The sequence below is a fragment of the Dermacentor silvarum genome, chromosome 7 (genome assembly GCF_013339745.2).
Source record: "Dermacentor silvarum isolate Dsil-2018 chromosome 7, BIME_Dsil_1.4, whole genome shotgun sequence".
Classification (NCBI taxonomy): Eukaryota; Metazoa; Arthropoda; class Arachnida; order Ixodida; family Ixodidae; genus Dermacentor; species Dermacentor silvarum.
In genome coordinates this window covers 140,318,249-140,377,446 of record NC_051160.1, presented here as the reverse complement: position 1 = coordinate 140,377,446, position 59,198 = coordinate 140,318,249, and the positions used below count along the sequence as shown (strand labels likewise).

At 47.4% G+C, this 59,198-nt stretch overlaps 1 long non-coding RNA gene across 1 annotated transcript; it reads right to left on the bottom strand.

Moving 5' to 3' along the window:
• Positions 1-27,642: 27,642 nt before the first annotated feature.
• Positions 27,643-38,598, bottom strand: LOC125946990 (uncharacterized). Its single transcript, XR_007468049.1, has 3 exons — positions 38,513-38,598; positions 34,616-34,702; positions 27,643-27,876 (listed from the first exon to the last, which is right to left on the bottom strand). It is a non-coding gene; the product is annotated as an uncharacterized LOC125946990 (long non-coding RNA).
• Between the last annotated feature and the right edge of the window lie 20,600 nt (positions 38,599-59,198).

The window sequence follows — 59,198 nt, the reverse complement described above, 5'->3', positions numbered from 1 at the left end:
CCGCACAGCTGGATACATGTGCACTGGTTTAATGCGATTATCATTTCTTCAATGATAATCGCGTTGAAGAAATGATAATCGCATTAACGTAGACATTCTTCGTGAGGCGGGTTCGGTCGGAATTTGCAAAGGGAAGACATTCCACTGGCCACAATTGCAGATTTTTTATACGAACAGAGCCCGGGCGCATTTGTTTATTTATATTAACAGCCCGCACACACACACACACACACACACACACACACAAAGAAAAAGCACTCATATGCACGGTAGATTTAACCTGTATTCAGGGGACGAGAGCCTTGAAACTGGCTCAGCATGGTTGACAATGACCCAGTGCTCATACGGCAAGTAGTCAAAAAATGTGGTTGATCCCTCTTATATAGGAATCGGTATAGAACACGAAAGTGAAACGTGTCTTCACAGAAGTAGTGTAATGTTTATTGCACATTGATATATAATGTCTATTGGTGTTTTGTGGCTAAAGCGCCCTTAGGCGTTGATGCACCCACGCTGACGCCTGGTGGCACGTCTCCTCCATCACGACTACCAACGTCGATGACCATGAGCAACCGTCGTGCATATGGAAGCTGCACTACGCTGCACACGCTAGCACAACGCGAAAGACGAAGCACGTAACTGACACACTAATACAACGCGCAAGACAAAGCACGTAACTGAATCGTCACCGAGTCAAATCAGCGCGTACAGCGCGTCGTAATTGCAGCCTCCGCGATCAACTTCAGAAACATTTTCAGAGCTAATTGCGGAGGCCACGCTCCGCTGTGCTGAGTACGGTGAACGCCACCTAGGTGGCGTTGGTAGTGCTTCTTGATGCCAGCGTCCCTTCGAATGCTGGCATCGAGGCGTCGTAGTACTGAGACCACCGAAGCGTTCACTGTCGGTGCGCGTTAAGGCCGGAATACATGGAGCGAATAACCGGCGTCCGAGCGAAGAACTTCGTCGGGCGGCGAACGTCCGACGGCCGGCGTCAAGAAATTTGCCGTCCGCAGCCGATCTGCCTGTCCAAACATTTTCGTCGGGCGAACGCCGCCGCCGGAAGCGTCTAGCGCGCAGCGGTGGACGACAGCCAATCAGGAGGCACTAGTTCCGGTCGCAATGCATGCTGGTGTTTCGCGCGCGCGCGCCTTTTCGCGTCGTCTGCAATCGCGTTGGTGTTGCCGTGTCTGCATGTCTCTGCACCGATTGAGTAGTTCCTAGTATGATCTCTCAGGAATCGCGTTGTATTTGTACATCCCATATCCGCTGATCTGCGAGGAAACAGACAAGCAGTGCAAGCTCTCTACAACAACCTTCAACAGAAATCTTCTGATCTCAGAGGCCACATGCTGTCGTCATGCCTATCTCCCGACTTCCCCGATAGATGGCGTTGGCATCGGATATTTCTTTCGCTAGGCTTAGACGCGTTCGAAACGAGAAGCGATCTCGAAAACTACTCAAGGTTATCCATAATACTCTGTCGTCGAAGCGGCCTGAGACTAAGCGAAAGCCGTTTACGCAGTCATTTGCTTCCAACTAAGTGAATTCTACAAGGACAACGCCAAATTCAGTTCGAAGCGGGCGGCCGGGACCGCCGCCAACACGGCGGCCAACGCGCGGCGGCGTTCGCCGCATGTATTGCAACACAGCAAACATCCTGCGTCGTGTCGCCGCGTCGTTACTTGACGCGTGAAGTTCGTCGAGAAAGTTCGCTCCATGTATCCCGGGCTTTAGTGTCATAATGCAGTACTTCTCTTTTCTGCTCATAGGCGGCGGCACCGCCCCGAGCAAGAGCGCGGGTACACGGAGGAGTGTTAGATATATAAGGCGCGTCTGTGTAGCTCTCTGCGAATGCGTTTGTGGCGCAATGGGTTAAACGCTCGGCGATCTATCGTCGCGGACCGAGAGGTCGTGGGTTCGATTCCCAAATTTTGCATGTTTGTGGAACTTTTTCTTCTGGTTTCTTTCTTTGTATTATGTTCTATGACGTATTTCCGTGACGGAAATACGTCAGTGAAGTCTTGGTGGACCCCGGAATAAAACACTTTCGTGTTAAAAACAGACCATTGCGATGACTGGCTCTCACTAAACACACATCACCGTGGCCATTAAATTCGCGAAGTCATCACACCCCAATGATCCATTTGTGACACTACACTGAACTGAAATGTTATTTCAGGCACCTTTTGGGGTATTCCTCGGACGAATAAGGCCGGTAGACTTGTTGAGACTGGTCCAAACCAAACTTGAATCTACGCTGCACCATATTGAGACATCTTTATCAACAAAGGCGTGCTACCCTTTGAGCAGCATACAAACCTTTTGCGTCGTTCACCACAGAAACGGGAGGAAAATTGGCAACTCAACCGGCAATGTGGCACCCGGTAAGCTGACGGCCGAATAGAACGGCAAGCAATTTTCATTGAAACAACAGGCCGCGACGCCGCATCAGTGTCACAACACTCAGCTAAAATGTTATTTCAGGTTAGGTACATAGAGGCGAAGTGTTACCGCGATGTTAGCAAGTGTCACCTCTGTTCCCTTATTTCTCACCTGAGGAAGACAGTAAGACGTCCTTGTCGTCTTCAAGCCGTAACATTACTTCCTGCGGACGGGAGCGCCGCCCCGATGCTCGTTAGGATGGGACATCTTGGGCCGGCACATGCGGCTTTTGTAGAGCGACATGAACAATGTCCGTCGTAGAGCGGCTAGATGCCGGCTTGGATACTAGTATAAGCCATTGGTGTGACCTGGCGCAAAACGTGGTCGGTTTCGTCGTAGCGGAAAGAGAGCTTTTCTGGGATACGAGTACGCCGAGACGGAGTCTATGGTAGCACTAGGGAACCAGGAGGGTAATAAGGGTTTGCGTCGCGTTGACTATTATCACGAGTCACTAACCTGTGATATGTCATCGCAGGGAGGCCATGGGGAATGTGTCATTAGACAGTTTTAGCCGAGCGTTTACAGTGTATGATAACCATTTGTACACAACTGCTTAGTAAGAACGCCAGTGCGCGTGCTCACGACGCTGATGCCAGCATCGCACCGTAGAACGCTTCCGTCGCTCCGTTACAAAACCGATTTAGCGGAGCGTGAGGGAGCGTCCGCTTTGTTTCTCTGTCATTTTGCAGCCACACTGACAGCGCGTGGCTCGGGTGTCGGGAAAACGCACTTTTTAAAAGGCGAATTCTACGCAGTTCACGCAGTGCCTCAGCACGTAAAATCTGAGCAGAGTGGAGCTTAAGCGACGCTGCGCTAAAACTGCCTATTCGTATACTCAGTACACGAAAGTGACATGGCAGGTAGTAGTGTGTCGTTGTTGTTTCACGCCTTTACAACAGATAGAACGTGAGCACCCAGTGGTATCATGGCATGAAGAAGAGGAATACACATTTATTCGAGAAATATAAAAAAACAAAGTAGATGGTTGCTTGTTTCTTTCGTCTTGCAGCCTGCATCCCTCTCGGAGGAGGTGTACCTCATTCCAGAACTGCGGTGGCTTTGCCTGCCCGTCATTCCAGCTGTTGATAGTCGCGCGGCTCCAGACTGGACAGCATGCACGACCCTCCATTCTTCCAATGTGGGGTAGATTATGTGGCAGTGTCGGTGTGTTGGTACATGCAAAGGGATTATGTTACAGTGACGCGTACGCCTCGAAGTGGCCAATTGGTAGGGATACAGGGTGGGGTGTACAACGTGATATTAGCTGAGGCGTGGGAAAGTGTTAGTCTGAAGTTGACGCCAGGCGACAGCGTCTACGCGGGACAGGGATCTGTGTGGAAGAGGATGGATGCGGCGGGAGAGGCGGTAGTGTTGGAGGATGGTGTTGTACTGGGGAGGCACAGAGTGCACCTGTTAGTCACGGTGTTCATGTTGCGGAGCCCGGGTGGCGCATGCTCCAGTGACCGCGTGAGCTTCCTGCTTTCGACGAAGACATACAAAATTAAATTATGGGGTTTTACGTGCCAAAACAGCGATTTGATTATGAGGCACCAGTAGTAGGTGACTGCGGAAAATATGGACCACCTGGGGTTCTTTAACGTTCACCTAAACCTAAGTACAAGGGTGTTGTCGCATATCTCCCCCATCGAAATGCGGCCGCCATTCCGCTATTTGATCCCAGGCCACGGCTCCATGCAATTTCTACTTCAGGGGTTTTCGGAAAAGATGGGGAAATGCCAAGGATATGGTTGGCTGCAGCGGAGGTTGGCTGCAACGGATGTGTCCTTTCGCAACGTTGCGGCAGGCAGCTTGAGGGGCCACGATGACTGTGATGTACTCATGTGCGGGGTGGAATATGATGGCGAGGGCGACGGCCGCTTCCTTTTCTTCTGTGAAGGTTGTGTAGGTGAACGAGGCCCACACCATTTCGTGGAAGTCGGCTTCATTCACGCTGACCATGCGAGCGCGGCGGTGGGCGTGGGTGGCAGCGTCGTTGTAAAGAATACTTGGCAGTGTACCGTAACGCTTCTGATGTGCTCGGGCCCTAGCCTGATGAAGGTGGGTGTGATAATCTGGGGGCATATTTCTGTGGATAGGGGCTACTCGAATGTAGTCGCAACGTTGCGGCAGGCAGCTTGAGGGGCCACGATGACTGTGATGTACTCATGTGCGGGGTGGAATATGATGGCGAGGGCGACGGCCGCTTCCTTTTCTTCTGTGAAGGTTGTGTAGGTGAACGAGGCCCACACCATTTCGTGGAAGTCGGCTTCATTCACGCTGACCATGCGAGCGCGGCGGTGGGCGTGGGTGGCAGCGTCGTTGTAAAGAATACTTGGCAGTGTACCGTAACGCTTCTGATGTGCTCGGGCCCTAGCCTGATGAAGGTGGGTGTGATAATCTGGGGGCATATTTCTGTGGATAGGGGCTACTCGAATGTAGTTGTGTATTGCCAACATTAGCTGGTGGCTAACCATGGGGCCAGAGGTGGCAGTACGGCATCCTAGGCGGGTGAGGACCACGCGATCTGCTGACGTGAGGGCAAGGCGTTCGCGTTGACTTGCCAGGTGGTGCTCGCCAATTTCTCGAGCAGTAGTGTGGATGCCAAGTGGTTCTACCCGGAAGGCGGCAGTTCCAGGAGAAAACCGGAGGCTTGCTTGTACGCCTTCCTGAGAAGCACCTCGGCCTTGTCTAGCTCCGCCGGGATGAGGGAGAGGTAGGGGACCGCATAGGCAGCGCAGCTAACGATGAGGGCTTAAATGGAGCTAAGTACATCTTCTCCTTGAGGGCATGGAGCCGGGAAGTGATTCTGCCAACCATCATCAGGACTTGAGATGTTCTGGTGGTAAGGCGTTGGAGGGGGAGAGAACCGTGGGCCACCATCGCGCTCGAGGTGGAGTTCCAAGATGCAAATTTGTCTAACCTCCAGAATGGGGTTGCCCGGGAAGGTATGGTGGATTTTGGAGGGATTTGCGCGGTCACCGGACTGCGTTTTGCAGTGGAAGACTACAACATCGGGTTGTATAGCGTAAGCGGAACGACCACAAATATAAGCACAAGAGGACACACAAAGCGCGAACTACCAACAAAAGGTTTATTTTTTCATAACACAATTTTACACGCTCGCACAAAGCCACCACTCATGCGCAAATAATTACTTCTTAAGAAAAGGAATTTCCATAGGGAAGGTTACCAGATGGGGTATTCATTCACTGAGGACCTAATCTCGAAATAACTTCAGCCTCAATGATTTCTCTTGTGAGCGTGTGATCCATGAATCATACAACGGTGCATGCGCTGAACAATGGTTTACATCCACTGGATTTACAATGAATAGCGAGCAACCCATCTCGTGCATTTTTGACATCGTTATTGTTTTCTAACTCTGTCTTTAAGGTTTTCTAACCTGCCCGTTTGCCCGATATACGTCTTACTACAGGAGAGGGGGATCCTGTGAACGGCACTGCTAGTGCAGGGAACGAAGGTGATTTTGTGTTTCTTTTCAAACTCTTTTGGTCTTCTATCGCCGTCATTACGGTGGCAGAGCAGAAGTTCCCGACGGGCCGAAAAACTTTTCTTTTTGAGCGTTCTGCTACTTTATTTCAGATTATGGGATATGTTGTGGTAATACGGTATAACAGCTTCCTTCTTTGGTTTATCCGCTGGAGGCTGCTCTGCGGTTTGTGGATAGAGAAGTTTTTAGAGCGCAGCTCTTAGGCGCCCGTGCCTGCGGTGAGCGTCGGCGTACCTCGTAACGAGCGAAGGAGCACAGCGAAAGATTAAAGCGAACGCGGAGCGCAGCGGGAGATGAAAGAGCGCGTGAGAACGAAAGTGAAGGAGGAGCGGAGGGGAAACAGCCTGCGCATGTGCCTTGTTGCCGGCGCCTAAGGCGTCCGCAGACGCGTGGGCGATCTCATCTGCGCTCTCATCTGCCAGGAAAGCGTGAGGTGGGGCGGGCTACGTGCGTCCGCGGCGTCAGCTGCTGAGGGCAGTCCGCGGTACCAGCTTGTGTGACGGGGATCACTGCTCCTGCAAGGTGCAATGACGAGCGGCTACGGGTAATTCTCGATGTGACGCTCGCTTGGGTGCTGTCGCCGCTGACACTGGTGGCACGACTTCCCCGCGAAGAAGGGCCGCTCTCATCGTTGGTGGAACGAAATCGTCAAAAGCAAAGCGTAGTGCCTCGCAAGACGGGCTGGGCAGCGACGATGGCTACGATATGGCGCCAGAGTAGCGCGCGTCGTCTGTATGGAAGGAAAGCGCGCTGCTCATAGCGTTCTGTTCCTAATATAAACCGTGCACCTATGTATCCATAATATAAAATATTGACACGCGAAGTGAGAACACCTTTACAGCGGCGCTCAAATTTTGCATTCAGGAGCATCGTAATCGTCGGTGCATTTATTTGAACAATCTTTACACATGTAGACTGCAGTTGTGTTGTGTGTGTGTGTGTGTGTGTGTGTGTGTGTGTGCGCGTGTGCGTGTGCGTGTGCGTGTGTGTGTGTGTGTGTGTGTGTGTGTGTGTGTGCGTGTGCGTGTGCGTGTGCGTGCGTGTGTGTGTGTGTGTGTGTGTGTGTGTGTGTGTGTGTGTGTGTGTGTGTGTGTGTGTGTGTGTGTGTGTGTGTGTGTGTGTGTGTGTGTGTGTGTGTGTGTGTGTGTACGACGCCGAATAGACCTTTCCGTTCGAATGTAACGCATAACAGCACTATTGAAGTCTCAAAGTGACTGCATGCCAGTGAGGACTGTTATTCCGAATGATTGTGCTCCTGGAGAGTCGTGGCTGTTGCGCAGAGGCGCAGTTCCTGAGAGAATTAACGGATGGGTGATAAGTCCCTGCTTAACAATTAGGTTCCTAGCTCTCAATCAATATAAACGTCCCGTTTTGGGGCAGCCTGTAAATCTGCTAACTTGATTCAGACAAGGATATTTGACAGTCTCACCATGTTTTCAACCCATTAAAACTGAGTGCCCCGTGTGGTACCACATTTATCTTCTTCAAGCGAACGCAACATATCTGCACATATCTTTAAGTGTATGTGAGACATGCCGTTCCTTTAATTGTTTTATTATGGTCGTTATGATAGCGCACCGAATAACTGAAAGCAGCCGTTTATAATATACAAGCTGCTGAGTTGAGCGGTCATACATTTGGGAACGGAATTACATTTATGCATGAAATGTAGGATAAGCGTAACATGTTTTTCTCGGAAATCAGACTCGAGAATAATTTATGTTGTTGACACACCCAGAAATAAGCCGAAGAACGCAGCCACCTGCTTTTTTCTTTTTTCAATATAAGCAAATTCTTGGGTTTTACGTGGCAAAACCACGATATGATTAAGGTACCCGGCTTATCCCGGCTTATATAGTTTTTGCCACCTGAGGCACCTGGGGCACCTAAAACGCGCACCTAAATAGAAGTACACGAGTCTTTTTCCATTTCGTTCCCATCGAATTCCGCGACCTGGATTGAACCCGCGAGCTCAAGACCGTATCCACCATACAGTATATAGCCACTAATTAGACTCCCGCGCAGGCTTTCTTTTATTTTTTTGAAGTATCGACTGGAAAAAAAATTCCACGTACGGCTTACGGCCAAAGATTAGCATATGAATGACTGCTTTAGGCTATGGGACCAAATATCTTTGTATGCATTTTTTTATATTATTGTCTAATAAAATTCCCCTTTGATTTGATTTAATTAACTAAAACCGTTTTCGGCGCTCGAGGTCCGACTGCTATAAATGACCCCGTACCAATTACTCCGCATTCTGTTACGCGAGAAAGGCGAAAATTTGAATGGAATGTTGCGCTGCAGCTTTTTTTTTTCTATAACAATACTTCGCGTAAATCTGAGGGCAAGGCGCCGGATGAGGCAGCTGTGTTTTATTTGTTTGAAGCGGCAAGCAGGAAGGTTGTATATGTTTCTCCTTCTGCGTTTAACAGGACCTACTGATGAAAAACTTTATGCGCAACAATACACACGAGAGACACATGCTGCTTGAAGAACGAGAAAAATATTTGTTCTCCGAAGGGAACCGTACAATAACATAGTAGAATGAAAGCCGACACTGCGGCCGCAATGCACGCGCAATCACCGAGTGCTATTAAAAATAATAAAAAAATAAATAAATAAAGAAGAGAAAGAAAGGAATTTATTCTTAAGGCATAAATACATGTCATATGCAATTATGAACACCATTTGAGCGGTCTGAACGCAAATACCAGCGCGCGAAGTAGTACGAATGACCCTGCCGAGCAGTATCACCAGCAGTTTCCAACGGCGCGACCTTGATGCGGCCCAATCCACTTCGACCGCAGCGCCGCCCCAGTATTTTTCCACGTCGGGCGCCTGACTGCAATGCATGCGCCGCCCCAGCCACTCGTCCCGCTCGACCATATTCTAGTACACTCTACTGGCACTCATCGCGGCGTTGCGGAAGGAGAATGAGAGACGAGCGAGCGCGCGCGCGCGTCATTATACAATGATGATGATGATGATGATGATGATTTATTGGCATCCCCTTTGAAACGGGGCGGCGACAAATAGTCACCTAGCCTGCTTGATTTAATCAGGTATACTATGCATGTTCTTTATCTAGCATTTTTGTATACCTCTCATTAATTTTCTTTTCCAAAAATTTACCTTGTACCGCTGCCTATGATTTTAAGAGATCAGGTCGTATACATCTTTTCCCTGCTTTTTTTTCACCAGTACTCTAATCGTCTTTTGCTGATCTCTACGGCTGATCTGTTTATGTTTCCTTCCACTTTAAACCCGAACGCTTCTGGGAGTTGCACGATACCTACGGTTCTCGCTGGGTGGATCCCGTCGCATTCCATTAGGATGTGCTGAGTGGTCTCTGGATCTTTACTGCAGCATACACATGTCTCATCTAGTTCCGAATATTTGTTCCGATATGTTTTCGTCCTTGGGCAACCGGCTCGAGCCTCAAATAGCAAGGCACTGCGCTTTGTGTTATCGTACAGATTTTCCCTTCTAATTTCTTTCTTCTCATTCTTGTAAATCTCCATTGTCCTTTTCGTTTCCATTCTTTGCATCCAATTCACGGTCTCTATTTCTCTCACTTTCTTTCTGATCACCCCTGGTTAGAGTGACTTAGAATATGGGAGAGTGTCCAAAGCGCCGGTTCCGGCGAGGGCCTTTTTCTGTGAACTGCCGCGCCGCGCCGCTGCTGCTCCGGACCCGTGGGCTTTTCGCGCTCGCGAAGCGCGCGGGAAGCGAGGGTCGTCTGCTTCGCGCTGTCGTTTCTTGCGTTCATTTTCCAGGCAAAGCACTTAAACTCTATTTAACTTCAACAGTGTGGTGCTGCATGGAGCTTATCCATCTTTGAGCGTTTCTTTGTGCTTGGGCAGCAAGATAATGCACAAACTAACGTATCAAACTCATCAGCGCGGCCTAGCTCCGGTGCTGGAGTTCGGCAATGGTATTACGGTAACTGTGCGTGCGTAGAAACGCGCTAAATGAGCCCGCGCAAGGAAAGAACGTAAAAAAAACGTTATTCGCATTGGTACGCAGAAAATAGCACCATGCTTCCAAGAATAAGATTAACGAAAAAAGTAAATTACTCGCGCAGTCAAGTGAAATACTTACGTGCGTGCAGTGACCGCTTCGCTCACCATTACGCGCTTTTCGCTCACGGTCAGTAGTGCTTTACAGCTATATGCATATGTAATTATTTGAATATTTTTTAGCCACAACAATATTTTATTATGAACAGAGCAGAGTGAGAAGGTGTAAGAGAAGCAAGAGAAAGACGAAAGACGGCCCTAACGCGCAATATTGTTGGCTTATTTCGCTTCAGAGATTGCGTACACGAACAATTATTGCTGTACGCTATCTCTTCAATACAAACTTCGCGCATGATGTACCTTAAGGTTCACCGTGAGCGAAGCTTTTTTTCAAATTCAGACATTCGAAAGAAAAGCCATTCGATCCAGCCAATATAGCTAAACAAATACATTTTTTTACCACATTCAAATGAATAGATAGCTACTACTGGCCTAGCAATTTACTAATTTGTTATGTAAAAGTTATTACTGCAATAGCCTTGTTTTAATAATCCGTGAACCCTCTTTGAAATTACCAACATGTAACTTCTCATTTTATCATAGTTATTGCGTAACGTGTGATTTTTTGCGTAAACTAACAAGCATTCATGGCGCATGACGCTGTTTGTGCTTGCATTATATTGAGTGGAAAACCGTCTTGAAGATTCCTGTCTTTGATGCACTACAAATATCGCTATTGATTCTACATATCCCTAAAATATTTACCTTCAATAACAGCAAAAAATGAAAAGTTTATGTTCTGGTGATTTGTTGCCTCTTTCATTACGTAACTACAAATACGTAGTTATTGATCAGTAAGTATATTGATACGTATACATGTTTATGTTTCACCGGTGGCCGCTTTCAACCGGCTAACAAATGTTAAACGTTATCGCTCGGCGCAGGACGCGCCTGTATCGGAAGTTTCTAGAACGTTATCGATGCTTCTTTCCATTGCCTGTTTTCACCGACGCTTATGTTATCTGATCGCATGACTGACGCGAATTGTCTAGAACTTTCTGGAAGACACGCGGGCATCAGGGATTAATCTAGAACCTTCGATGACTCAGGTATAAAAGCCGACGCGTTTCGCCGCTGATCAGATTTTCGACGATCGCCGACTGTGTTCGCCGCTATCGTTGTGCTTTGAGTGTACCTTGATTTTGTGGGCACAGGTTCGCCCAATAAACAACCAGTTTCGTCGTACACAGTTTTACGACTGTTTTCTTCAGCGTCACTACTACGTGACATCTGGTGGAGGTGCTAGTGCGTTCATGCAGCGAACGCCCCCGCAAAGCCGCGACCCAAGCCCGAAACCGCAGGACAACGCCAACGTCACCAAGGACTTCTGCCGGAGTACGGACTTCTTCCCGAGAAGACCACAGCGATCAAGGCCAAGTCAACGACCTCAATGGCAGCCCCAGCGTCCCACATCCTGCTGCAACAACCTCGGGAGCCCCCGACCTTCCGTGGATCATCGGCTGAAGACCCTGAAACCTGGCTGGAGACATACGAGCGGACCGCGACTTTCAACAAATGGAGCGACGACGACAAGCTACGCCATGTCTATTTTCGTTGGATGACGCTGCTCGGACCTGGTTTGAGAACAGAGAGACCACCCTGGCTACGTGGGACCTCTTTCGTGAAAACTTCGTGAGGACCTTCACGAGTGTCGTACGAAAGGAGAGGGCAGAGGTTCTCTTAGAAACCAGAGTGCAATTGCCGAACGAGAACATCGCGATCTTCACGGAGGAGATGACTCGCCTCTTCCGCCACGCCGACCCCGACATGTCTGAAGAAAAGAAAGTTCGGTTCTTGATGCGGGGTGTCAAAGACCAACTATTCGCCGGATTGATGCGCAACCCGCCCAAGACTGTCGCCGAATTTCTTTCCGAGGCTACAACGATCGAGAAGACGCTTGAAATGCGCGTCAGGCAATACAACCGCCGTGCCCTTACCAACTACGCCGACGCTCAAGCGCTAGGCGCCGACGACCTGCGCGAGACCATCAGAGCGGTCGTTCGCGAGGAGCTGCATAAGCTCTTTCCCCGGTCGCAGCCTCACGTGGCATCTATCGCCGACGTCGTCAAAGACGAACTTCAGCGCTCACTTGGAGTTCCCGATGTGCAGCCACAATCGCCGCAACCCCAGCCGGAAGCGCTGACCTACGCCGCCGTCGCCCGTCGTCAAGGCCCCCCTCCGCGCTCGCGCCAGGGCCCCGTAACGCCGCAGTTCCGTCGTCCACCGCCGCCGCCGCCAGCACGCCTGCCCGTCGCCCAGCGCAGCTACCAGAGGAAGACGGACATTTGGCGCGCTCCCGACCACCGCCCGCTCTGCTATCACTGTGGGGAAGCCGGCCATGTCTACCGCCGATGCCCATACCGCGAAATGGGCCTACGAGGGTTCCCCGTCAACGCGCCGCGTCCCGATCGAGGTGAACGACCGCGCGACATCGCCGACTACCTCGCCGGAGCCCAGTGGCAACCACGACGATCCTCACGCTCGCCGTCACCAGGCCGCTACATCTCGCCGCATCGCCGTCAGTACAACGGTCCCACCCGGGGCCGATCTCCCAGCCCTTAACCGGGAAACTAAAGGCAGCAACCGATGGAGGTGCGGTTGCTGTACGACGCAATGCCGAAGATCCTCCGACGCCGCCGACGACGACGATTCGCGATTCATCACGACGAGATATCAGCACGCCGCCTAGCAACAGCCTTGACAACACTTCACCGCCGAAAGAAGACCTTCCGACGCGACGTAGCAGCAGCAGAGCAAGCCGACGCAGCCGTGATCCGACGCCACGAATTAACCGCAACGCCAGACGCCGGTCTACCGATCTAGACGTGCTCATCGATGGCCATAACGTCACCGCTCTCGTCGACACTGGAGCCGACTATTCCGTCTTCAGTGGCCCGTTCGCCGCCAAGTTGAAGAAGGTGAAAACAGCCTGGCAAGGACCCGATATCCGGACAGCGGGAGGCCACCTAATATCGCCGACTGGAATCTGCACAGCGCGAGTCACGGTAAACAACCGCACTTACCCGGCGAGCTTCGTAATCCTGCAGCACTGCTCCAGGGATGTCATCCTAGGCATGGACTTTCTAAATCAACACGGTGCAGTCATCGACTTAAGGTCCAAGTCGATAACGCTTTCAACGCACAACGCGATACCACCGGATACAAGCATAAGTTACCATGCCTTGAATGTGCTTGAAGAACAAGTCACCGTTCCGCCTCGCTCCAGCGTAATGATTTCCGTCGGTACCGTAGTGCCTGTAGACATGGAGGGCGTCATCGAGGGCGATCATCACTTACTACTCGACCGTGAAATTTGCGTCGCTAGAGGCATAGCTGAGCTACGTGCAGGGAAAGCAAGGGTGATGCTCACGAACTTCAGCCCCGAATACAAGCACATTAACAAAGGCACCACGGTCGCCTACATCGACGAAATAGTACAAGCCAGCAGTACGTTCGCCTTCACGGATTCCAGTGCACCTGCAACGAAGACTGTAGTACCTGAACCAACTTTCGACGTCAATCAGAGCCTTCCCATGGCATAAGAAAGAACAGCTAAAGCTCTGCTCCTGCAATACAAGGACTGCTTCTCAGTCGTCGTCAAAAGTTCGACAAACCCCTGTCGCCAAGCACCGCATCATAACCGACGAATATGTCCGGCCACTCCGTCAGAGCCCGTACCGAGTGTCGGCGCGCGAACGCGAGGCCATAAGGCAACAAGTCGACGAAATGCTACGCGAACGACATCATCCAGCCGTCCAAGAGTCCGTGGGCGTCCCCCGTGGTGTTAGTGAAGAATAAGGATGGAACCCTAAATCTCTGCGTCGATTATCGTCGCCTCAACAAGATCACGAAGAAGGACGTATACCCCCTCCCACGGATTGACGACGCCTTGGATCGACTCTACAACGCAAAGTATTTTTCGTCGATGGACCTCAAAACCGGCTACTGGCAAATCGAAGTCGACGAGAGGGACCGGGAGAAGACTGCGTTTATAACACCAGACGGACTGTTCGAGTTCAAGGTCATGCCGTTTGGTCTTTGCTCGGCGCCTGCCACTTTCCAACGTGTCATGGATACAGTACTGGCAGGCTTGAAGTGGCAGACTTGCCTCGTCTATTTGGACGACGTCGTTGTGTTTGCCTCAAGCTTCGAGGAACACCTCCGGCACCTTGAAACAGTTCTTCAAGCAATCAAGACCTCCGGACTCACGTTGAAGCCAGAAAAGTGCCGCTTCGCATATGAGGAGCTCTTGTTTTTGGGCCATGTCATCAACAAGTCTGGAGTGTGCCCCGACCCTCAGAAAACTGCGGCCATCTCCAACTTTCCTCCGCCCGCTGACAAGAAGGCAGTGCGTAGATTTCTTGGACTGTGCGCCTATTACAGGCGCTTCGTCAAGAATTTTTCACGGATCGCTGAGCCACTGACGTATCTCACGAAGGCCGACGTCGAGTTCAAGTGGGAGACGCCGCAAGTCGAAGCATTTGAAGAACTGAAGCGACGCCTGCAATCGCCGCCAATACTTGCGCATTTCGACGAAAATGCCGATACCGAAGTCCACACCGACGCAAGCAGCGTAGGTCTCGGCGCCGTGCTTGTGCAGAGGACTGACGGACTAGAAAGGGTTGTAAGTTACGCTAGCCGGTCGCTATCGAAGGCGGAAGCAAATTATTCCACAACAGAAAAGGAGTGCCTCGCCATCATCTGGGCTACATCAAAGTTTCGCCCCTACCTCTATGGCAGGCGCTTTAAAGTTGTAAGCGACCACCACGCCTTATGTTGGCTAGCTAACTTGAAGGATCCTTCAGGTCGCCTCGCACGATGGAGCCTGAGACTTCAAGCATTCGACATCACCGTCGTTTACAAATCCGGGCGAAAGCACGCTGACGCCGATTGTTTGTCTCGCGCCCCCGTCGAACCGCCGCCACAAGACGACCAGGATGACGACACTTTCTTGGGACCCATCCGTGCCGACGAATTCGCCGAACAACAGCGAGCCGACCCGAAACTAAGGAGCCTTGTAGACTACCTGGAAGGCAAGACCGTCATTGTGCCGAAGGCGTTCAGGCGAGGATTGGCGTCGTTCTTCTTGCAAAACGACATTCTCCTAAAGAAGAACTTCTCGCCTCTCCGAGCCAACTACCTCCTCGTGGTACCCTCAGCATTGCGTCCAGAGGTTCTGCAAGCTCTCCATGACGACCCAACGGCTGGACATCTCGGTTTTTCCCGCACTCTCGCGAGGATACAAGAAAAATACTACTGGCCTCGCCTCTCTGCTGACGTCGCCCATTACGTAAGGACATGCCGAGACTGTCCGCGACGCAAAACACCGCCGACAAGGCCAGCCGGGCTTCTACAGCCGATCGAGCCATCTCGCCGACCGTTCCAGCAGATCGGGATGGACTTACTGGGGCCTTTTCCGACGTCGACGTCCGGGAATAAATGGATCATCATAGCTACGGACTACCTCACCCGCTACGCCGAAACAAAAGCCTTGCTCAAAGGCAGTGCCGACGAGGTAGCCCGATTCTTCGTTGAGAACATCCTCCTGCGTCACGGTGCCCCGGAAGTCCTCATCACCGACAGAGGTACGGCCTTTACGGCAGAACTAACTCAAGCCATCCTGCGGTACAGCCAGACAAGCCATCGCCGCACCACCGCCTACCACCCGCAGACGAATGGCCTCACCGAGAGCCTAAATAAGACCATCGCCGACATGCTGGCAATGTACGTCGACGTCGAACACATGACGTGGGATGCCATCCTTCCGTACGTGACCTTCGCATACAACACGGCCGTGCAAGAAACGACGCACATGGCGCCGTTCAACCTGGTCTACGGAAGGAACCCGGCAACGACGCTTGACGCCATGCTACCAGACGTCGCTGACGAAGAAAATCTCGACGTTGCCACCTATTTGCAGCGTGCCGAAGAAGGTCGACAGCTCGCCCGCCTGCGCATCAAGAACCAGCAGAGAACCGACAGCCGACACTACAATCTTCGACGACGCTACGTCGAGTACCAGCCCGGAGACCGTGTTTGGGTGTGGACTCCGATACGCCGACGAGGACTTAGCGAGAAACTCTTACGTCGCTATTTCGGACCATATAAGATCATCCGACGTATTGGCGCACTGGACTATCAGGTCGTGCCAGACGGCATTTCGCAATCACAGCGGCGCCGTGCACGACCCGAAGTCATCTATGTGGTGCGTCTTAAGCCTTTCTACGCCCGCTGACGAACTTAGGTACTTTGTTACTTTATTTTTTTTTTCTTTATTACGCGTGGTTTTGTTTTCGCTTTCACATTTGTTTGTAGCATCGGGACGATGCTTTTTAAAGGGAGGGTATTGATACGTATACATGTTTATGTTTCACCGGTGGCCGCTTTCAACCGGCTAACAAATGTTAAACGTTATCGCTCGGCGCAGGACGCGCCTGTATCGGAAGTTTCTAGAACGTTATCGATGCTTCTTTCCATTGCCTGTTTTCACCGACGCTTATGTTATCTGATTGCATGACTGACGCGAATTGTCTAGAACTTTCTGGAAGACACGCGGGCATCAGGGATTAATCTAGAACCTTCGATGACTCAGGCATAAAAGCCGACGCGTTTCGCCGCTGATCAGATTTTCGACGATCGCCGACTGTGTTCGCCGCTATCGTTGTGCTTTGAGTGTACCTTGATTTTGTGGGCACAGGTTCGCCCAATAAACAACCAGTTTCGTCGTACACAGTTTTACGACTGTTTTCTTCAGCGTCACTACTACGTGACAATATTTGCTGTGTACGAACCAGCGAGCATGCGCAATAAATATTCCTTAAGATACTTTCATGTTAAAATTCGCGTAGTGTTTGCGCTCTTGCAAAACAAGAAGGCGAAAAACGAGTTGCACATACGTAATCCATCATGTTCGTTTTCTGACGCTTGCTCGTAATTATGAAATGAGGCATACGTATACAATGTTGCACTGTTAGCGTTTCATAATTTTGGTTTGTCTTGTTTTTTGCCGCGTATATTTCTCGCGTACCCTTTACCTATACACGCCGTGCTATAGGTTAGTGGCTTTGGTAGGTTGTACTGCTAAGCTCGAGGACGCGGGTTCGATTCCCGGCCACGTCGGCTTACATTTCTATGGAGGCGAAATGCATAAAACATCCGTGTACATAGATTTAGGAGCACGTTCAAGAACCCCAGGTGGCCGAAATTAACGGAGCCCTCCACTGCGGCGTCTCTCATAGCCATATTGTGATTTTTGGGTGTAAAACCCCAGAAATTATCATTACTATTATTACCCTTTACCTGTGCTCTCAGTTCTTCCTGATATATGGGTAAATTCGACACGTTGAGATCGAGATTGGCATTCAACGTGTTTTAGGGGCGAAGCTCCTTAGGGTGTGGGTCTGTCCCTCCTCTGTAGTAGTAGTAGTCGTCGTCGTAGTAGGTAGCCACGTCTACATTTATGAGAAAAAAAATTCCGAAAGTTGTGTCTGCAGCGCCGAATCGAACCAGGGACCCCTCGCTTCCGAACGCGCGGCGCTAACCACTACGCCACGAAGCGTACATGGACTCACGCACCACGATGACAATAAATACCCAACATTAGCGAAAGACTGCGCGTTTCTAACGCGTTTGTGCTAGCGCGTTACGGCCCGTGTAAGAAGCTGGTGTAAGACGCTGCGGCCTCTCCGCCTTACCCCCGTATTCATAAACGCTCCTCGACTTGAACTTGACTTGCCACCGCCTTGGGCAGCGCGTTCGAAACGCGTTGAAGGCGGTGGCAAGTCAAGTTCAAGTCGAGGAGCGTTTATGAATACGGGGGTTATACTCTCTCAGCAGTCATGTGATGGCGTCGGCAAACGCGGTGCACGTTCCGGCATGTGTAAACGGCTGCGTAAGACGCTGTGGCCTCTCCCCCTTACTAGAGAGTACTGCACGTTTCTAACGCGTTTGTGCTAGCGTCCCCTTAAGCGGGAGATGGTGCAATTATAATTGAGGGCGCTGTTATAAAATAGGAATGACGTCACATATGGCGCGTGTCATTGGTGGAAGTCAATCGTTCGATTTCGTGCGGCGAGACTGGGCGAATTACACGGAAGGTTCACGGTTTACCGATGATTCCCTCCGGAGCTTCGCCCACTCATCATCATTCACCCCGTGGATATGCAGTGTTTTTTATCGTCACACCAACAGCATATCAGAGGGATTTCTGGCCGTCGTCATATGACCACACGTCATATTGTTATCGTTATTCGTGACTTGAGTGCAAGTTTGTCAAGTTACAAATGCCATGACCCATCAGTCATCTTAGTCACACATTTATGCCTTTCCACACTATACTTTGGTATATATACCAAGTGAACGAGCCGCGAGAGTTCCGCGGTTTGTATTTATTTTTGGTACCGCGGCATCAGCCAACAGACACATCCCGCTTCCCAAGAGCCCAGTTAAGGATTTCGACTTAATAAAGAAACAACAGAACGCGGGATGAAGTCTTGTAAAGCAAATCGAATGCATGAAATGAAAGAAAGGAAACGGTAGGGTGTAAAAGCGTTATCATGAGCTAGCCATATCTGCTACGTTCTCTTGGTTATTATCTCGGCATCCAGCCTATTTTCTTCTGCAGCACGTTGACGTTGCTCATTCCATGCATAACTAAATGAAGTAAGCGCGCGCGGAATGCGTTACTCGAACAGCCGTGTAAGCGCGGATCAAGCGAGCTAGAAGGATATAGACAAAATACCCGTATTCACAGCCGGCAAATGCATTCTCTCTGCAGTGAGTCACTGCGGTATTACCTTGCGGTGACGTGGTACTTAATATATCCCAAATTATCGCGATGTTGGCTAATATCAACCAAAATATCAGGCTCGTAGCAGACGCCCGCCGCCTTGGCGCGGCTCCCGCAGCGGAGAAAGCCCACGATGATGATGATGATGATTTATTGGCATCCCCTTTGAAACGGGGTGGCGACAAATAGTCACCTAGCCTGCTTGATTTAATCAGGTATACTACACATGTTCTTTATCTCGCATTTTTGTATACCTTTTTCAAAAATTTAGCTTGTACCGCTGCCTATGATTTTAAGAGATCAGGTCGTATCCATCTTTTCCCTGCTTTTTTTCCACCAGTACTCTAATCGTCTCTTGCTGATGTCTACGGCTGATCTGTTTATGTTTCCTTCCACTTTAAACCCAAGCGCTTCTGGGAGTTGCACGTTACCTACGGTTCTCGCTGGGTGGATCCCGTCGCATTCCATTAGGATGTGCTGAGTGGTCTCTGGATCTTTACTGCAGCATACACATGTCTCATCTAGTTCCGAATATTTGTTCCGATATGTTTTCCTCCTTAGGCAACCGGCTCGAGCCTCAAATAGCAAGGCACTGCCCTTTGTGTTATCGTACAGATTTTCCCTTCTAATTTCTTTCTTCTCATTCTTGTAAATCTCCATTGTCCTTTTCGTTTCCATTCTTTGCACGGGTCCGGTACAGCAGCGCCGCGGCGCGGGAGTTCACACAAAAAGGTCCTCACTCCTCCCATGCATTCGCGCGGCGCTTTGGACACTCTCCCATATTCTAGGTCACTCTACCCTGGTTGCCTATTTACAGTTTCGATTATCCTGTACTTGGTTGCCAACTTCCTTGACCTCTTCCTCCATTCTGTGTCCACGCTTTTCATGTAGAGATACTTGTGAACTTTAGCCGCCCATTTATTTTCATTCATGTTCCTGAGCCTTTCTTCAAAACTAATTTTGCTCTGTGCTTCTCTGACTTCAAAAGAGGCCCAACCCATGTCACCATGCACTGCCTCATTTGTCGTATTACCGTGTGCTCCCAAAGCACACGGTAACACGACAAATCCGCGAGCTACAGTGGAGCCCCCCGGCGGAGTATGCAGCGGCTACCGTCGCGCCTCCAACCTATAGACCTTTTCACAAACCGACGTTTGAGCAGCGCCATTTGCCGACGCGGGCGACGTCTAGCGTCAGAACATGTTATGCCACCATTTTGGACTGTGCGCCTTGCGAGAGCAGGCCGGCCGCACTTCGGTTGTGTGATCTTCGCCGCGCATTATTTCGATTGTTTTCTTCCGTTTCGCTTGTCTTGTGCGGCTTGACTTGTTACATGTTTCACGTGCTCGCGTGAGCGCTCAGTGTGGTGTGCCATGGCAACAGCAAGCACAGCCAGTGGATGTGGTGTTTCGTCGTCGGTAGCGGCGGCAGCCGCGTCTGCTTCGTCGAGACCTGGCGTGCTAATCAGCGGTATATTTCATTGTTATTTCTGGACACATGTGACTGTATCGTCGATTGAATCTGATCACCATTAGGTTTCGCGGTTGAGGGTTGCCTCATTTAGCGAAAGCAGGCGCGTACGTAGCTGTCGGGCAATGCTTAGAACCAGGCGCCGGCGGCCCGACGACGCGTGTCAGTGGTTGGTAGATATGCGGTGGTTACTCCATACGCTTCCGACGCAACTGAACAGCTCAATCATGCAAAATTTATTGGATCTGGTGCGGTGCAGTGTGCTTATAACCAAATGTCAAAGCATAAGCGTGGCGATCGAGCAGCGCGGTACCTGCAGCGAACCGACGCGTGACAGTGATCACAGATGCCAGCGCAACTGATACAGCCCAGGTGCTGGATTTTTATTTTTAGTATTTAGTAGTTATTTATTTATACATACTGTCAATCCCAATAGGGAATATAACATGACTTGTTATAAAGATATATTTGTGTACCTATTTTTTACGTTTGTTTACCTGGAATAGCCAATAATATTGCAGCGTTAGGGCCATCTCTGCTCTTTCTCTAGTTTCTGTGCAATGTTCATAATAAAGTAACGTCGAGTCTTGACAATTGTCGAATAAATACATATGCGTATGACTGCAAACCAGTACTGACCGTGAGTGAAAAGCGCTTAGTGGTCAGCGAAGCGGTCACTGCACGCACGTAAGTATTTCACTTGATCGACTGTGCGAATAATTAATTTTTTTCGTTACTGTTATTCTTGAAAGTATGATGCTATTGTCCATGCGAATACCATTTTTTACGTTCTAACTTGCGCGGGCTCATTTAGCGCGTTTCTACGCCTGCACATTTAGCGCATTACGGTTCCTGAACTCTAGCACTGGCGCTCGGCCGCGCTGATGAGGTTGACACGTTCGTTTTTGCATTCTCTTGCTGCCCAAGCACATAGACAACGCTCAAAGATGGGTGAGCTCGATGCAGCACCACACTGTTGAAGTTATTAACTTTATTGGCAGGGCCGCGCTGGGTGCGTGTGAACGCAGAGACAATGTTTTGGTGGACACAGGGTCTGCATACATCTTCCATAGGACACGATTTTTCCAGATCGTTGCGAAATGTATTTACCGAGTAGTTCTCTCGCAGAGTGCTTCAATTTGTGTTATACCGGTGTCACACGGCCATTTTGATAGCGATCAAGACCGATCTGGATCAGAATGTTCGACCGCGATTGGCTCCCTTCCGCAGATTGAGCAAAGAAGCCAATCGCTTACAAGAAATTCGACCCAGATCGGCCTCGATCACGATCAAAAGTGCGCCGTGTGGCCCCCGTATTAGGCAGTGGAATGAAGTCGTGTTTGAAAGAATAACAAATGTAGCCTCTGCCACTACATACGAGAAAATATTGCATCGAAGAGCTGACAATTCTCGCAACCTATTGGGACATGTGCCGAAAAAGGTTTACCAAAATGCGTTATTTTACGGATGTGTGCATTGGTTCACATTAGACTGAAATGTCAAGTCCTCAGGTGATGCAGGAAACCGGCGAACCGTGAACACACCACATCGCGGCAGTGGTCTCGCGGAGTGCTGTGTTGTGGACACACTTAGTCCCCAAAATCGTTATTTTCCGCTGGTTGTTTGTGCACCCATAAACTGCACAGTGCTGGCCTGTAGCCTTTTGATGAGTATATATGCCATTATTTACGAGCGTAAGTCATTCGTGACAAAAATAAACGGAAACATCGAAGGAAAGCTACCACTCCGCAATGCAAGCGCAAGGCAAGCTCACAGTCCAGACCGAACAGGCAACACTGACACATACTCTCCACGCCAGACCGTCGGGAGCGCCCTCGTGAAAACGTCTATATAAGCTGCTTCGCATTATCGCGCGCGGCGCCGCAGGTGTTGCCATTCATTGCGCAATCCGGAGTAGAGAGGAGCGTCGGAGAGGAGAGGAGGAATGCCGAGAGCAGAGGGGATGAGGCAAGGAGAGGAGGGGGAGGAGAATGCGCATGCGCAGTGCGGGTGTGGACGCCGCACGGCTAGAGTGACCTAGAATATGGGAGTGTCCAAAGCGCCGGATCCGGCGAGGGCCTTTTTCTGTGAACTGCCGCGCTGCGCCGCTGCTGCTCCGGACCCGTGGGCTTTTCGCGCTCGCGAAGCGCCCGGGAAGCGAGGGTCGTCTGCTACGCGCTGTAGTTTTTTGCGTTCATTTTCCACAAAAAGAACTTAAACTTTATTTAACTTCAACAGTGTGGTACTGCATGGAGCTTACCCATCTTAGAGCGTTTCTTTGTGCTTGGGCAGCAAGATAATGCAGAAACTAACGTATCAAACTCATCAGCGCGGCCTAGCTCCGCTGCTAGAGTTCGGGAACAGTATTACGGTAACTGTGTGTGCGTAGAAACGCGCTAAATGACCCTGCGCAAGGAAAGAACGTAAAAAAACGTTATTCGCATTGGTACGCAGAAAATAGCACCATGCTTGCAAGAATAAGAGTAACGAAAAAAATGTCGCAGTTTCGCCCGAAAGGCGAAGCATCGATTGCGATAGCAAATTAGTAGAGAGCTATTCGGAGTAGGGATAGTAGTTTTATCGACTGCATAAACTTGGACACATTGGCTTACTAACTGAATTAACAATCGTGGTGTCAGCGCGCACAAGCAAACATGAATAGATCATACTGAATGACCGCAGCCAACAACTGTCAAAACGCTGGCAGCAAGCGCAGGTTCGCGCGGTATATCGCTTCAACGGAAACTGAGCGGCGAATGCACAGCGCATACAAAGGTCAGAGCCGTGTGGAGATAAGAGACGGTGCGGGCGACGGGCACCGCCGGGCAAACTGCAAAGAAATTGTTGGCAGAGGAGAAGCTGCCCCGTCCTCCCCCCCTCTTCCCGCTTCGTTGCTTTCGCGTGGGAGATTGAGTGGCAAGATACGCCTTTGGTGCCAGAGCACAGCGCCACCCCGCCTCCCTGCCTCCCATGCCCCCACGCGACGGTCGCGTTTGCTTTCCGCCGAGCGTTCGCTCTCCGTTATTGCGCGCGGGGGAGTTCGCCCTCCGTGATAGCGCGCGTACCCCGCGCGCTTTCACTCGCGCACACGGCGCGCGGCGACGATATTATCGCCCTTGGAATCTATACGGAACCTCACGGCGACGGCGACGCCAACGGCAGAAATCCGGTAGAAGTGTCCATATAATTGCTATCGCAATAAAAGTAAATTACTCGCGCAGTCGAGTGAAATACTTACGTGCGTGCAGTGACCGCTTCGCTCACCATTACGCGCTTTTCGATCACGGTCAGTAGTGGTTTACAGCTATATGCATATGTATTTATTTGAATATTTTTTAGCCACGACAATATTTTATTATGAACAGAGCAGAGTGAGAAGGTGTAAGGGAAGCAAGAGAAAGAGCAAAGACGGCCCTAACGCCGCAATATTGTTGGCTTATATTTCGCTTCAAAGTTTGCGTACACGAACAATTCCTACTGTACGCTATCTCTTCAATACAAACTTCCCGCATGATGTACCTTAAGGTTCACCATAAGCGAAGCTTTTTTCAAATTCAGACATTCGAAAGAAAAGCCGTTCGATCCAGCCAATATAGCTAAACAAATATATTTTTTCTACATTGAAATGAATAGATAGCTACTACTGGCGTAGCATATTCAAGCTTTGTGCGCACGTATGTTTCGTAGGCCAGTTGTCTAACAGAGGGTGGTGACAAAGATAGGTTCCTTCTGATGAATCCCAGCGACCTCGACGCATCTGCGACAACCTTTGTTATGTGTGCTGTTCAGGTTAGTTTTGTAGCAATTAAGACGCCTAGGTACCGGTATTGCTGTGCTTGCGATACCGATGTCGAGTGCAACGAGTATGTATAAAAGAAATTAGAACGTTTTCGAGACACATGCATAAATTTACATTTCGCAACATTAAGCTTCATCATAGACTTTGAGCACCAGTTTTCAATTAGTTTTAAGTCATAAGACTGAAATAGTCTTATGCTAACCTAAAAAAAATTGTTGCGTCAGAAAGTCGTAATGATTTTTATTTGGAAGAAAATTGTGCAAGGAATGCTTGACGTTGCGAAGCATGAGCGACCGCGGTGCAACTAACCCGCATGTCAGTAAAATTATGACAGTTTTCGTGCCAGAAAAAGTTAGGCATATGCAACAATAAGTGACTAGAACTGCCTGCGAAATCTGAAATGTGTATTCATCTACAATGCTGCTACAATGCTGCTACTCATCTACATTCCCTGCCCGCGAGGGCTGTGCTTATATGAAAAGAAATTTCTTTGCATTAAAAAATAAATTTTGGGGTTTTACGTGCCGAAACCACGATATGATTATGAGCGGTGCCGTAGTGGGGGACTGAAGAATAATTTTCGCCACCTGGGTTCCTTTACCATGCATCTAAATCTAACCATACACGAGTGCTTTTGCATTTCGCTTTCAATGAAATGCGTTCATGGGCGAATCAGCGACCTCGAATTTGGAAGCGCATAAGAAAGCACGTTACGGGGCTAGTTAGTGATGCCTTATTTTTTTCTTTCTTAAGAAAGTGATCTGGCGCTACTTTTTATGATGAGGACAGCGAAAGACGTGACCGGATGGATGCTGACTCCAACTATGTTTATTGAAACAGACATACATTACATTTATCAAGAATGAAAGCACTTAGTAGCGATTGATTGCTTTTTAAAGAAACAAAAATATTGGCAGCGTAAGGCCATAGTCACTGGTCCAACACATCGGGTGGTTACATAGACGATGCAGTAAATATATAACGTTTGTTCTACTCCTAATGCTAGCATTTATCACTAGCAATCTAACACTAGCAAAAATATATATACTTAGTAGCATAACAGCGCCGTGCTAAGCGAGCACGTAGTCAGAGCGCGAACAAACGCATGCAAATGGAACTATTTTAGCCGGAGCGCAGCAGACAACAAAGGCGAGTCCCCTGTCTGATGTCACCCAACCCAATGTTACTAGAACATGGTCTAGTTTACAAACCGCACCGCCTTGCGCGGAACCGCCACCGATTCTGCTCCCACATGCATGCGCTGCAGTCGCACCCGGATCCCGCCATGCACAGTCAGCTCGAGTAGTCGTCCGTGTAGTTTCCGTAGGAACTTCTTGTGCCGGTTAACCTCTCGCATTCTTTGGTTTCAGCGTTTCGATTTCAGAGCTTTGCTGATGTGTTTGTCCGAATACATCGATCTGCTAATTCGATGCAGTGTTGTGGTTGCATCTAAGCGCACCAAGTCATACCGACGTGTTTTGTGCTAGGCTGTACGAGCCGGTACCGGAGCGACACATGCCCGTCGGTCCATCATTTCTTCTTTGCTCCTAGCGACGAGAAACTATACGCTTAGCGTGGAACAGGGCCATACCCCGCGCTGACAAAGACCTCACAACGAAGTCCACGGTGTGCCCCTTGCGCTTTTTCGACCAGGACATTCTTAAAACGTACGTGCGCGAGATCCACGGAGAAACGGTCGAAATCCGGAGGGGTAAGTGGAGTCTCGTCGACGGTGCTCTCCCTAAAATATTCCCGAACATGCCCTCGTATCTATCAAAGCCAACGGACAAGAGGCGAAAATTAAAGCGAGAAATCAATGGGGCCACTAACCATGGCACAACATCACCGCAATGTCCAGCTTCTTGCAGCACAATTCCTGCTGATTCCGTGGAAGACAATATGCCCGATCCGTCCGCGCCATCGTTTAATGAAATGAAATGTGTAGAGCTGCCACCATCATGGCAGAGAATCACCGTGGGGAACAGCAGCGGTAAATTTGCAGCATTTTTCACATTTAAGTCCGAAAATGAGGCGCTGCAAGTCGAGAAATGCGTTCGTATGGGTAGTGGCAGAGTGGAAAACGCAAGTGGGAGAGGCCGCGAGCTGAAGGCTTTCCTAGCGTGAACATTGAGACTGTGCATGACTTTAGTGACCTGTTCAGCAATGTGCACAAGCATCATGCATGCTCTGGAAACGATATAGAAGGCAACCGCTGCATTTCACTCAGATGCGAGGCACTCTCCAAGCCGCAAATGCGTTAATTCTGCCGCATTGAAATGAACAGGCCTTTGAAAAGATCTTCTCAAAAACAACAAAGGCACGCGTGCCGACAAAATTAAAGTGAAGAATCTGCAAAAAGAAAGACATCAGGGCAGCTGCTGCAAGAGTGTCACTGATGAAGAATTTGGCACAACTAAAAGAGCAGCTGACAAGTGAAGGTCTGTATCAATTAGGAAACATTTAATGTCGCTTCCACCTCTTTAACCGGTGGCATACAAGATGTCCTTGAAGCAAATGGAAGCAAAGGGTCCACAGGGTACCCGTACGCTACACTAGGAGTGGGGTGCTGAACGGCTTTCTTCACATTTCAAGCCCGAGAGCCTACAATGCTGAAGATGAACTCGATGCGGAAGGCATCTGAATAACCTGATGAATTCAAGCCCTATTACTTTGTTACTTTATAATCCATGCTAAAACTGCTAGACTGGCAGCGGCCACGATTTTCCTGCCGAGATAACATGAAGCAGCATTTACATGGAAAGGGGGGTGCTCACGAGCACGGTAGCCACTGCCGTTTGTTGCGACGCGCGTAGGTTTCTGCATGAATCGTTTATATAGTAATACAGATGCAGAACTTTTTGTTCAAATGACGCTAGTTATAACCTTAGGCGAATTTTTTAAAAAAAGCAGGGCATGCGGTAAAGTAGCGAACAAGGTTACTAAAAGGCAGCGAAACTACGCGCACAATGCGTACAACGCAAGATGTTGCCGGCAGCTTTGGACTTGGAACTGCAAAGCATGCCGCGCTCACATGTTTTGAAGCAAACACAGAAGTAGCGACAATGGCTAAGATATGTTGCGGCGATGCATTTGAAGTTTTTCACATGGTTAAACGTAAATAAACGCGCACATAGGGGGCCCGACTACAGCGTTCCCAGCCTAGCAGCCGCGAGGCTGGATCTCGATTGAACGCTCCCGCCACCTGTCGGCCAAACTGAAAATGGAGAGACGGGCGAAGCACGGCGCCGGCGGAGAGTTCGACAACTGAACCTAGTTCTAGTAACGTTGACCGAAGCGCCGTTCACAGCGCCGCCATCGGTCGCGCACGATTCTATTACGGACACATACCCAGAAGCCCAAGTTATTTCTTCAGGCAGTCGCAGCTAGCTGCCAACGGCCAGCAGCCAGTACCTGTACAGCGGAAGGATTGGCAAACAAAGGTTCGCTTTTATATATCGGTTGACGCGAGAGCAGTTACCTGGACATGCGTTGGCAATACGCGACAAGTGTTAGCCCCTCACAGGTAATTTTATCCATGCTGAGACTCGTGAAGAGAAGGATGGACACAATTTATTTCATAGACGCATTTAATAAACATCTCCAAGATGAAGGGCCTAGCCTGAGTGCACATCCAAGTTTCTTGCCTAACTCTCATTTTCTTCATCGTCGCTACAGAGATCATTGTCGAAGGTTGGAACCCGGACCTCGCAATTCGCTTCGTAGTTGTCCAGGCAGTTCTGAGGAACCGCGTGAGCCACAGACCTCTTGACCCATAACAAGTAGTCTACAATACAATACAATACCAATACAGATTTATTTCCAGAAATACAAGATTTCCGGTGGACATTATAGGCTAAAAGCTGTTGGTAAACAGCTTGACTAGGCCTATGGTCCTTTACAAGGCATACATGGTGGTTACATCAAAAATAGTAAGATTGTTAGACACTCAAAGTAAATAAATTACATAAATGCATAGAAACAAGACAGAAAAATTAATAAGAGAAAATATATTTGATACATCTGAAAAAGAAATATATGTGTGTAAGGGTTACAAATTGGTAATACAAATGGGCTCTGATAAACAATCAGTGACCACATGTTTACAAAATGCATTCTAAGTTCTTTGGATGAGGAAATATATGTACCTTCATATTTATTTAATATAGATGGTAAGTTATGTTGTAATGACTGCAGGCTATATTTATTTCGAAACCACGGCACATGCCACGTGTCGCTATTTCTCGTATTGGCAGAAATTAATTTAGGTGTCAATGATGCAGCAGACACCAAGAAATTTTTGAAAGCAGTATTTGAAAAGTAAAAAGAATTTAGAAGCCGAAAAGTGTATAGGTGTTCTACTTTAATAATTTTATGTTTTAGAAAAGCTGGCCGCGTTGTGTCCAGAAAACCCATGTTGTCAATGTGCCGAATCACCTTCTTTTGCAAAGAAAGGATTTTCATAATGTTAGTCTTTCCTGTGGTCGCCCACACTAAGCTACAATAATTTAAATGTGAAAAAAATAAGGCATAATAAATGTTTAGTTTTGCTTTGGGTGGAAGAAGGCATCGACATCGAGACAAAACACCTGCGATTGCAGACAATTTCTTGCAGATATTTTCAGTATGTTTATCCCAGGTAAGGTGCGAAGAAAAAGTAACGCCTAATATTTTATGTTCATCAGCAATTTGCAGTTCTTTACCAGCACACACTAGAGTTTGATTACTACTAAGAGCTTTATTTCTTGCGCGAAATAGCATTACTTTAGTTTTCGTAGGATTTATTTTTAGGCAATTAGTGATTGACCATTCAGATAGCTTAGTTAATAGATCGTTACATTTTTCTATTAATATCTGTGAATTGGGACCAGAAATAAGAAGAGTAGTGTCATCGGCATATATGATAAATTTTACAGTTGTATCAATTTTAATAATGTCGTTAACGTAGACATTAAAAAGCATAGGACCTAATACACTTCCTTGTGGCACGCCGTTTAATAAAGGAAGGAAAGAAGACTTCTCGTGGTTTATGCAAACTGATTGTTTCCGATCACTAAGGTAGGACTCGAATAATGCTAATGGAGTACCTCTAACGCCATTCTGTGATAATTTCCATAGCAAAATTTTATGACTTATACTATCGAAAGCCTTGCTGAAGTCGATGAATAGTGCCAAAGTGAAGAAATTTCTTTCTATGTTTTTTAGTACATGTTCCTTAAGAGTGAACAAAGCAGTTTCCGTTGACCTGCCTTTACAAAAGCCGAACTGAGCACAAGATAGAACATTTTGTCTGTCGAAAAAATTTGACACGCGGGAAAAAATAATCTTTTCAAATCCTTTGGAAAACACTGGTATGATTGAGATGGGTCGGTAATTTGATACATCATTTCTGTTGCCTCCTTTAAAAAGTACAGTTACCCTACTCATTTTCATTTTCTCTGGGAACACCCCAGACTGTAAAGCTAGATTAAATATATGCGTTAAAGCTGGAGTGATGTATTCTAAAACATACTTTATAGGTTTTATTTGTATATCATCAATGTCAAGAGCTTTACTATTTTTAAGGTTGATAAAAATGCAAAATACCTCGGATTCACTTGTGGGATTTAGAAATAGACTGTTCGAAGTGGAAAGAAATGATGACGTATAGGGCGGAGTTTGCTCCGTTTGCTGTGGCACGGTTATACTTGCAAAGTACTTATTGAAATGATTTGCGAGCGCTAAACCTGATATTTCATTGTTATTGCAGATTATCTTGTCTGGTGAGGTAGAATGCTTTTTGCGACCAAGAACATTATTGATAATGCTCCACAAGGTATCAGAATGTTTACTCGTGGCGTCTGCAAACAGACGCTCATGATAAGCATTCTTAGCACGTCTAAGTTCCGTATTTAATTTGTTTCTGTACCTTTTGAATAGTGTCAGTGCCTCAGGCACGCGTGTAGTAAGAAATCTATGGTACAGTTTATCTTTGTGTTTTATTTTTTTTAAGGTTCCTGCGTAATCCAAGGTTTTCTTATCTTTTTGGTTTGCGTAATCTTTTTGAAAGCGAAATGGGTGCTGTAAATTTGTAGAAACGCAGAAAGAAACTTGGAATACGCGGCATTTGCATCACTTATTTCGTATAGGAAAGACCAGTCGTAATTGCAAACGTCATGTTTAAAAAGATCCATATTTCTATCAGACATATCTTGTATTGTAAACACATTTGTCTCAGAACTACTTTTTTTCACATTGATACGATATGTCATAAACACAGGGCAGTGATCACTGACGTCCGACGTCACTGTTCCAGCATGCTCTACGACAGTGCCAATATTCGTGATAAGAATGTCAAGACATGTAGACGAAGACATCGTAACACGTGTTGGTGTACTAATTAGATTAACAAATCCCGCACAGCTAAGTCTATTAGTAAATTCTGATGTAGCAGCTGTATTTTCAAGAAAATTAATGTTAGTGTCTCCCCCGCAGACAAGCCGAAATTCGTTAGCAGCAACATATTCCAGTAAATTATCAAAAAAATTCAGAAAGCCATAAATATTTCCATTTGGCGGGCGATATACGACCGAAATTATATCGGATAAGAGTTTAAGCGTTAAAATTTCATAGTCGTATGTTGTTGCACAAAATTCTGATACATGTTCGCATTTCCATCCCGACGCGACATAGATTGCCACACCCCCTCCTCGCCTGTCAGTTCGATTTAAAACGCAATCAGCATAGCCATCAAGGTACAGCCGAGCACTGCTGTCATGATACCATGTTTCGGTTAGCATAATGATATCGAACTTGAAAGAGAACAGATTTAAAAAATTACTAATTATTTCTTGTTTATTGGCTGCAGATCGAGCATTCAAGTGCAGAACGGAAATGCTGGAGTTTTGTTGTAACTGCAAACGATTCGGTAAGATGAAATCATGATATTCCATGGCCATCTTTAGCGAGTGTTCCCAGTAGCGCCAGAAACAGCAGACCTAATCCTAGCAAGGTCACCCTCTTCCGATATTTGCACAGCATCAGAGCTATCATTTTCCCTTGCATAGATCTTTCCGTTGCTGGTCCACACAGATTTCCATTTATGTTCATATTTCCTTTTCACTGCCATGCCAAAAAAATTAAATTATGAGGTTTTACGTGCCAAAACCAGTTCTGATTATGAGGCACGCCGTAGTGGGGGACTCCGGAAATTTGGACCACCTGGGGTTCTTTAACGTGCGCCTAAATCTAAGTACACGGGTGTTTTCGCATTTCACCCCCATCGAAATGCGGCCGCCGTGGCCGGGATTCGATCCCGCGACCTCGTGCTCAGCAGCCCAACACCATAGCCACTGAGCAACCACGGCTGGTACTGCCATGCCAAGCAGCCTCTTTAGCGCCGGGCACAAGTTTTCGTTTACGTACACGGGGCACGTGGATTCTAATCCTAGGTCTCTGTTCGCGATTCTTCTTTTCTTTGCTTTTTTCAAGGCGGCGTCACGTTTGGCTCTAGATTTAAATTGAACAACAATGTTTGTTTTATCCGGGTTGCGAGTTGGAACACGGTGACAACACACAATGTCAGATAAACTGATAGGCTCATGGATTGCATTACCGATATCAGACAAAATAATAGCAAGGTCCTCATTTTCTTTCTTCACAACACCCTGTATTTCCAGATTAGCATTTCGTGAGTACTGCTCCGAATGTGTGAGTCGTCTTTCAAGTTCTGCTGCTTTTTTTTCCAGTGCAGCACATTTAGCGCGTAGTTCGTCATTTTCGTTTGCCTGAGTTGAATTCTTTGAGAGCTCAGAATTCAGCCTTTGCTTCATTTCTTCGATTGACTCATGCAAAAAGTCAATGCTTTTACTCATTTGGCGCTGCTCATTGCGCACCTCCCGGATTTCATTCCTGAGGTCACGTTCCGATGCATCTTTGAAAGCTTTGAATTCTTGTCTAATTTCTTTGAGCAATTCAGTCCTTATCTCATCCTTTAGCTTTGTGAGTTCCTTAGCCATATCGGTAATGCTACTATACAGCAGCCAGGTGTACGAATCAAGCAAATACAAACTCAAACTTCAAACAAACTCAAACTTGGCATTGGCGACGATACTGTATAAATGCAAATGTAAATGTATATGTACAATGGGCACTAACCTGTATAGTAAAACAAGCAGTAACCTTTAGTTGAGCGCCGCACAGCGTCGTCACCAATGCCAAGTGAAAGGACGGGTGGCTGGCAGTCTTCTTTTATACCAAAGGTGGTATCGCAAGATGCCGAGAGATTGCCTAGAACTGATGATGGGCCCCACGCCTCCTGGTGGCAGCCAGTCCAAAACTACGTCTTCCGGGCTTTCGCTGTCTACGGCGATGTACCTGACGAAGATCGATTCTTCCCAAAACGTCGGAAATGCCCAGCTCCGGCAATTTGTAGTAAAACAAGCAGTAACCTTTAGTTGAGCGCCGCACAGCGTCGTCACCAATGCCAAGTGATGAAAAAGAAAAATCAGACAGATTTATTCAAAGCCGCAACACTTATTGCGTGCAGCAGTAATACATGTAAACCCAGAAGGTAACTAGCACACATGGTATGTGACAAGTTATGCTAAACCACTACTTTATTTTCGGTGAACACAACTCTTCACATATTGTAACTTCCTTCCGTGATCATGACCCAATTTTCGAAAATCATGTCGCACGTAGTCAGCATGATTAGATGGTGTGAATATTAAGCATATTGCAGGCTTCTTAGCACATTGCACGCTTCTGAGCAAAAATGTATTGTTTTATTGCCTAGCTACGGCATGGCCGAGTATGTCACTTTGACTACATTTTACTCGGTATCAAATGAGTGTCCACAGGTGCTCGGGACCACGTCAGGTAGATCTGCTGCTTTTAGTCTTAGGTTCCTAACCATAACAAGTCCGAAATAAATGAGAAACTTAAAAAATGAAAACAAATTGAAATACGTATGCACGGCGTGACGAGCTTTGCTTCCAGTCAATTACCCTTATTATAGGTAGCATTATTGCGCGTAACCTGCTTTCATTCGACTCAAGCTGCCGCAGATATACTCGGCAATGCCTATTTGTTCATCACGGGCGGATATTACAACAGAACTTTATGACGAGCAGGGGTGATGCGGCAGATATCACCAAAATAGATATCGAACAAAAAATAAGTACTGATTGATTACAATTCCTCGACATAACAATATATGAACAAATGAACAGTAAGTCATCATCATCATCAGCCTATGTTTTATGTCCACTGCAGGACGAAGGCCTCTCCCTGCGATCTCCAATTACCCCTGTCTTGCGCTAGCGTATTCCAACTTGCGCCCGCAAATTTCCTAACTTCATCATCCCATCTGGTTTTCTGCCGACCTCAACTGCGCTTTCTTCGGGACGCGCAGGGTGGTGGCGTGGAGCAGAGGTAAAATACCCGGCCTCAAATCTGAAGGTCGTAAGTTAGAATCCTACTCCAGTCCACTACATTTTCAGGCATGGAGTGGTGCCTGACACCGGCAAGAAAAAAAAGTATATTGCCGAGAGCTAGTGGGGCTATACTAGTTCAGGTGCAACCAAACTAGGAAGGCCCACTAAGCTTCATTAAAGTCACTCCCTCACCAGAATAGGAATTGGCCTCCCTGGTGAAGTATTCAGCCACTACCTCCCTCATGACTCCGACCAGTAAGTGGTATTATTTAATTATCTTTGCGTAAGCACCACCATAAACCGGAAAGAAGTTTCTAATTTTCGAGCTAATGAAGTTGTTCTTCTCATTTGTCAGCATAACACAAACGTTAGAGAGAAAATATGCGTGTTGTTATGAGTCAACTGTACTCTACCAAAAAAAGAGAGAAAACGTTTTATAATTTGTTACGGCTTTGTTACCAATTAACAGCTTGGCGATCTGGTAATGAAACACTGGAGTAACCAGCTTAACATCAGTTAAAGACGCTATAATGGCCCCTTTTCCCAAAGCCCTGAGCAAAGCTTCTCTTGTTCTTATCCAAATTGAAGAACAACTTGTTTGCAGTGTCCATTAAGTTCATTTGTCTTGCTCGTGAACTTTACAAACAATGAAGAAAACATTAAAAAACACAAACCATTTTATTGACAGCTATTAGGTATAATTCCTTTCGGCTGTGTATAATCGCCATACCATATTGTTTCATACGGCTTGCACCCCAGAAAGTAAACACTTGCACTTTTTGTTTTCTTAGACCTAATTTTTTTCAACGAACCTTTAAGATCTCAGTCACGTGCCATTTGAGCTGTCTCCTTCTCTGCCGTGTTTGGTACTTGTTTACATTGTAGAGAGTGCGAGCTTTAACCAGCTCGGCTGCCCACATTACTCAGTTCATTTTCTCTCCAATAGGACAAAGAAACAAAGTTGCTCGCGGCCATAACCATAGGATAGCTAAGTTATATTTTCTACCTAAGATGCACATCATTTATTCCACAAATATCGCAAATAATTTTTATCATATCTAAAATATGCAGGAATTCATGCTTTGCCAAAATAGTAATACAACATCTTACGATCGTGGTCGCGGTATCTGATTGTCATAACCATGCAGTTCTCGTAGTCGGTGTAGTGATGGTAGCCGGTGTAGAGCCGACTACTGTCTGGAAAGAAAGCAACACGTAATAAGTGCTTAAGATATAGCAAGGAATTCCTGGCAGGAACGGCTTTAGGACATGACTCGTATTTTTTATTTCATCAAGCATGGATGAGAAAAGTTGATCATCTGTGGCCGAAAAATAAGACTCAAAATACACAGGTACACTGCGTCGCACTTAATTTCTAGTCTCAGACATTTTAATTTTTACCTATAATCCCGTAAACTTTAGAGCTGAATATTTTATACCTTTGGTGAAGTCTTATTGGAACAAGCTCCTATGCTGCTTTTAATGAGACAATAGTTGAAGCAACCTAGTACCTGTTTCCCCGTGTACTTCTAAACAAGAATATAGACATCAGTGGCGAAGTCATAGTATGTTGTTTTATCTTTGTGGCAAAAAAAAAAAACACGCGCAAGAAGCACCTGAAATGGTTACTCAGTAAACTACGTTCTTTATTTCTGCAATGAGTTGCATTGTACAGTCTCACATCAATTCAGAAACACAACGTATAAGTTGATAGCGATGCAATTGTATGTCATCACGCACACAGATCTAACTTTGCCTAGCCGCTGTCGGGCTACGAGATAGGCAGTACTTGATGTCTCAATATTTCTTTAACCACTTGGAATTATTTGAATTGAACTAGAAGCACAACAAACGAGCTTTCACATTCCGTTTTCCATCGAATTACTGCCGGTGTTATCAGGGTGTACAACCCACTTCCTCGCGCGTCTCAGCATTTAGCACTAGTGTGTTTACTTACCGTAGAGAATATAAAAGCGATTATACATTGTACTTCACATATTAGCCTGAAAATAATAACCACTGCTCACAACGAGGTCACACCAAGAGGCCCACAAACGCGGATGTTTATATGCAGCTCATGAAGATTAGGGCGCTCTCCCCGGCTTTTGCATGGATTTTCACTTATTCTCCCGCCACAACTCCGTTTCCATTTGCACTATAGAGTGAAGTAGTGACAAGGCTGTCATTTCACCGTCACTCTACCTCGATGATCCAGTGAGCAGTTTCAACTTAAGCGTTTTTATCTGCGATCGAGCACTCGCTCTCGCCGCCGTGCACCTCGCGAGAGCACGCGCAGCCTTCTGGAGGAATCTTTTACAGGACAGTGCAAGGTTAGCATGCACCCTCTCCAGCGTGCTCGTTTACATGAGGTTGTCTGTGCTGTCATCCACGGACGGCGAGTATGTACAGGTAAGGCATGATGAAAACATTACGGACCAATGGTACTGCGAAAAAGATTTCTTCGCAGCCTGGGCATGCCGGCTGAATTCAAGTAACTATGTACAGCCTATATACGTGCGGCTATTTGACAAAAAAAAGTTTATTGAAGCAATTTCACATTGTGTTATCGTAAAACAATGTTTTATTTTGTTTTTGCTCATGCTTTGGTCTTCAAACTATTGCTCGCGACTATACATTACGTTTGTCCTTTCCAAAATAAAAGCTGGGGAAAAGCCAAAGGAGGGTTTACTTTTGTTGCCATGTTTCAAGAAGGACGCTCGTCGTCGGCCGTCCATTTGTCTGTGGTCATGAGAAAATAAAGGTGTTAGGTGTAACACAATGTGTTCGACAGAGTTCCTCTCTCTCTCCTATGTTACATTGCGCAGTAATGTTTCTTCCGGTGTGGTGCTGAATGTACTTCGGAGGCTGAGGGCGCACAGGGCGCGGTACCAGTACTATTGCGGCGGCGGTTGACGTGATCCTGCGGCCGGAACACTGACAACGAGTTATCGGTACCCTTGGTAGTCTAACTACCACAAGTTTTATATTTTAGAATCTATGCTAGTTAGTTACAGGACAAGCTGTGTAACGGTTTAGAATGCTCTCTCCCTCTCTCTCTCCCTATATATATATATATATATATATCCCTATTGCAAAACCCAGTATCCAGTGCCCAGTGCCATGCCTGATTATGGGCCCAGTGTCACGCGCTGGATACTGGGACGCTGGCAAGGCGCGGCATACTGGGAGGCGCTGGTGCTAAATGCAGCTCTAGAGCGAGAAATACGTGGTGTCTGGCTACCTTATATATTTTTTCAAATACAAAAAGGAACAGAGAGCGCTGTAATGCAATAAAAAAAGAAGGAAAAAAAAGTAAGAACGAAATTAGCCCCTAGGATTCTAACCTCCAACCAACAGATCCGACTCCAAGTATCTTATCACTAGGCCACGCCGACTCGTGATTGCTGATTCATATTTTGCAATGTCAACGCGCAGACACAGTAACAGCTTTGCACAGACGTCTCGCACAGACATGGTAGATGCGATATCGCCTTCAACTAAAACTTACGCCTCTATCAAAACGAAAAAGTTGCTGTCCGTATTGCATAGTATGCCTGGAAGTGCTGCAACACTGATTTGCTTTTGCGATTGGTATATTAACTACGAAAAAAAGCCTTAAATGAACCGCCGACCCGGGATGTTGTACGGGCTGTTACTGCCGATTTTGACAGCCGTTTCTTGTTCTTCGCGCAAAGGTAATGCAACATTTCCACAGCTCGACAATGGTTTTCAATCAACACGTATGTTTAGCCACATATCTCCGTCAGAGAAGCGGTCGGTTAATGCGGCTGGCAGCCTTCAGCGACAGCACACATAGGTATGTTTATAACGCTTCATATCGGCGCTCATCGCTTGTTGTGCGGACACCGTAGACACGAAAGAATGGTCTGTTTAAAAACACCGATGGGAAAGCTGAACTACACAGTGATTTATCCTCGTTAGACTTGTTGATTCCGCAGCCTAGACGGGCCGATAGAGTGTAGACGGACTCGGCGAGTACGGTAGGCCTAGCCTTCGGGGGAAGCAGACGATCTCGGTTTGGTTACCTGGCGAATGAGAAAATGTTTGTATTTGAGCTTCAGAACCTTTTAACTATTCTTTTTACTACACGAGGGAAAGTGGAAGCGCACGAATCGCCGCAGCTTTGTTGTCGGTGCGATAATATCAATCAGCGGCAGGCTTCCTGAGGTCCGTTCCAACGCGTCTGAACGGCTGCTGGGTTTCGTGTCGACTGTACAACACTGCGACAACTCGCAGTCATCACTTGCGTACAGTAAACTACTAGAAAACGAGGCGTAATCTGCGTTTGCGTAATTTCGTTCACGAATACAGCTATTTGCACAGTCAAAAGGAAAATGTACAAAGCGAAAGGGATCTGAAGTGTTGCATATGCATGAGCTAGCTCACGCACCTTTATTCCAAGCTGCAACACCACCGACACGAAACAGACATTTATGATCCCAAATTATAGCGCTACTTAGGACAGGAGTCTGTTTTTTAGACAGGAGATGCCCACGAAATTGTATCAAGCATTTAATATTCCACAGCGCCTATACTCCGGCAGTGCGGCACAAACGAAACCAGCGCAGTCTCCAGTACGAGCCAGCGAACTCCAGCGACAACTCAGCGTGTGTACAGTGCACACCAGTGCGCCCCAGCGTCATAGCAGTGAAGCCAGCGTCTCGTCCAGTGTGGCCCCGCACTTTTCCAGCGATCTCACCAGTGTCGCAGTGACTCCCAGTGACTCCCAGCGTGCGCCAGCGTCCCCAGTGCCAAAAACGCGCTGGTTTCACACTGGAAGCCGCTGGTTTTTGCAATAGAATATATATATATATATATATATATATATATATATATATCGTTGCACGATCGACAACAAAATGGGTTCTGATTTTGGTCAATTCCACATGTTCAATAAAATACTGCTAACTATATACAAACCACCTTGAGTATTTTTTTCACTGGCATTTTAAATACAAAACATTCTATTAAAGAAGTTGTACTTACCATCATCTACAAAATAGGTTGTCTGATCAGTAACGTTTCCTGCGGTGATGTTGAAAACAACGGTCCTCCTGTTGCAAACAAAAACCAGTAAATATATTCTCAGTAAAAAAAACTAGGAATACACATTTTGTTGCGATTTAGATCACGCTTTAAACTAAGGGTGAACAACAGAACAGCACTGTAGCCTTTGGTATCTGTGCATAAAAAAATAATCTGACAAATATCGCATGTGCGAATTTCGTTTTTCATAATCAGCGACTATTCTCGCTAAGTTCCACCGCTGTGCTCGTTAAGCGACAACTATGGTAGGTAGCACTGCTCACCGGTGTCATTTTGACAAAGAGTGCCAGTGAAGTGCCTTGACTAACGACTATTCAGGGCTGCTGTATTTTGGCTAAAACGTGCTACAGTATCGATTAGATAGAGTCCAAAGTTACTGGTTATATAACTTCTCATAGCCAGTAAAGTGTACCAAATGAATAATCCTTCGCATTTGAAAGAACTTCAGGGAAGTTCTCTTGAGAACCACCAATTAAGCCGTAGTTTTCATGTCATGTTAATTTACAATCAGTAAGCTAAAATGACATGCAAGTGTTCTCGGAAAAGGGCGATAAACATTGAGAGTATTGGTTGACCTATGCAGCGGCAAGAATGTGAAGGAGGAGGAGGAAAAAGAATGGAAAGGCAGGGAGGTCAACCAGACGCACGTCCGGTTTTCTACCGTACACGGGGGAAGGGGTTTAAAGGGATGAAAAGAAAAGAGAGAGAGGGAAGAAAGTACTCGCAGTATGAACACGTGCGGTTGTCCAACACTTCACAATCGGTCACTGAGGCCGGTCGATTTCATGAACTGTAACAATGCCCGCGTCGCTTTGTAAGCCTGCGACGCGTGGGACCACGGTCCAACAATCTTTGTCTCTGAAAAAGGTCCCCTGTCTAATCGGTTTAACACACTCCGAAGAATGTTGTGTTCGATGTCATGAAGATGACAAAAACAGCAGTTGTTCGATCGTCTCCTCACATTTGCACGAGTCACAGATTGGTGTGTCGGACATGCCCAGAAGGAATGAGTACGCTTTCGTAAAAGCCACCCCTAACCAGAGGCGGCAACGTAAAGTTGCATCACGGCGGGGAGAGTTCGATGGAATTCGTAGCCTCAGTGTAGGATCCAGCCGTTGGAGATGCAACGAGGCTCTCAAGGTCACCGAAACACCGAATAGCCTGCCCCCGTGGTATGATTTCGCACATTTTTGTGATTTTACTCTGACATGCCACAAGAAAAAAGAATCACCGCTTGAACACATAAGGCAACATTTCTCAGAATTACAAGAAAAATACAATGACCACACCGAGTTCTACACTGACGGTTCCAAGACAAAGCAACATGTCGGAAGCGCAGTCGTATCGGAACACTGGGAACACTGTCTTAGGTTACCACAGTTTGCTTTGGTTTTCACAGCCGAAGTATATGCCCTGCTCATGGCCTTGGGAAAAATAGTTACAGGAGAGTATGAAAAAGCAGTTGTCTACACAGATTCCCTCAGTTTACTTAATTCCCTCTATAGAAAATCCGAGTGTGAACCCTTTCTCGGCTCCATCTTGAAAATCCTCGGCAAAAGTGAAAAGCATGGTCAAGTAATTCATCTCTGCTGGATTCCAAGCCACATGGGAATCCCGGGAAATGAAAAGGCGGACAAATGCGCAGCAATTGCTGCTCGTGAAAAAATCACAGAGAAAAATCTTCCATTCAAGAACTGTGTCCGGGTGGTCCGTGCTGCGATCACCTCAAAGTGGCAACAAGATTGGAGCTGTCAAATAAATAACAAGCTACAAATAGTTAAACCCATACTGCAGGAGTGGAAGACATCATACCACCAGGAACGTTTCATGGAAGTCATTCTATGTCGCGTTCGCATCGGACACATATCATATATCGGACACATATCACACATAACTTTTCATTGAAAAATGAAGAACAAGCGGTCTGTGATCAATGCGAAGAATTTCTAACTGTGAATCACATTTTAATAACATGTCCGGCGTTGGAGGAACAAAGACAGAAATATTTTTATGAACTTAACAAAACACTAACACCACTCCATCCCTCCCTGATCCTAGCCGAAAACGCAGTTGTATCTCTAGACAATGTTTTTAAGTTTTTAGATGAAACAGGTTTCTTAAATAAATTTTAAGTAATGATCTTTGTTGCTTGAAGCACTTTCATTAAATTATATATTTTCATCGTGTGCATGGCGCATCATAGCCTTAGTTGCTTTTGCGCCATAAAACCTTACCTAACTAACATTTTATAGAGAAATATAGGCCTTGACTCTTAAGAACTTGGTGGCAGTTCATCTTGCCTTGTGTCCTCGTTTCTTGTTTGTGTGCTGCAGTTTCAAGATGAATAGCTACAAACTCACCCAACTTTCAGTACTTTGGTCACAGTTGTCACGGGACACAGGATACTTACCCGCACTTTGAAGCCCGTCACAGTGAGGTTCAACGCTATAATGTCATATATGCCTACACAGAAAGCAGACTTTAATATTTCTGTAGCAGGTCAATAAAAAGAGCCAGAAGCCTAACGATTTGTAATCATCCTTTGTACACACCACGAAAGAAGGGCTGGTTGGCTGTGCCACCATCTGGTGACATTAGGTATCGTACAGTATTTCTTTATGCATTTACAATACGTCAAATATTCTATATGTCGAATATTACATGAGGTACTGACAAAAAATCACCTGCCCTTCCCCTGTCGAGAAAATGGGGGTAAGCGAAGCTTGTCGTGTGTGTATCTGACCTTCGTCAGGGTAACATTTGGAAGCAGTCGCCTCGGGATTCTCTGATCATTGCTGACGGCGGGCCTTGGCTACGGAAGCCCTCGCCTCGGGATCGTAGGCTCTTCGCTGACGGCGAGCCTCAGCTACGGAAGCCCTCACGCTAGAATCGGCACGTCGACGACGAGCCCTTTCCCGAGTGAGTTCCAGCCGGCGTTCATCAAATGCAGCTTACTCCTTTGCAGAACGAGTAGTAGTGATTTTATTGAAGAAGAAAATGACGCTTATTTATGCTGCCCAATAGGGAACACGGCGCAGCGTCAGGGGAAGGGGAAAAGGGAGACAGATGTTGAAAGGAAATGAAGAGAAGGAGAAGCAGCAAGAGTCTCATCCGACCATGGAGGTGGCTGGTGATGGAGGCGGTGGCCTGCTGGGGGCGAGCGCTTAGCGATGGGCGGTGATTCCGTTCAATTCCACAAACTGTCCAAAAGGCTATGGAGAGCTCGGAGGTGGGGAAGCAACGGGAACAGGAGGTCGCTGGTTGTCGCAGCAGGTAGACCTTGTTGCCTGTAGGCAGTGATGACCCTTGAGCGGTCCAGTGCCGGCACTGGGCAAGCACAGAGAAGGTGTTCGAGGGTCTCGGTGTCCCCGCAACCTTCGCAGGCCGGTGAGGTGGAGCGTCCCTTGGCGTGCAGCCGCACCGCCGTCCAGACACAGCCCGTGGTCAGTCGAAGCAACGTTGCGCGTTCCCTTATGGTAAGGCCACACTCTGGAAGTGGCCTGGGACCGATGCCATTTGCCACTCTGGCATCCGGGTGGACGGTTGTGATCAGTTTTTTCAGGCGCTGCCTCGAAAAATCCGATGAAGTGACTGCTCGTGTGAGCGGCACTTCAGGATGGTGGGCGGTTTTGGCGAGGGTATCCACTGCCTTATTACCGGCTATTCCCACATGGGAAGCCAGCCAATGAAATGAGATGGTGACCCCCGTGGCAGCCAATGCCGAGAACTTCGAGCTGAGCAGGGCCCCCGTAATGCCTGATCGGCGGTGGTTGATTAGGCTCTGGAGCGCTGGCTTCGAGTCGCGGAGCACTGCCACCGGTTGCCCAGGAGGGCCCTCAGCCAGGACATCGGCGGTTAGGTGGAGCCCCGCTAGTTCTGCCGCGGTGGAGCTCGCGGCGAAGGGGATCCGACATTGTCTGTTGACCGCCCTAGCCGGGATGGTGCAGGCTGCAGCGGCCGATCGGTTCGCCAGGACTGATCCATTTGTGTAAACCCGCAGACTTCCTTCCAAATCCTCGTGGAGTTTGCAGGCTGCAGCCTGTTGCAGTGCTGCAGCTGGTGGCTGTCGTTTATGCGCTCTATTGAGCGAGATGTGGACGTCCGCTCGCCGATGGTGTGGTGGAGGCAGCGCGATTGTCACAGGGGGGTCCGTGATCACCTGCTCGTACAGCAGGAACAGACCTCCCATCCGTGAGGACGGCTGGCTGCGTAGTCTAGCCAGCAGATCTCTGCCATCCGGAGCACGATGAAGGCGGTCAATGTGCCCCAGGGCGCGTTCAAGTATCCTCAGCGAGAGTGGCCATTCACCAGCCACTGCCAGCGTTGCAGCGACCGGTGAATACTTTGGGAGCCCCAGGTTGTTCCTAATAGCACCTCTGTGCAGACCCTCCAGCGACCAGTGAATACTTTGGGAGCCCCAGGTTGCTCCTAATAGCACCTCTGTGCAGACCCTCCAGCTGCTCTCTCCTGGCCGGTGTGAGGTTGACCAATGGAAGGGCATACAAGAGCACGGACGTTGTTGCGGCCTGGTTCAGCCACAGCGCCCACTTTGTGTTGCAGCAACGGCCATGTTGCTGCAGCTTGCTGACAGCTTCCCGCACGCGGCGCACCTTCGTAGTTGCGGCTTTGGCTGCAGGAATCCACGTGAGCCGGTGGTCAATGGCGAGCCCCAGGTAAGTGACCATTTGCTGCCAAGGTTCTTCAGCTGCTTGGTGTAGCGTCGAGCTGAGGCCAGTGAATGAATCAGCATGGCCTCGGTCTTGGCTGTGGAGACGGTGAGGCCTATGCTACCAAGGAATGCGGTCACCGCATCTAGTGCTCGTTGTAGCGAGCGCCGAATGGATGGCATGAACTTCGTCGGCCCCCGGGTCCACAGTGCCACGTGGTCGGCATAAATGGGGCAGCGAACAGGGAACTGTGGGTCCGCCGGGAGAGATGGGGGTAAGCTCGCGAGAGCCATGTTGCACAGGAAAGGGCTGAGCACCGATCCCTGTGGGACGCCAGTCGTGATATCCCTGGGCTCGCTGAGTTCCTGTCCATCGGGCACCCGGAAGGTTCTGCCGGTCAGGAATGCGGAAATGAAACTTCTGAGGCAGCCGCGCAAGCCGAGGCGGTCTAGGCAGGCCTCGATGACCACGTGTGGAAGTCCGTCAAAGGCACTCTTGACGTCCAGAAGCACCAACATTGGCACGTCCCCCATGGCTTTGGCATCCTGCAGGGTGGCCACCACATCGGAGATGGAGTCTACCGTGCAGCGTTGGCGCCTGCAGCCTGTCTGCTGCTCCGGAGAGTACTGGAGTTGGGCCGTAATCCACTCTAGGCGTGCCAGTGCCACCCTTTCCATCACCTTGCAGGCGGCGGAGGTGAGAGACACCGACCTATATGAGGATAGGGCTATGACAGGCTCCGAGATTTCAAGATTATTGTCACCACTGCAACCAGCCAGCTCTCCGGGAGGACACCGGTGTCCCAGATGGTGTTGAAACACTCGAGGAGCCGCTCCTTCTCGGCATCAGCCAAGTTGCGCAGCATTTGGAATGTGATTCTACCAGCTCCCGGAGCACTGCGACGCCTGGTCTGATCGAGTGCTGCCTTCCACTCGTACACGCGGATTGGTTCTCTGCATAGTGCCTGTATTTGTGCAGCCACCCAGTCCGCGTGATGGCAGGAGGATGGAATTGATAGGGCGGCTGCCTCTGGAGGTGGTGCCTGCAGGGCTGGGGGTCTGGCCGCGAACTGGTGCGCCAGAAGCTCGGCCAGCTTACCCGCGCTGATGCGCATGTGGACCGCCATGGACCGTACCTGGCGATGTGCACGAGGCGCCAACAGGAGTGACGTCAGTAGACGCCAGGCTTGTGGCCCGTTGGGAGAGCGGTTGATGGAACAGCAAATGCCCTGCCAGCTCTGATTTAGGAACCACGCGTGGCCTTCCCATTTTTTCGCTGAAATTGATCTGAAGCGAGGGAAGTCCGGAGGAGCGCGCCAACCCGCTTCCCTTCCATGTCCCTCCTCGCGACACACCAAATGAACCTTATTGGTCGCGCACGTGTCACATGATCCGTGATCACGCGTGTAGCATATCCAATGTGGGTGTGCGCCGCACGCGATTTCTTTTTTTTTTTCAATTTCTTTCTGTCTTCCTTCTTTCCTTTCTCTCCTGGTTTCTTTCATTCTTGTCCCTGCTATGTGCCATTGAGCTTGGATCCGTTCTGCACGATCATGAGGATCGGCCGACACGACAGGGGTATGTGCCATTGAGCTTGGACCCTTACGGCACAATCGCCAGGATTGGCCCATTTTTAAGCGTCACATCACCGCCGCCGACACTTGTGAGCCTATAAATCTTCGCCTAAAATAATAGCATAGCTTGCAGGGGAGGCGCAATGCTAAAGAGACAGCAGAGCTGATGGGCACCTAGCTAGTCCTGGCTTTTGGGCTAGGCTAAGCACTACCAAGTCGGGTTAGTCAGCTGAGGTTGACGTTATATTGTTAGGTTTTAAGAAGGCATTTGACCTTGTATTTCATGCAAAACTAATCCTAAAGCTTCAGTCTTTAGGCTTATCAGAATTTATAGTTTCTTGGATTGCAGCATATTTAAGCGACAGAAACCAGTTTGTAAGTATTGATGGCAAGTACTGACGGCAGCTACCCGTGAGATCAGGTGTACCACAAAGAGGTGTCCTTGGGCCCTTGTTGTTCTCGATATACATAAATGATATTGTTGACGTAATTAGTGAGCCAGCTTGTATCCGACTTTTTACTGATGATTGCGTGTTATTTAATGAAGTGAAATTTGACAGTTCGGCGACAGTGCACAGGGAACACGGACTTAATCTTTTTCCTGTTACAATGCAGTCCCTGCCACGGATCAACTGCTGCGAAAGGCCGATTTGACCAGTAAAGACGGCTGCAATCTCATCATCTTCGGTCGTCGCTCGAGTGGCCATCTGGCGCATGCGTGCTCCATAGAGAAGTTGGCTACGACGGCGGCGCCACACCAGCGTACTTAAGGAGGACGACAGCCGGCTGCGACTACAGTTCGGCGACAGTGCACAGGGAACACGGACTTAATCTTTTTCCTGTTACACTGCAGGTGAGGCTACTTGCTATCATCAAACAGACCATTATTATCCTTGCACTGTTGCCGAACACAACGTGCGCAGCGAGTGTCACCCTTGTTTCCCTTTGAACGAGAGCCTACTGCGTGTTGTCCTTGTATTCTTACACTACTTGTTTTAGTTGCCCGATTTCGTCTAGTTATGACTAAGGACGCCAAAAAATTTTTAAGGCCTTTGATGACTTGGAGCGCGAACTTCGGGCTGACGTCAGGGCTTTGGAAGAAAGTGTTAAATACTGCAATTACACATGTGACGGTGTAAATGAAATTAAGCAAGAGTTGAAGGAACTGCGAAAAGAATTTCAAGGGTTAGGAAAAGAAATGAAGAACACACAGCCGAGAACCGCAAATTGAGCATAGGGTCGAAGAGTTGGAACAGCATCAGAGATCTAACAACCGGGAAATTAAGGGTGTGCCAACAGAAGGAGATGCTACAGAGGTCGTTAAAACATTGGCGTCTTCTTGGGTGAGGCAATCGTTGACACAGATACTGACGTGTGTCATCGCGTCCCTGTACACAACTCAGAGGACAAAAACATAGTGGTTCGTTTTGTCCAGCGTACCAAGCGAAATGCAATCCTGCAAAAAACAAAGGATAACTACGAAAGTCCTTGACTAAGGAGGAGAAGGATCTCCGGTATATGTGAATGAACATTTAACCATTTCAAACAAAAGGCTTCTGGGGGCTGCGATTGCCAAGAAAAATTGTGCAGGATGGAAGTGCGTGTTGGGTGCTCTGGAGGGAACATCCTTGCTCGAAAAGACGAGGGCTCGGATGCTATCAGCATTGCTAAACAGTCTGATTTGGAGAACATAAACTAAAGATAGTGGTGCACCTGTTCGATACACTTCAGAAAAATGATGGCAGGACAGAATGTCCTGCCATCATTTTCAATTTTTTAACCAAAAGCACAGGTCAAATAAAGAAATCTATTTTAAGTTATACAAATAAAATCAAAGTGGACAGTCTTGAAATACTTCTTCCGTCCCTAAGAATTAAGTTTTCTTCAATAGTATTAACAGAAACTTGGCTAACACACACAGACACGGTACCTCACCTTCCTGGTTAAAAGTGCGTAAGCTTTAGTAGGGATAAAAAAGGGGCGGTGGCATAGCAATTTTTATAAAGGAAAGCGTACAGTATGAACTGCTAAGCGACCTGACCAGATGCGATCAAGATATTGAAAGTCTGTTTGTCAAATTGTCGAACGTCACTGTTGGCGCGATCTACAGACCGCCCACAGGAAAATCTATGGAATTTATCAACTTCATCGACAATGCTCTTCGCACTTTACAGACTCTAACAAAATCATTTATGCTTCTTGGTGACGTCAACCTCGACACCATATGAGATAGTCCATGTGCAAGAGACTTTCATGACATACTAAATTTATATGCCTGTTCTAATCTGATATCATTGCCCACCAGTATCACAGTAGATATTGCCACGTGTCTTGATGTGTGTGTCACAAACATAAATGATACAAATGTTACGGCCGGTGTTGTCAGATATGACATCAGCGATCATTTGCCAGTGTTTTGCTTGGGCTTTCCTTCTGAGAAAAATTATGTGTTTCCTCAAGAAAGGATTTTGTATCGAGCAATAACTCACGAAACCTTGGTGACGTTTCATAACTATATAGCAGAAGAGAACTCGGATGATGTGCTCAAGCAGCCCAGCGACACACTGGCTTACTAGGTGTTTTTGATGAAATTTAGGCATTGCTACGATTTGGCCTTTCCACTCCGGGAAAGTGTCCAGAAAAGCAAACGGATTAGAAAATCATGGGTTACTAGTGAGCTGTATAAAAGAATAAAAGAGAAAAACCGAAAATTTCAACAGTTTCTTAAAATCCGAGACCCATGCGTACTGAATGAATTCAAACTGAGAAACAAATTGAACTCGGATCTAAAATACGCGAAGTCCAGTTATTTCCAAACTAAATTCCAGGACGTTCAAAATGACAGGAAAAATACATTGGAGCTACTAAACCACATATTAGCAAGAAAACAAGGTGGATGTGGGGTGAAGGAAATTTGCATTGACAATGCACTTATAAATGGGAACGATTTAGTAGAAGCAATGAATCAGCACTTCGTCAAAGTAGGTGTTTATTCAGGACGGCATGCCACTTCCGGTGACTGCTTACATATAAATAGCTTGGTGGAGTCAATCATGCTTGCCCCTACAACGTCACATGAAATTGAGAAAATAATAGGAAACCTAAAAAAACCAAGTCGCTTGTGGTGACGACGGGTTAAATGTTTTGCTCATTAAGCGTGTGGTATTCTTGATAAGCCCCATATTATCGCATATAATAAATCAGATGCTTCTTAGCGAAGATTTCCCAGATGAATTGAAGATCGCAAAAGTTACACCTGTCTACAAAGGCGGTGGTGAGACCAACATTAATAATTACCGGCCCATTTCAGTTCTGGCAGTGTTTTCAAAGGTATTCGAATACGTCATCAATCACAGTCTAAACGATTTTTTAAGAAGCACCGAGTAATAACAGAAGCTCGATACGGCTTTCAAGCAAACAAATCAGCGGAGATTGCGCTAATTGACCTCAAGGATAAGATAATTGAAAATATAGAAAAAAAACTGCTAACCCTTGGCTTATTTATAGATTTTAGCAAAGCCTTCGACTGTGTTCGACATAATATTTTGTTAAGAAAATTAGAAAAATATGGCATTAGAGGGGTGGCGCTAAAACTGATTCGGAGTTATCTATAGAAACGTTATCAATATGTACGTGTTAACAATTGGTCCTCCTGGCAACTTGCAGTACAACAGGGCTTTCCCCAGGGCTCTATTCTGGGATCCCTACTCTTTCTTATCTGTATAAATGATATAACAACTATACATGGATTCCCGCAATTAATAATGTATGCAGACGAGACTATTGTTTTTATTGCGATGGCAATTATATGGACACTCCAAAGCAGATTTCTGCCGTCGGTGTCGCCATCGCCGTTGCCGTGAGGTTCCGTATGACGTCAATGGAGACGAAATCGTCGTCGCGCGCCGCGATAAGTGGTTCTTGAGGGAAAGGTTGGCGCTATCTTCTGCAGCCCTTGAGGGAGCACGGCTCAGCGCCGCCGAACGCTGTATGTGCGAGTGAAAGGGCGCGAGACACGCGCTCTTTCACGGGGAGTGAACCCACGGCGGAGAACAAACGCGCGTTCTGCGCCGTGCTTCCTTAAGGGCTGCAGAAGTAGGCGTCTCTTTCCTCCTTTACAATCACCATATATGTAGAGCAAACGCGCCTTCTTCCGACGCGCGAAAGGCCGGGGGGGGGGGGGGGGAGGAAAGGGAGGTGACGTTTAGCTGCGGCACCCAGTGCCTATTTATATCAGAGGCTCCCGCAACAGTCAGCAACGCCGCACGCATTTTGTGTGAACGCTGGCAAAACGCCGACAGCTCTGCGTGTTGCCGGGTGCTGCTGCATGTCCAAGTTTATACAGCTGATCAAGCTCTTATCATTACTCCGTATATATATATATATATATAGATATATATATATATATATATATATGGTATGAAGAACTTTATTTGGGTCCTGAGGAATCAGTCTCGGCCTCTCTGTCCCGACGTGGGAGCGGCCCGCATCAGTCCCAGACTGATTCCTCAGGACCCAAATAAAGTTCTTCATACCATATATATATATATATATATATATATATATATATATATTGGTATGAAGAACTTATTTGGGTCCTGAGGAATCAGTCTCGGCCTCTCTGTCCCGACGTGGGAGCGGCCCGCATCAGTCCCAGACTGATTCCTCAGGACCCAAATAAAGTTCTTCATACCATATATATATATATATATATATATATATATATGGTATGAAGAATATATATGGTATGAAGAACTTTATTTGGGTCCTGAGGAATCAGTCTGGGACTGATGCGGGCCGCTCCCACGTCGGGACAGAGAGGCCAAGCCCCTCTGCCGCCAAACGGGCCCTCTGGACAGCCCCGAGTTGGTCCGCTAGCACTTTACTGTGCAGCATGCGCTGCCACCACCGTTCACCTTGAGAACCATCACCGGCCAACGCCGAGCAGCGCCAGAGCATGCGTTCTAAATCGACCAAACCCCCACACTTACTGCAATAGACTGAAACCCCATAGTCCGGATTAATTTTATTCATGACTACCGGGTTAGGGTACATCCGTGTCTGCAGAAGCCTCAATGTAACCGCCTGTGGCCTATTTAATTTAGAATGTGGCAGGGGGAATGCCCTGCGCTCTAAGTAATAGTGCTTGGTGATCTCGTTGTAGGTTAACATCTGGTCCCTGAACTCAGGAGCGGGAGATGCAGCCCCATCAGGTAGGGCACGGCACACTAATCCTCATGCCTCCCTGTGCGCCACCTCGTTGAGGTTACGCGGGGCTCTCTCCACTGACCCCATGTGCGCTGGAAACGAAGTAACTGTATGCGGAGTGATATCCCTACCCTGCAGCAGTCTGTAAGCCGGTTCCGCAACAAGTCCCCTCGAGAAGGCTTTAATCGCAGATCGCGAGTCACTAAACACCGAAACTCTTCCTGAATCAAGTAGTGCTAAAGCAATAGCCACCTGCTCAGCAACCCCAGGATCCTTTGTATAAATGGAAGCGGCATTTCGAACATTCCCTTTTCCATCTACCACCACCACCGAATAACCATCTTTCCCATTAATCCATGCCACGTCAACGAACGCAGGCTCCTCCTCCTGATCTTTTGCTTCTCGCAACAAAGCGCTAGCTCTTGCCATCCGCCTCCCTACATTGTGGACAGGGTGCACATTCCGTGGAAACGGGCGAACCATGATATTGGTCCGAAGGTTAACGTTCAACTCGTGTAGCCGTGCCCCATCACGCGACACAGCCACCGATTCTCCGATTGACTCTAAGATATGCCTACCCGCTGGTGTACCTAGCAACCGCTCTCTCTGTGCCGTACGCTGAGCCTCGGCAATTTCATCCAAAGTATTATGCAAACCCAGGCGCAACAACATATCGTTTGATGTACTCACAGGCAGACCCAGCGCCGCTTCAACGGCTTTTCTAATTCAAGCTTCCAACTTATCTTTCTCCCCCCTATTCCAATTTAGCATAGCTGCCACATACGAGAAATGACACAGAATAAATGCGTGAACTAGCCGCATCGCGCCCTCTTCGCCTAAACCCCTATGCCTATTAGAGACCCTTCGGATAAGTCTTATGGCCGCCTCCGTCTTCTTGGTAATACGCTGAATGGTTCTGTTATTCGATCCATTCGCTTCAACTACCAAACCCAGAACCCTGATAGCCTCAACTTTCGGTATCAACGACCCATCCCTAGTTTGGATTCTAATGCAAGCCTCAACTTCCGGTACCCAATCCTTCGGCCTACGACCCAGCTTCTTAGATTTGAAGATCAACAACTCCGACTTTTTAGTGGAGCACTTGAGCCCCATAAGACCTAAATACTCTTCCGTGAGTGTTACCACCTCCTGCACATTAGCCTCAAGCTATCCGTCACTACCACCGGCACTCCATATAGTAACGTCATCCGCGTAGATAGTATGGCCAATACCCTGGACAGTGTCCAGCATATTAGCCAACTTTGACATCGCAAGATTGAATAACATAGGCGATAGTACGGATCCCTGCGGCGTACCACGGCAACCCAATTTAAAGACTTCCGACTTGATCTCCCTATAACCTAAGACATGTCGTTCTACCCCTAAGGAAAGCCTTGACCTGATCTTGACCTCCTCCTGATTAGGGTACATCCCTGCGGCGTACCACGGAAAAGCCGCTGTCCCAGATTCAAGTCCGATAGCACCCGTAGAATGAAAGAACGTTGGATATTATCGAAAGCTTTTTCTACATCAAGTCCAAGTAGTACCTTAGTATCCCTTGTCCGCCGATCAAGTAGCTGATGCTTAATCCTGATCATAGCATCCTGAGTCGAGAGGCCGGGACGAAATCCTATCATCGAGTGCGGAAATACCCCATTGCCCTCCACATAGCGCGTTAGCCTATTTAAAATTACATGCTCAGCGACTTTCCCCAAACACGATGTCAGGGAAATGGGTCTGAGATTTTCAAGCCCTATAACTTTCCCCGGTTTGGGTATCAGAACAGTAGTTGCAAGCTTCCACTCTTCCAGGAAAGAGCCTTGCTTCCATCGGCTGTTTAACTCCCGCGTTAGGAACTGAATGGACCCCTCATCTAAATTCCGTAACATTTTATTCGTGATGCCATCCGGCCCTGATGCCGATCGACCATTGAGATCCTGCAGCGCCACCCTTATATCACTTTCAGTAAATTCCTCATCCATATCGCTATTCTCCTCCCCACGATATTCCAAAACCACGTCAGGTGTATCGTGCCAGGTCTCCAACGGAAGGTATCTGTCAGCTAGTACCTTCAGCAACTCCTCCTCCGTGGAGTCCCGACACGCCTGATGGACCAGCTTACCTATCACCGTCCTCTGATTAGATTTAGTGTTTGTCTCATCTAGTAAATGTCTGAGCAAACTCCAGCCACCTCCCCTTTTAATGCGACCATCAATAGAATTACATACTTCATCCCACTGCTGCTTGCACAGTACCCGACAATGGTCTTCAATTTCTCGATTAATCATTGCTATGCGCTTTCTGAGCCTTCTATTCAACCTCTGACCCTTCCATCTCACTAACATTGACTGCTTCGCTTCCAACAAATGCGCTAGGCGACTATCCATTCGCTCTGTGTCAATATCGGTCTTTACCTCCTTAGTGGTCGCCTCAACGTCGCTTTTAAGCTGACTAGTCCACTGTTCCAAGGTCAACTCACTCCTGTTATCTTCGATTTGCTCCATTCTTCGTTTCCTAAATGCATCCCAGTCAACTACCCTGAATGTGCGCTCCTTTTTATTAGCCACTACCAAAGTAATCATAAGAATGTAATGATCGCTACCAAAATCTATGTTAGAATTAGACCAGGACGAATCCACCACCCCCTGAACAAAAGTGAGATCCGGCGTCGAATCTCTACATGTCGACGTGCCGCATCTAGTGGGATACGCAGGGTCTGTAATCAGAGATAAATTCAAGTCTAGTGCCTGCTGCCATAGTCTCTCTCCTTTAGTAGTGCTATAAACATACTTCCACACATGATAGGGTGCATTAAAGTCTCCTCCAATAAGCAACGGCGCATCCTTAGCCAGATTGGCTGCCTTGGTCAAGAGAGATTTAAAACTCTGCTTCGTGTCCCGGGGGCTACTGTACAGGTTAAGCAGGTAAACGCTCCTTTGACATGCCCCTTGCCGACCTAAAATTACCTCCACCATAATATATTCAATCCTGCAGTCCAGCATGTGAAGATCATGCCTAACATACCCCAACCTCCTATTAATGAGAGTTACGAGTCCTCTGCCCTGCTCATTACCCTTAACCTCTACTTTGAAACCCGTTAAGGTCACGCTAGACGTCAGAGTTTCCTGTAACATGATAACCTGAGGTTTCACACCATGGCTTCTAACAAACTGCTGCAGGGACACCTTCTTATGATTGAACCCCCTACAATTCCACTGCCAAATACAAAATTGGCTATTTAACAGAGCCATCTTGGCTATGTAAGGTCGGTTCACTTAATTTGAGCTTCATTGCACTCGACGACTTACCCTGCTGGGCCAGCGTCCGAGAGCTCTCCCGCTCCATAACAGGGACCACCGTCTCGTTTAGGTATACTTCAATTTTGCATAATCTTTGATCCGTGATATTTTCCCTCTCTTCTATCCGCTCCAGTCTACTAATGACCTGATTTACACTTTCTTGCAATTTCGCCATCATTTCTTTAAGCTCGGAACGGAACTTGCCCTGAGGCTGCACCATCGAGGAGAGGGCCCTCTTTTTCGGAGCCGGCGTCTCCTCGTCATCCATGTTCCCTTCTGCAGCTTCCACAGACGTCGGTACCTCAACCCGGTCATCATGTTTGCTAGCCTGTCCTAAGCTACTGCTGTTACCGGACGGTAAGGCCCTCCTATGTTCAGCTATCTCTTTTACAAGCCCGTCAACGGCTGCTTTTAAGCTACGATTCTCTCTCTCCAATTGCGCAATCCTATCCTTATCCCTATTACCACACACATGCTCCTGAGACTGCTCACGCGCTCGGCAAGTGCTGATGCCGCCCTTAGCCTTGTCAGCCCAGGTGGTCTGGCCACCGGCTGCGCCGCCGCCTCCACTAGCTGCAGGAAAATCGCACCCGCGCCTCCCTAGACACGGAGCGACTCCCGGTGGCTGGAGTCCCAGACGAGGGCCGCTGCTTCGACCTTGAACGGCTCCGAGAGCGCGAGCGCCTCCTGGGGCTTCCTTGGGGGGCGCTCGCCAGCTGCGATGCCTCGGCTGCCGCCGTCGCTAGCTCCGCCCTGGCTCTTTCCTGTCGTCGAACACGCACAACGTAGGGAAGCTGGTACCGTTGTCTGCATTGTTTATCCGCCGTCAGGTGTCGGCCGCCACAAAGCTTGCAACAAGGCACACAGTTATGATCCTCTTCGGGGTTCCGAGCCCCACATCCTCGGCACTGAAGACAATCGGGCGCAGGACAGACATCCGCCCGATGTCCAAGCTTGCCACACACATAGCATACATCCACCTGCTTTCGATACAGGTAACACCGGACCAAGGTTGGCCCATATCTGACAAAATTGGGCACTCTTAACCCGTCGAAAACAATGATAACAGATCCTGTATTCTTGATTCTTTTGACCGCCATAGCCAGTGGATTGCGATCGTTAACAATGTTCCGCTCAAGTGCCGCAGGGCCATCCATAATGTCCACATTGCGAATGACTCCTTTACACGTAGTGTGTGGGGCCGTCTCGTACGCACTCACTTCAAAATCCTTGTCCGCCACTCTGATTGACCTGAGTCTCACATATCGTTCAGCGTTGCTCCTTTCTGGCGTACTAGCCACCAAGATATTTTGCATAAAGTTAGGGCAGATAACATCTTCCTTAGTCTGCTCAGTACTGAGGCCTGCTGCCTCTACGATAGCCCTGCCCCCCGTTGGAGGGCTAACTTTCTCCAAATTCAATCCACCCCGTGGGCGAATGACTATTTTGATGTGCTCTTCTGGCATCGGTGGCATGCGCGATGCCTTCACAATGCGATTCTTGATTACCAAGCCTTTGCGCCATTCACCTGCGCCCCTTCGTTCAGGCATCTCGCTTCGTGCACCACCATCACCCACTCCAGGCTTCGTGGTAGCTCTAGATTTTCGGCTGGACACTGTCCGCCATCCCAGATCTTCAGTAAAGTCCTCCGCCAGGAGCGTTTCCCCTTCGACTTGCGTTGCTGCCATGCCGGACGCGCGCGTCCCGCCGCGTTAGGTCTACCAGACGCTAGCTCTCGGCCAGCGTGGCGTGAGCACAAAAGTTCCAATAAAGTAAAAAAATGGGTGGCCCACCTTGAAATCAGGTATCCGCCGAATCCTCTCGTCTTCACAGATCCGATGATGTCAAATCTGCGCCACAATATGAACAAATACCCGCGGAAACATTCGGAAAGACGGAGCCGATGCGAGTGCGTCCGCTCACTTCGACGCTCCGCTCTTCTCCATTACTCCGTATAGCTCTCTACAAATTTGCTATCGCAATTGATGCTTCGCCTTTGAGGTGAAACTGCAACCACTTTTTTTTTCACCGGATAAACTATGCAATGTTTAGAGACCTCTGTCAATGAATACTTATTAGTTATATGCATGGCTTCATAGAAATTGTTTGAGTCTAAATATCAATAAAACAAAGTACGTCATTTTAAACAAAATAATAAATGTGACTGCTACCCGGCTAACATTAGTTTTGAAGCACGTTTGCTGGAACAGGTTACTGAACAAAAGTGTTTAGGTGTCTGGTTTAGCCACAACCTCTCATGGAATTCTGACGTTATTCAACTAAAATCAAGCCTGTCTCGCACCATTGGGTGCATTTACAAAGTACAACATCTAATACCCAAACGTTTAAAACAAGTACAATACTATTCACTGGCTTACTCTAGAAGGAGCTATGGAATCTTGACTTGGGCAACAACAACAGTTACTAAATACCAAGAACTTAATGTATTACAAAAGCAAATATTGCGCATACTGGAAGATTTTAAAGGCAACAAGAAGTTATTGAGAACACAGCCGTTATTTAAGAAATATAACATGTTAAAGGCCGAACAGGTGTACTACTTTAAGCTATTGCAATGGATCCATAAATACAAGTTACATATTTCCACAGTGCCCAGCTCAAGTTCATACAGTACCCGAAAGCCAAAACGAAAAATGCCGCAAGTTAGAACCAACTATGGAAGGCAAGCATTATCTTTTCAAATAACCAATGCTCTAAACAGAAAAGACATGCAGGTAGACTTTACTAAAGGTGTACATGCATTTAGGAAATACTGTAGGAAGTTTCTTTATGTTTTCATTACTGTAAATTACCTCAAAAAGTGCGCTTTATTCTCCCTTGCCATGCTCCTCTCAGCTTCTGCAATTTTGATACATGGCTGTGAAATTGTGCTTGGTTCCTTGTGTCTTAGTTTTTGTGATGAGTGCCATGGCTATGAATGATGGTGTTGAATTTGCTTAATTGCTGTGCTTTGTATTTATGTTGCAGACATTAGGTTGCGTATGTAAATATTTCTACTAATTATCTGCTGTGATAACTTCAGATTCCAGTAGTGACTAGTCCCCTTTTAATATTGCCCACTGTCTGAACCTATGATGCCTGTCTGACTGAGCTTTGTTATTGTATCTTGTCTGTGTATATTGTGCAAGGGGGCTGGGGCCCTAGTCAGGTGCTCTGTCGCCTTTAGCCTCGGCCCCCTCTTAGTGTGTGTCTTAGGAAACAAGAAAGAAAGAAAAAATGATGTTAGGATAAAATATTCCATAATTATAATTTACAGAAAATTCATAAAATGTGTGAACAATGGGACATGGTTCTTAATGCCCAGACAACTGTTCTCATAAAAATTACCAGAAAATTCCATTGTTTTTCCTTTCCGTACTCGTTTGTATCACAGCCACTTGTTGAGGTCACAAACTTCAAATACCTAGGTGTAACTATAACAAACACATTGAAATGGAATTCACACATATCAAACGTTTGCGCGTCCTCCTTTCGCAAGCTCCGTTTCCTCAGACATAAATAAAGCAAGCGCCGGCCGAGGCAAAACAGCGTATCCGTACCTTATTCGACCGAAGCTTGAATATGCTGCTATTGTTTGGGATCCGCGCACGAAGCTTAACATTGATGCACTCGAGAGGTACCAGTGGAAAGGTTTATTTATTCAAAGTATCGACAGACAGACTCCCCGACCACCTTAATGCGTCAACAAGGCATTCAAACATTGCAGCTTCGGCGCAAGATTCGAAGATTCAAGTTTCTTTTTCAGCTGAAGCACAGGAAACTAGCTTTAAATCCAGATGATTACATATCGCCCCTCTTCACCCGAGAAACAAGGCATCGCCACACTGAGTCCCTTACCCCTTTCAGAGCCAGAACTAATGCGTTCAAGTTTTCTTGTTTTCAGCACACGGTAAATGAGTGGAACGTTCTTCCATCGACGTGGTTACACAGCACTGAGATAATCGAGCAAATGGTTACATGGGACGTAGTGTTTTTTTCCCCCTGCTTTGTTCATACCTTACGTTGGTACCCTTCTGCTTTGTTGATACGTTGCTACCTCATGCATATGCGTCATCATTTGCTCATTTGTCATTGGGATATTGTTGCCTTGTTTTTGGTACAGTATTTGGTACGTTTTTACTAGCCTGATTGGATAGCCTAACCTAACAACTTGGTTCTTTATTGTAGAGATTATAAGTGTGTCAAGGCACCCTCTTTTAGTTTTTGTTATCAATCTTTCTACCTTATCTGTTTTTGTTGTTGTTGTTGTTGTTATAGTACTTGGATATTGGTATTGGACATTGGATATTGGACTTGGTATTGATCCATCTGTATTGTATGCATACTTGTATTACGTGAATGTGTCTAATCCGCTCCTGCTATGGCTTCCTGATGGCCTGCAGTATTCTCTAAATAAAAATAAATAAGAAATAAGGTTATCCCCAGCATTGCCTGAATATTATTGATTATTGATCTATTGTTGATTAGCTATTTATTGGCTATCGATTGGCTATCGCAAGGTATTGACCATGTATTTGGACTAGGCTAAGCACTACCCAGTCATCCCCAGCATTTTCCGCAATTTCCCGGATTAGCTATTGATTGGCTATCATTTGCCTATCGAGGACTGCCTAAGCTTAAGTAGTCCCAACCATGCTTACCTAGACTTAGCAAGGCTCAGCTTCGCTAGTTCACAGGGGTACGTGCCATTGCGCTTGGACCCTTTCTGCACATGCCGCCAAGATCAGCCCACATTTTTGGATTCAACAGACAAATTATGCCCGGCTTTAACAGCTCCGCTGTCAAAAAAGACATCCAGTTATAAAGTACGTCTCCTGATACGCTCCGTACCTGTCCTGAACGAGAAGGGGAACCAATAGGCCCGATTTTCGTAAGTTGCTATCACAGTGAAGCCAGTTGAAAAGTAAGTCAAGCAAAATTCCTTCACTCGCTTTCATAGTCTTCAGCGTTGCCATTGCACTGCACCGAAAACAACTATTTCCCCAGCTTACTTTTTCTTCATTATCTGTTGCTTGCTTATGACTGCATTCATATGATTGCAACCAGCATAAATCTGGCCCCTCTGTTTCCGTCCTTCTCGTTCAATATATAGCGTGGGTCTCGATTCCGGTAGATTTCATGCCATCGGGTAGAATACGTGAATGTATTGGTCAGCTGCCTGCTCCTAAAGTTCAAGTACTACGTAATTCCATAGGTCAAAAGGATGTTTCACACCGCCGTCATGGTCATGATTTGCACTGGCTAACACTGTCCGAGTTAGATCTGCACATGCACAAATACCTAAGAATGCCGATGTAAGAACAGCCGCTGCCATCGCTCAATTGGTAGAGCAGCGCTCATGTAATGCGGAGGGGGTGAATACGACTCGCACAGGAGGGCAAGTTGTTTTTTTTTTCGTTCTCTTTCAATTCCCGGCAGCTTATCATTTCTACACTTCAATTAAAATGGCAAATATTTTCCTTTATGCTTTCCTTGGCTTTATTTCGGTTAGCTTCATATGACACCACATGTCAGTGAAACATGGGTTGCAAATTAAGAGATAATTAGCGTACAAAATGTGCTCACTGTGTCTAGAACATAATTATACCAAACATTTGACCATAAATCATAAACATAAACGCAAGTATAAGTGAACAAAAAGATGCATGCTCCACTCTACAGGAACGTACAAAAATAATGCTAACAGTGTAATCGCATAATAATACCCACGAGCCATAAAAACACAAGTTTGCAAAAAGCCAAAATTTCAATAAAAAATATGGCCAATCTCATAATGACTGCTGACGGCAATGCGTTACCATTGAATCAATATAGCGACAAAACATATTGCCGCTGTCGAAACGAGTTTACGTACGAGC